The 71,586-nt window shown below is 43.9% G+C and overlaps 2 protein-coding genes and 6 gene segments (V, D, J or C); 1 reads left to right on the top strand and 7 right to left on the bottom strand.

The window, feature by feature from the left end:
* Positions 1 to 1,809: 1,809 nt before the first annotated feature.
* On the bottom strand, positions 1,810 to 2,883 carry LOC107383740 (Ig heavy chain V region 914-like). The segment is given in 2 exon segments: positions 1,810 to 2,420; positions 2,585 to 2,883. Coding segments are annotated over 2 exon segments (360 nt in total).
* A 5,435-nt stretch (positions 2,884 to 8,318) lies between these two features.
* On the bottom strand, positions 8,319 to 9,008 carry LOC129164302 (T cell receptor alpha variable 26-2-like). The segment is given in 2 exon segments: positions 8,319 to 8,816; positions 8,928 to 9,008. Coding segments are annotated over 2 exon segments (378 nt in total).
* Positions 9,009 to 29,835: 20,827 nt separating this feature from the next.
* LOC107373770 (Ig heavy chain V region 914-like) lies at positions 29,836 to 32,878 on the bottom strand. The segment is given in 2 exon segments: positions 29,836 to 32,536; positions 32,701 to 32,878. Coding segments are annotated over 2 exon segments (360 nt in total).
* Positions 32,879 to 43,148: 10,270 nt separating this feature from the next.
* On the bottom strand, positions 43,149 to 44,277 carry LOC139061669 (Ig heavy chain V region 914-like). The segment is given in 2 exon segments: positions 43,149 to 44,004; positions 44,169 to 44,277. Coding segments are annotated over 2 exon segments (360 nt in total).
* Positions 44,278 to 51,668: 7,391 nt separating this feature from the next.
* LOC107373772 (uncharacterized) lies at positions 51,669 to 52,941 on the bottom strand. Its single transcript, XM_070541869.1, has 4 exons — positions 52,890 to 52,941; positions 52,755 to 52,848; positions 52,242 to 52,630; positions 51,669 to 52,130 (listed from the first exon to the last, which is right to left on the bottom strand). Exons 1-4 carry the CDS (start codon positions 52,939 to 52,941, stop codon positions 51,799 to 51,801), a joined length of 867 nt encoding a protein of 288 aa, XP_070397970.1. The 3' UTR covers positions 51,669 to 51,798.
* Positions 52,942 to 63,369: 10,428 nt separating this feature from the next.
* LOC107373774 (T cell receptor alpha variable 21-like) lies at positions 63,370 to 66,259 on the bottom strand. The segment is given in 2 exon segments: positions 63,370 to 64,643; positions 64,790 to 66,259. Coding segments are annotated over 2 exon segments (381 nt in total).
* Positions 66,260 to 66,434: 175 nt separating this feature from the next.
* Positions 66,435 to 70,092, bottom strand: LOC107373775 (T cell receptor alpha variable 38-2/delta variable 8-like). The segment is given in 3 exon segments: positions 66,435 to 67,171; positions 67,245 to 68,828; positions 69,955 to 70,092. Coding segments are annotated over 2 exon segments (381 nt in total).
* An 85-nt stretch (positions 70,093 to 70,177) lies between these two features.
* Positions 70,178 to 71,586, top strand: part of LOC107383725 (zinc finger protein OZF) — a 29,265-nt gene continuing 27,856 nt past the window's right edge. The window contains exon 1 of the mRNA XM_054743905.2: positions 70,178 to 70,343. Within this exon, the coding sequence (XP_054599880.2) occupies positions 70,178 to 70,343 (166 nt within the window). The remainder of the gene's footprint in view (positions 70,344 to 71,586) is intronic.

The raw sequence follows: 71,586 nt of genomic DNA, 5'->3' as shown, positions 1-71,586 counted from the left end.
CCATAGCTGTAGCTGCTGCAGCAATATGTGTTGATTTGTTCTAATTTTAGATGATTATAATGTTTGAAACAGGATATCTATGTCAGGTCTGTGTTAGTGCCGCCTACTGGTGGAGCTGAGTGTTGCACTATGAGTTTACACGGGTTAGGGTTGTGGATTCATGGAAATTCAATAAACAGCTGAGGTAAACCCACATCTCCCTGCATCTCCAGCAGTAACGTTTCTCTTACAGGAACAGTACCTTTAGGTTACAGCAGCTTTCACAATAGCCCTTTCTGGATCATAACAATATTTAAAAATGATGTTTAGATACTTACAAGAAAGGAAACTGTCTTTTATATGGCGCCTCTCAAGATAAACATCATGAGGCGCTTACGAGAACAAAAAATGTCAAATATAAAAAAGATTTAAAAAAATGAACGCCTTGGGATTCCCCTGGAGGAGCTGGCCCAAGTGGCTGGGGAGAAGGAAGTCTGGGCCTCTCGACTTAGGCTGCTGCCCCCGCGACCCGACTCCAGATAAGTGAAAGAAAATGGATGGATTTTAAAAATGATTAAAAATATGTTTAAAATGAGAAAAAAGTCAAAACAAAAATGATTTAAACACTGTAAGAAAAGGGAGAGAGAACACAAAGAGCATAGGTAAACTCACATCTAATGCATCTCCATAGAATCCAGCACAAGGTGCTTTTATGGGCTTTTAAATGTGTGCATGGCCTTGCTCCAGATGACCTCTCTGAACTGCTGGTTAGGGTTTGGGCTCAGGGTCTCTGAGCTCGGCTGATAGGATGCTCCTGGAAGCCCCAAAACCCAGACGTGAGCTCAGAGGTGACGGGGCTTCTCTGTAGCGGCCTCTAGGCTCTGGGATGAGCTGCTTTTGAGCGTTAGGTCGCCTCTTCTCTGTCTGGTTTTAGATCTCTTTTGAAAACCTGTTTTTATGATGTGGCTTTGAACTCAGCACGAGTCTTTTTAGTGTTGCTTCTTAAACTTTAGTCTTTATGCATGTTTATGTTGTGTATTGTTTTAATGTTTTATTTCTGTGAAGCACTTTGGCCGGATTTAAACTGTTGTAAGGTGCTAAACAAATAAAGCTGCCTTGCCTATAATGTTGTTTTACTGTTGCCAGGATTTATTTGTTTCTTTCTGCTTTTTAGCATCATGTGTTATTTGACAGTGAACCAACTGCTCATGTGAGTCTCATCGGCAGCAGTAACCACAGTGACTCATCTGATAAGAAGCTGTGGTCTGAATCCCACTTCCCTCCTCTTTGAAGAGGAGTCGGATATCTGTGTTCAGGTTTTTGTACAGCCTGTTCTACACTTTGTATCACCGTGTTTCTAGAGCACAGTAGCATAGAGCCGTATCTGCTAGGGTCACACTTTTGATTGTCAGGATTGTTGATGAAGACGTTGTTTGGGAACCAAATCCTGCATCAGGAATATATTCAGATGTAGAACCTCTGGCTCCTTTCCAGAGTAGTAAGTGAGGAGCCTGAAGGTCAGATGGTTGTCTGAACCAGTGAAGGGAAACATAATCAACAGTTGTCTCATAATGATGTGTGAGTGAGACGGATTGTCCTTCAGTTCCTGTTCCTTGACCTTCAGCAGGAGAGACGGTGTCTCCAGCTATTAGTCCTGGACAAAGAGGAGAAAACGAAGCCATCAGACCAATTTTGTCCATGAGGCTGAGAGGAGAAGACAGTGGACAGTGTCTCCTGTCCAGGGTTCCTCTGTTCTAAAACTCACCTAGAATGTGAGACAGAAGCAAAAAGAGGGAAAGAAGCATTTTTGGAACTGTTCCAGCCAGACACACAGCAGACCAATAATGTTCTTCCTCTGCAGTAGAAGGAGGAACACATGATGTCATAGAGCTGAACTTTAGTGGGCGGGGCAAATCAACTCCTGATATAATGTTTGGACTTGAACTCAACCAATCAGATGCTTTTGTGCTTCTGCAGCAGCTGTGTCTCTGATGTCTGCTGCTTCATGTGTCTGTTGACTTTGTCATCAGTCCACCGTCTCAACAACCAGTGGGTTCGCAGTGTGTGAGTCCCTCTAGTGGATGTTGTGGAGTATTGTGTTGTCTTCGCTCTGCAGGTTTTCTACACACTTTTACTGTTTCCTGTCACTGTGGGCTGCAGAGCACAGTAGTACACAGCAGAGTCTGTCGCTGCAGCAGAGGAGATCAGCAGGTCCACGCGTTTCTGTGTTTTGTTTATACGAGCTGAGAAATCAGACCGAATTGGATAAATGGATCCTCCCTCTGTGATGTAGAGCAGGAACTCTGGTCTGGATTTCTGCTGGTGTCTGTACCACTGGATACTGTAGATAGAACCGTCGTACTCACAGCTCAAGCTGATGCCTGTTCCCTCTGCAACAACTCCACTCTGTTCCTGGATGATCTTGTTGGTGGAGCCCATGGCTGCAAAAAGAGACCTTCATGTCAGTTAGTCTGCAGGAGATTCAGACATCAAGAGACTCAACAGAAGTTCTTCACTTCAGGGTTCACATGTGATCAGTCAGAATGATTTAGAAAACCAGAGCAGGTCTGCTCCCAGTCAGGTCTTTCTGTGTTCTGGCACTCACCAATGCAGTGAGAGAAAAGCAGAAAGAGGTAAAGTAACATGTTTCACTTGTTAAAGTCACACAGCACTGCAGCAGAATGAAGCTAAGCAGCTTCTGAGATGCACAGCCCTTCTCCTCAGCATCAGGATACTTTAGTTCTGCACACACAAACCGTCTGATTGGCTGAGTTCTACAATGGTGGGAGGAGCCAGAGGAAAAGCCACGTAAATGTTTTCTGCCTGAGGAACGAGTCGATGGTGAAACCTGACCAGGACTTAATCCTCAACTCAACTCAACGTCCATCAATGTCAATGTCAATGTCCAGAGCTAAATGAAAACATGTACAGAACCATCAGAATCTTTGGATTGTTCTGCAAACTTATCACCTGAAGATGAAGTCGGAGTCGGGTCGCGGGGGCAGCAGCCTAAGCAGAGAGGCCCAGACTTCCCTCTCCTCAGCTACTTAGGCCAGCTCCTCCGAGGGAATCCCAAGCAATTACCTGGCCAACTGAGAGACATAGTCCCTCCAGCGTGCCCTGGTCTTCTTTTAGGTCTTCTCCTGGTTGGCCGTGCCTGGAAAACCTCACTAGGGAGGCGTCCAGGAGGCATCCTACTCAGATGTCCGAGCCACCTCAACTGGCTCTTCTCAGTGTGGAGGAGCAGCGGATCTATTCCGAGCCCTCAGCTCTCTCTTCACCACGACAGACCGGCACAACGCCTGCATCACTGCAGACTAGGGTTGTTATGGTAACCGGTGTAGCGGTAAACCCTGGTAAAAAAGTTCAAAATAATAACCGTCTTATTTTTAAAAAAATATAGTATCTCAGTGGATTACCGTAGTTGTGGTGTAGGCGCACTGACCCTTACCAGCCACCCTATCACCTGCTGAAGTTGCCGGCGGCACATGCGCACTTTGTTGTTTACAGCCAAAACTTTCTTGAAGCTAAAGCTGAAATAATGACCAAAGGAGGAGACGGCAGCGCTCAGAACATTTATTATCCCTCAAAGAAAACAAAATCGGGAGTATGGGCATTTTTTGGGATATTTGAAGAATGCTGAGGGACAGCTGATAAAAGATGCTAACCTGTTTGCAGCACATGCAGAAAAAGTGTCTGTGAAAGGCAGCAACGCTTCAAATCTCATGACACATCTGCGTGACCATCACCCACAACTCTACAGTCAACACAAGGCAAGCTAACGTTAGCGTTTTAGCTAAAATGTGTGATCCGAGGATTTGGGTTGAGGGAGAATGCAACGAGTCGCTATATAAAGCAGCTGCAGCGCCCAAATATCCGATTGCAGTACGCAGATCGGAGTGGCACAACGTTGACTCCGCCCATTGTGCGGGCGCCATGTTGAAAAACCCATGTAGAGGCCAGCCACCATTTTAGATAGGTCTCCTTCGCCCCCAGTTCATTTATTTCTACAGAGGAGCATGCTTACACAACAAAAAAACACATTTGATCAATTTTTATCACAAAATCAGATATGGCATGACTTTAGGGCTGAAACAATTCCTCGAGCACCTTGAATAATTCGAGTTCAAAAAATCCTCGAGTCAAATTCTCTGCCTCGAGGCTTCGTTTAATTCATGTTTAATTAATTCATGGCTTTGCAATCGCCCGGGGTCATGTTTCACCCGACCGAAATAAGTGACGTACATACACTCTGCACTGGATGCACACGCGAGTAGCGAATGTAACTCTCTTAAGCCATGGAGGACAACGTGGACCCCGATGGAGTGCGAAAAAGACAGGAAATGTCAAAGGTGTGGGACCAAGGCGGAAAACGTAGTCCAGTGTAAATACTGTAAAATGGATTTAGCCTACCACAACACCACATCCTCGATGCTGAAGCACCTGACATCCACATGTAAATGTTACTTCTGCAAGCGGACTCGGAGCCTCTACAAGATAATGCATTTTAGCCTGTATTTCTATATATTCTGCGGACACTGCGACTTTTTCGTTTGTAGCACTCAGTTTCAGCTCACACTGTGCATCTGGTAGCAACACGTCGGACTTAAAATGTGCTAAAAATAGCAGTTTTTACACCACACGTAGGACTTTTGACTGTGTTGTTATTGATGTCCGTTGTCCCTCGGGATTGCTGCAGGACACAGGTATTTATGAGAGTGGCGGAGGAAAACAAAAGAAAGGAAATAAATGTTTTGTTATCAGTATAATTTGACATAACCACGGCAAACATGCTTTCTCGACAATCCTTGTTATTGTGTGAGAAGAAAAAGTGTAGAATTCAAAATGGACGTGTGTTAATCGGGAAATAGCTGGCGAGCCATGTTAGCGCATGCGCCGTGAGCGGTTCTGGTGGTGTTTGGGCCGCAACCGCTCGCATTTGTTTACTGTGAAGTAAAGTTGAAGTGCTGAAGTTTTGAAAACTAATTTTGAATAAAACTTGAGGAATAACTGGAAATTGCGTGCTCATTTTATGAGGTCTTTCATATTTTATAACATGCTATTTGATATAATGGTTTACAAACACAAAAGGGTAATTTATTAGAGTACTCAATTAATCGATAAAAGATCTGATAGAGTACTCGATTACAAAAATATTTGATAACTGCAGCCCTATATGGCATGATAATTAAAATATAAATATAATTAAACTAAATGAATTAAAATGTCTAATTCTATCAGTTGCTCATTCTGCATTGACTTTAGAGAGTGAGGAGACCCATCCGATATGGCGGTGATGCTCTCCTGCGCCCAATCGTCTATGAATTCATGTCTATGATGTCAGCATAACAATGATAATCAAAAAACGTAATTGGTGGATTACAATATAATATATAGAAAGCACAGATGATTAAGTTAAATGTAATAGGTGCCATTTTTTGATTCAAATCTGTTCAGATAATCTTATTATTCTTTATTCTACTCTTTTGTATGGTATTTATAGTATGTCTTTTAAATATTTTGGTACCATTATTTATTATTGCACTTGACACCAAGACAAGTTCCTCGTGCTGTAAACTGACCTTTGCTGCTATTGACAATAAGAACAGTTCTGACTCTGATATGTTACACCTAAGCTTTTAAATAAATAAAAAAAACGTTTGTATGAGGCACCATTAATTATTATTTATATCATGATCAGGTCTGGTGCTAAAATGTGTTTATGTAAATACCACCAAATACTAAGGCTATGTAATATTATATATATATATATATATATATATATATATATATATATATATATATATATATATATATATACATTCTTGTTAATAAAACAGTATTAAAACAATGGTAAGAATGGTAAGGCTGACAAGTTTGAGACATGTTACAAAGACAACTCAGAAACACGCCTTCTTGACATCCAATCAGTGTGCACAGATTAATGAAGCATTCCATTACACTATAATTATTATAAGCAGCAATAAACAAACATTATTTAATGATTATCTAGATTATAAGTCTTAAAAGAAGTTATTAAATCACTCTTGAATTTAGCAACTGATTTGAGCAGCATCTTCTTTCTTCTGGAGGCAGACAGATGGACCTTGGGGAAAGAAAGTTATTGTTTATCTTTCAGACTAGCAGAGTCTGAATCCCAGCTGGTGTGAAGGCAGACTCATTTTAAAAGGAACACATGCAATGTTGTGTCTCCTTTCTGACCAGATGTTGAATAGATGGTGAAAGGTCAGACAGTGCCTAAACTGACCATTGCTGGACGCTACAAGAGCATCACACATGTGTAACATCTGTACTGCCCTCAAGGAAGTGTCTTTGTTGATGACCTGGGGAAGGGAAAGTTTTCCTTTGAAGGATCTGGTGCCACACCACCTTGCTGCCTCAAAAGTGTCCTTCAGCAGAGAATTCTCCTTATCAAAAGTAAACACAACAAATATTAAAATACAAGTTGGAGAAGGCAGAAACAGTGAAATTAGAAAAGCCCAGCAGCAGGTAACATACTCTGTTCCCTGTTCCTCGTTCTGGCCTGTTCTCAGCCTCCGCTAGAAAGGACACAGATTGTTCTTCTTAAAGGCATATTAACAATACAAAATGTAAAAAAAAATCACTAGCTTATTTTAAGCAAACTGATTTAATGTAAATGGAGTAATGACCGCAAAACCCACTTTGTCACATCCCATTTCTACAACCTTGTGGGTTGTGTGTAATAATACTGGTTTGAACAATACCTGAGGCTTCACAGACAGATTCTGAAAGCCTAGCCCATTTCCCCCCAAAAGTGATCACATAACATTTTTCCCCAAAGCTATATTTCTTATCAACAGTACGTCGTGCCAGATACTTTTGAAGTCAATCTTAATAATGTACAACTGAGAAAAATACTTTTTAAGTAAAGATAATACCATTACATTAATCTAAAACTCAGAAAAAGACTTTTTAAGTCCAGGTTAATAACATTTTCGCCACATTAATCCTTAGTATCGTTAAAACTGAAAGAAAATCCATACCTACCTCCATTCTGCGTGCCACTTCTCTCTCTGTCACAGTCACACACACCCTCCTCAGTGGTTTCAGTCTATGGTTTCAGTGAGCGGGGTCAAATGTTTAACTCCGCCCATGTTGCACCTAACTTAAATTCTAACCGATAGATGTTTGAATTTATTTTATTTAGTTTAATTATATTTATATTTTAATTATCATGCCGTACCAAATCTGATTTTATGAAAAAGCTTAATAAAATGTGATTTTTAGTTAGCACGTTCCTCTGTAGAAATGAGTGCACTGGGGGCGAAGCAGACCTATCTAAAATGGCGGCCGACCCCTACATGGGTTTTTTTCAACATGGCGCCCGCACGGTGGGTGGATCAAACGTTTGACTCCACCCACATTGCACCCCACCCCGATCTGCGTACTGCAGTCAGGGGCTACTCGCAGCGCCCGCTACCTGCATATAAACCGTGTCACGGACACCCCCATACTGAAATGACGCTACGCATTACGGGGCTCCCAGGGGCAGATAAGAGTTGGTCTCTCTCCGAGAATAATAATAAATTTAACAATGATTACTGCCTGATGACATTGTTCCGAAATCTGCAAAGCTCACTGGAAGGACACAAAGCGAGGACAATATTTTCCTGATACAGGGTTTATTACTCAAGTAAGGGTAAAAAAGTATCTGATTAGAAGGCTACTTGAGTACTGAGTATCATCTGATCTAATATTTTTTAAATGATGACATCAAACAGACAAAAAATAAGAAGTTATGTGCAAATATTGGTATTTATATACTAAAGGGGAAAATGTAAACAAACAACATAATTACCAAATAACAAATTTTAGGCAACATTTAGACACTAACAGGACAATATTTTCCTGATATACAGGGTTTATTTAGTTGTCAGAAAATGTAACACGTTTTAAAAAACACAGCGATAATACCGAAAACCGTGATAATTTTCGTCACATTAACCGTGAGGTAAAATTTTCACACCGTGACAACCCTACTGCAGACGCAGCACCAATCCACATATCAGTCTCGCACTCCATCTTTCCCTCACTTGTGAACAAGACCCTGAGATGCTTAAACTCCTTCACTTGAGGCAGGACCAGAGGACAAGCTCTGGCACCCGTCATACAGGGACGTAACAGCCTGTATCAGAGGGTCTGATACTCCGTTCTCCCGGAATACCCCCCACCCCCACCCCCCATTACAGGGCCACCTAAGGGATGCAGTCAAGTGTAGCTGAAGCTATACTGAACGTTATATGGGAGTAACGGGATACACACTTATGGCTGAAATCAGAATTTATAGTTGCTGAACCACTTAAACTCCACCAGCTTTACTGCAACTTCACCTTGTTTCTGCTGCTTCATGTGTCTGTTGTCTTTGTCATCAGTCCAACGACTCAACAACCAGTGGGTTCCCAGTGTGTGAGTCCCTCTAGTGGATGTTGTGGAGTATTGTGTTGTCTTTGCTCTGCAGGTTTTCTACACACTTTTACTGTTTCCTGTCACTGTGGGCCTCACAGCACAGTAGTACACAGCAGAGTCTGTCGCTGCAGCAGAGGAGATCAGCAGGTCCACGCGTCTTTTATCATCACTCACAGTAAAACTCAGTCCAGACACTTTCTGTAATAGAAGTGTTTCTGTTCCTGTGTGAGAGATCAGGAACTCTGGAGGTTCTCCTGGATGTTGCCGGTACCAGAAGAAATAATCACCAATAGCAGCATCTCTAGAGTAATTGTAGGACAGAGTAACAGGGGCTCCTTCTAAACTGGACTCTTCATTCTTCACTGCAGTCAGCTGTTCACAGCTGACTCCTAAAAGAAGAGAAATAAGTTTGGAACTTTTAGAAAACCAACTCTTCAGAGTGAGTCAAACTCATCTAACTTCAGACTGAACACATTCCAAAGCTGTAGATTCAAACTGACCTGTTAGAATAGTGACAACCAGCAGAGAAAGCCCACAACAGTCCATGTTGAACAGAGTGAATGTTTGTGGTTTGTATGTTGAACTGTTTTGAATGTGGAAGTTTGCGTCTGTTCTATAGTTCAGTAACAGCTCAGCTCCTCCCTGAATCTCTCCGTCTCCTCCTTCATCTGTTGTTTCTCTTCTCTCAGCTCCCCTTTCTCCTGGTTCAGCTATCAGCGTCATTATAAATCTTTGTGAGGTGAGGAGGTTTGTTCTTGTTTCAGAACAGGAGTCTAAACAATCACCTTTTCTCTGTTGGAAACACAGGGATCCTGGGTAACACTCACTTTGACCTGTGGTGTTCCTCAGGGCTCCAACTTTGGTACCTTTGCGTTTAAGGTGACTGACTCTTTTGTTTAGGAGATGTCTTATTGTTTATGTGACCTGGTGTCGTTTCTTGCATTTTCATTTCTTTAGTTTCTCTTTTAAATTATTGTCTTGCTTTGGTCACTCAGGGACCAACTCACCCTTACAAGGGGTCCTGACACCCCATCTTTTCAGAGCTCCACCCACAGAGGCAGCAGTAGCTCAGGATATTTATCAGGTTACCCAGATAATATCCCAGCTCCTGGCAGACATTTCTGCTCTTGTGTCCTTGAGCAAGACACTTCACCATTCTTGCCTGCTTGTGGTGGTCGACGGGGCCGATGGGGTCAGTGCCCTGAAGCCTCACTTCTGTCAGTGAGCCCCAGGCCATCATGGTGTGAATGTGTATATGGGAATGGATGAATGATACACTGTAGAATGGAGGCGTGCAAAGCAGCAGATTTTTGTTTTTGCAGGGGGGGGGGGGGGGGGCATTTGGCTTTGAGTAAAAGTCAAAATAAATGTAAATATGTTTTTTTTCCCTCCGTTAATGTCTTCTGTGGATGGCAGCCTCGTCTCTGTTAGTGTCCCAGGGCAGACGTTGGTTTAGCAACAGATAACAACAGGCAAGTTTTATTAGACCTTTCTACTGCAGTAGATTACAAACTGTTACTGTGTTAGAATTTCTGCTTGGGCTCTGAAATGGTTTAAAAGTTAAATGGCCTGTGAAGTTGCATTTTCACACCGTGACAACCCTACTGCAGACGCAGCACCACTCCACATATCAGTCTCGCGCTCCATCTTTCCCTCACTTGTGAACAAGACCCTGAGATGCTTAAACTCCTCCACTTGAGGCAGGACCAGAGGACAAGCTCTGGCACCCGTCATACAGGGACATAACAGCCTGTATCAGAGGGTCTGATTCTCCATACTCCCGGAGTACTCCCCCCCCCCCCCCCCCCCACACACACACCTCCAACCCAGCCCCCCCCCCCCACACACACACACACACAAACACACACCACCACCACAGGGCCACGTGGAGTATATTGTCGAGTGTAGCTGAAGGTATACTGAACGTCATATGGGAGTAACAGGATACACACTTATGGCTGAAATAAGCTGTCTGGGTGATCACATGATGTCAGATTCAGAAGGACATGTCTGAGACCTTTGTGCTGAAGCATGGAGTCCCTCAAGGGTCTGTACTGGGCCCACTGCTGTTCTCCATCTATCTGCTGCCTCTGGGTGGCCTCCTATGTCCATTTGATGTAACTTTTATTGTTATTCTGCTGCCTGTCCCTCTCTCTCTGGGTAGTTCTTACAACTTGATTAAACTAGAAAAATGCCTATCCACTGTTAGAGAATGGTTATAAAATCATTTCCTGCTTCTGAATTTGGATAAAACAGAATTTATAGCTGTTGAACCACTTGAACTCCACCAGCTTTACTGCAACTTCACCTTGTTTCTGCTGCTCCATGTGTCTGTTGTCTTTGTCATCAGTCCAACGACTCAACAACCAGTGGGTTCCCACTGTGTGAGTCCCTCTAGTGGATATTTAGGAGTATTGTGTTGTCTTTGCTCTGCAGGTTTTCTACACAGTTTTACTGTTTCCTGTCACTGTGGGCTTCAAAGCACAGTAGTACACAGCAGAGTCTGTCGCTGCAGCAGAGGAGATCAGCAGGTCCACGCGTCTTTTATCATCACTCACAGTAAAACTCAGTCCAGACACTTTCTGTGATAGAAGTGTTTCTGTTCCTGTGTGAGAGATCAGGAACTCTGGAGGTTCTCCTGGATCTTGCCGGTACCAGAAGAAATAATCACCAATAGCAGCATCTCTAGAGTAATTGTAGGACAGAGTAACAGGGGCTCCTTCTAAACTGGACTCTTCATTCTTCACTGCAGTCAGCTGTTCACAGCTGACTCCTAAAAGAAGAGAAATAAGTTTGGAACTTTTAGAAAACCAACTCTTCAGAGTGAGTCAAACTCATCTAACTTTAGACTGAACATATTCCAAAGCTGTAGATTAAAACTGACCTGTTAGAATAGTGACAACCAGCAGAGAAAGCCCACAACAGTCCATGTTGAACAGAGTGAATGTTTGTTGTTTGTATGTTGAACTGTGTTGAATGTGGAAGTTTTTGTCTGTTCTATAGTTCAGTAACAGCTCAGCTCCTCCCTGAATCTCTCCGTCTCCTCCTTCATCTGTAGTTTCTCTTCTCTCAGCTCCCCTTTCTCCTGGTTCAGCTATCAGCGTCATTATAAATCTTTGTGAAGTGAGGGGGTTTGTTCTTGTTTCAGAACAGGAGTCTAAAGAATCTCCTTTTCTCTGTTGGAAACACAGGGATCCTGGGTAACACTCACTTTGACCTGTGGTGTTCCTCAGGGCTCCAACTTTGGTACCTTTGCGTTTTAGGTGACTGACTCTTTTGTTCAGGAGATGTCTTATTGTTTATGTGACCTGGTGTAGTTTCTTGCATTTTCATTTTTTTAGTTTCTCTTTTAAATTATTGTCTTGCTTTGGTCACTCAGGGACCAACTCACCCTTACAAGGGGTCCTGACATCCCATCTTTTCAGAGCTCCACCCACAGAGGCAGCAGTAGCTCAGGATATTTATCAGGTTACCCAGACAATGGAGGGTTGCTGGATCAATCCCAGCTCCTGGCAGAAAATTCTGCTGTTGTGTCCTTTAGCAAGACACTTCACCATTCTTGCCTGCTTGTGGTGGTCGGCAGTACCGGTGGGGTCAGTGCCCTGAAGCCTCACTTCTGTCAGTGAGCCCAGGCCAGCTGTGGCTACAATGTAGCTCATCACCATCATGGTGTGAATGTGTATATGGGAATTGATGAATGATACACTGTAGAATAGAGGCGTGCAAAGCAGCAGATTTTTGTTTTTGCATGGGGGGGGGGGGGGGGCATTTAACATTTGGCTTTGAGTAATAGTCAAAATAAATGTAAATATGTTTTTTTCCCTTCCGTTAATGTCTTCTGTGGATGGCAGCCTCGTCTCTGTCAGTGTCCCAGGGCAGACGTTGGTTTAGCAACAGATAACAACAGGCACGTTTTATTAGACCTTTCTGCTGCAGTAGATTACAAACTGTTACTGTGTTAGAATTTCTGCTTGGGCTCTGAAATGGTTTAAAAGGTAAATGGCCTGTGAGGTTAAATTTTCACACCGTGACAACCCTACTGCAGACGCAGCACCACTCCACATATCGGTCTCGCGCTCCATCTTTCCCTCACTTGTGAACAAGACCCTGAGATGCTTAAACTCCTCCACTTGAGGCAGGACCAGAGGACAAGCTCTGGCACCCGTCATACAGGGACATAACAGCCTGTATCAGAGGGTCTGATTCTCCAAACTCCCGGAGTACCCCCCCCCCCCCCCCCACACACACACACACGCGCACACACACACACACACACACACACACACACACACACACACAAATATACGCACACACTCACACATACACACACACCACCACCACCACAGGGCCACACGGACGACATAGTCGAGTGTAGCTGAAGGTATACTGAACGTTATATGGGAGTAACAGGATACACACTCATGGCTGAAATCAGAGCTGTCTGGGTGATCACATGATGTCAGATTCAGAAGGACATGTCTGAGACCTTTTTGCTGAAGCATGGAGTCCCTCAAGGTTCTGTACTGGGCCCATTGCTGTTCTCAATCTATCTGCTGCCTCTGGGTGGCCTCCGATGTCCATCTGATGTAACTTTTATTGTTATTCCGCTGCCTGTCCCTCTCTCTCTGGGTAGTTCTTATAACTTGATTAAACTAGAAAAATGCCTATCCACTGTTAGAGGCTGGTTATAAGATCATTTCCTGCTTCTGAGTTTGGATAAAACTGAATTTAAAGATGTTGAATCACTTAAATTCCACCAGCTTTACTGCAACTTCACCTTGTTTCTGTTGCTTCATGTGTCTGTTGTCTTTGTCATCAGTCCAACAACTCAACAACCAGTGGGTTCCCACTGTGTGAGTCCCTCTAGTGGATGTTGTGGAGTATTGTGTTGTCTTTGCTCTGCAGGTTTTCTACACAATTTTACTGTTTCCTGTCACTGTGGGCCTCACAGCACAGTAGTACACAGCAGAGTCTGTCGCTGCAGCAGAGGAGATCAGCAGGTCCACGCGTCTTTTATCATCACTCACAGTAAAACTCAGTCCAGACACTTTCTGTGATAGAAGTGTTTCTGTTCCTGTGTGAGAGATCAGGAACTCTGGAGGTTCTCCTGGATGTTGCCGGTACCAGAAGAAATAATCACCAATAGCAGCATCTCTAGAGTAATTGTAGGACAGAGTAACAGTGGCTCCTTCTAAACTGGACTCTTCATTCTTCACTGCAGTCAGCTGTTCACAGCTGACTCCTAAAAGAAGAGAAATAAGTTTGGAACTTTTAGAAAACCAACTCTTCAGAGTGAGTCAAACTCATCTAACTTTAGACTGAACACATTCCAAAGCTGTAGATTCAAACTGACCTGTTAGAATAGTGACAACCAGCAGAAAAAGCCCACAACAGTCCATGTTGAACAGAGTGAATGTTTGTGGTTTGTATGTTGAACTGTTTTGAATGTGGAAGTTTGTGTCTGTTCTATAGTTCAGTAACAGCTCAGCTCCTCCCTGAATCTCTCCGTCTCCTCCTTCATCCGTAGTTTCACTTCTCTCAGCTCCCCTTCTTCCTGGTTCAGCTATCAGCGTCATTATAAATCTTTGTGAGGTGAGGAGGTTTGTTCTTGTTTCAGAACAGGAGTCTAAAGAATCTCCTTTTCTCGGTTGGAAACAGAGGGATCCTGGGTAACACTCACTTTGACCTGTGGTGTTCCTCAGGGCTCCAACTTTGGTACCTTTGCGTTTTAGGTGACTGACTCTTTTGTTTAGGAGATGTCTTATTGTTTATGTGACCTGGTGTAGTTTCTTGCATTTTCATTTCTTTAGTTTCTCTTTTAAATTATTGTCTTGCTTTGGTCACTCAGGGACCAACTCACCCTTACAAGGGGTCCTGACACCCCATCTTTTCAGAGCTCCACCCACAGAGGCAGCAGTAGCTCAGGATATTTATCAGGTTACCCAGACAATGGAGGGTTGCTGGATCAATCCCAGCTCCTGGCAGAAAATTCTGCTGTTGTGTCCTTTAGCAAGACACTTCACCATTCTTGCCTGCTTGTGGTGGTCGGCAGTACCGGTGGGGTCAGTGCCCTGAAGCCTCACTTCTGTCAGTGAGCCCAGGCCAGCTGTGGCTACAATGTAGCTCATCACCATCATGGTGTGAATGTGTATATGGGAATTGATGAATGATACACTGTAGAATAGAGGCGTGCAAAGCAGCAGATTTTTGTTTTTGCATGGGGGGGGGGGGGGGGGGGCATTTAACATTTGGCTTTGAGTAATAGTCAAAATAAATGTAAATATGTTTTTTTCCCTTCCGTTAATGTCTTCTGTGGATGGCAGCCTCGTCTCTGTCAGTGTCCCAGGGCAGACGTTGGTTTAGCAACAGATAACAACAGGCACGTTTTATTAGACCTTTCTGCTGCAGTAGATTACAAACTGTTACTGTGTTAGAATTTCTGCTTGGGCTCTGAAGTGGCTTAAAAGGTAAATGGCCTGTATTTGTTTAGGGTTGGGGTTCAACACTCCAAGGAGCTTCACAACACTGTCAGTCATCCACACATTTTTGGCTAGCAGTCTGCTTAGTGATGTATGCTTTTGGGAGGTGCGCTCATGATGTAGCGTGTCCTGCTGAAGCGAGACATCGTGCAGTCTGCCTCACTGAAATCTAGTGTCGTACCGTGGGCCACCTTTCTGCAATTCTCACAGAGTGACATGAACAATCCTGTGCGACGGCCGAAAATGCTGTGTAATCTGGGCTTTCGGCGACATTTTAGGGCAGCATGGGATTGCATTTCACCTATATGCTGATGACTGCCAGCTGTGTTTTCATGTGATTGTGTCTGGTGGCTGCCCAGTTACAAAGCTGACTGGCTGCAGATGAGGCTTGGATGTCCGAAAGCTTCCTGTTCATAAATGAACATAAGATGTTTGGTCCAAATTACCATACTGATGGCTCTGCGTTGACTGTGGCACCTGCAGGACTCATTTGTAAATTAAGGTGTGAAAATTGAGAGTGCTCCTAGCTTCAATGGCCATGTCAATGTCATTGTTTCATCCTCCTTTTATCAGTTGTCTAAAGTTTAGCTAATTCTGTCTGGGCATGATCTTGAAATCGTGGTGCATGCATTTATAACATCACACCTGATTATGGGCTCGACATAATGAGCAGAATGAGGACACTGAAATTCGTCACTGTTGCTTTTATTAAGTGACACATGGGAGGTGACCCGCATCAGCAGCAAGCGGCAAAGCCGTCGAAGCGTTCTGTTCCATCATGAAATCAAAACTTCCGTTGTTTTGATTGGCTGTGTCAGGTTGGAGGGATTTAAGGTTCTTTAAGCGCTTCAGTGTTAAAAAAAGCTGTAGATATGATGTTTCACAAGGTGCTGCTAGAGTTATGTGAAATCTTACTTGTGATTTTACAATATAAAACATATTAATAATCAACTTCTCCTCCATGTTTGCTCAGAAATGTACGGAGCATCCGGTCCGCTCATTGGTCAGTGAATGAAACCTCCGTTGATTGGTCCTCCTCCGAGGGACAACGATGAAAAGTTGAAAATATTTGAACTTTCTGGGATTGCATTGCCAGGTCGCCTGTGCACAACACGTGCACGAGCGCAAAATTTCACACGCACATTTTTTGCATTTCGCTTAGTAGGAGGGAGACCTGCGATTATCACGTTGTTGTGCATGTCTCATTGAAAATGAATGGAGGAGAGGCGATGTCGCCTCCCGTGTGTTGAGCCCATTGCTGTTCGTCCCTCCTAGTTGGGGTGAGTCAGACTGCTGTTGCTTGTCTGCAGCTTGAGATTTTTGGAGGGGATTTGGTAACATGCTGTGTCCGTATGCTCCCCCATAGACTGCATTCAGAAAACAGGGCACAGCTCTCGGTCCCTAAAGCCTCGTTTATGCATCTGCGTCGGTACAGAGACATGCAGCTAGCGTTCTCCGTCTCATTCGGTGGATGTTTAGGAAAGAAAGCTCTCCAGCAGGCTCGCAAGGATGGACAGAGTTGAGCTCTCTTTTGTAAACATCCGTCGAATGAGACGGAGAACGCTAGCTTGTGATTGGCCAGGAAGCGGCTATCGTCAACAGCACCACTATTGCACCCTCAAAAACAAAGATATCTAGCTCCAGACATGGAGCAGGTTGAAGAATACTGTTGGGTAATCTGTATTTTCCATAACCCTTTACCTGAAATAAACACACCAAATACAAAGAGGAGTTCATTTTACACTGTCTCACCAAACAGCGGAGAGAAGGCGATGCACAACTCCCTCTGGAGCTGTTTCCATCGTCCGTCCGTCCGTCGTCGTCCCCCCCCCCCCCCCCCCCCCTCAGCTCAACAGAGGTTTTTTTTGAACAATGGGATGGAGGGCGGGCCTTTCTCGAGTTTCAGAGTTACAGACTCATCTCCTAGGAAATCATATTCCAGAGATAACAGCACAGCAGGCTTACAGAGGAATCATTTACAGAGGAATTACACACAGTCAAAATACACACACAATTCTTCAGCTGACCAGTGACTTAATCAACATTCTTCAGAATCAGCTTAATCAACACATATTGTTGGACCTTCATCTTGTCTCAGGAAGTTGGGTGATCACAGAGGCCATTCTTCACCACTTTAAAATGTGATCAAAGAAGATCGATGACCTTTCGTTGAAACAAATACCTATCATGTCCTTCAACGTTCTTCTCAAAAAGGTACATAAAATACAGAAAAAACCTATCAAATACCTTGCGGAAAAACTATAAAAAATATGAACGTTTATTCACCCGTGACTAGAGATGTAATGCAGCAAGCGTTTTGTTTGTGGATGGATTTGTGTCCTAACCCTTACCCCAACCCTAACCATAAACCTGGAACAAACATAAAAATTGTGCTACACATAATAGTTTCAAATATTACATTTACGCAAATCAGAATCAGAATCAGAATCAGAATTAATTTTGTTGCCAGCGCTCCAGATCAGAGCATAGGAATTTGACTCCATAGTACAACCTGACCAAGGTTACACACACACATATAGACAGGACAGATACAGGCAGACCATGGGAGCAGCCATGACGGCGCTCCTTTTGTAGATGAATGAGGGAATACATGAGGAAAGTTCAGGGGAGGGAGAAAAAAAGGCATTAACAGGGTTACACCAGCAGGGTGTAGCACTCTAATGCAAAAAAAAAAAAAACACCCGACATGTAAGCACGAACCTCACAGTTCACAACATGAGACCCGGTAGGTAGGAGGGAGGGGCTGGGATCCTGGTTTCCTCAGCGGGGGCGGCCTGTGTGGCGCTCAACCAGCTGGCTCCGCAGGTGGGAGGGAGGTCATGGGGAAGCACAGAGAGCAGAGAGTTCCTTCAACGTAATGACCTCGCTAGAGACCACAATCTGAAGGCGGGGGGTGGGTGGATAGAGTTTCACAGCATTTGTCTACATTCCTTCCATCATGGGGGTTATTGCATGCAACTCCAAGGCTGCTTATGGCATCAGATTCGATAACAGAACTTTGTTTGGGTCAGGCAGAGATAATTTTTCCTCTCTGCCTTAAGTCTGTATTGATCATTCAAGTCCTCCAGTGAAGCCAATTCAGTGATTAAACATCTCCACAACGTCCGGTGACCCTTTCCGAGATGATATCAATCTTGCGCGCTAACACCGGTAACGCAGCTAAGACATTGTCCAGCTTGCGATTCACCTCGAGCAACGTCCCAGTCTGTGAGGTATCCACACGGACGGTGCCGTCCATGGTTGCGGGTCGCCCTCCAATCGCTCCCGTCATCCCAATTTTACGTAAAGCCAGATATCCTCCCACTCCAATCAGAAGAAATCCAGTGATCATCAGGCCAAATATCCACATATCTTCGACATCCTCAATGGACAGCTGAGAGAGACAGATGATATTCCACTTCTTCCAGGAATCGAACATATATCCTGCTGCGTGTGTCCCGTGAGGGCAAGCGCGAGCCCCCTCCTCCATCCTCATTGTAGAAAAAATCTTATCAATCGTGTTGAATGACCATTTAATTAAATCCATGCTGAAAAATAGTGATTGCAGAGGAAATGCAGAGAAGCGCTCTGTAGGCAGACGGGACAACAAGAGCCTTGGGAAAATACAGATAAGGGAGCAAAAGGCAGAAGCGACTCTTCCCTGTGAGTGCCGGAAGAGAGCGAGAAAAAAAAACAACATACATTGTTGATGACAGGATGGTTATGGTTAGGGTGAGGGTTATTTTTTGTGATTCGGTCGTTTCCACTTGCAGCTGGGTTAAAAAAAAACAGATCTCGAGGGGTAACACATATGGACACATAGGCGTCATTTTAACTGGGGACACCGGGGACATGTCCCCGGCAAAATTTGTGATTGGCAGCTGTGTCCCCCCCACATTCAAAAAAGCCTGCTGATGAGGATTTTTGTTTTACCAGCTCAGATCTTTTACCAGGGGTCGGCAACCTGTTCCCATCAAAGAGCCATTATTACCCATTTCCCACAGTAAAGAAAACACCGCAGTAGCCGCAGCGTTGTGGGCGGGGCCTACCCTCAGACAGCAGAGAGCTGCTCACAACCAGGTGACAGCAGCAGGTACCGGTCGCTCGCATGGGCGTCGCACCCGTGGGGGATTCAACACCCACACTTTTCCAGCTGTTTTGCTCACCTCCACACCAGTCTGGTTTCTTTATGTCGCACTCACTCTGTTTGCCTCATCTCCTTCTTCACCTCCCGCTTCTGACAGCCGATGTCGGGTTTCCAGGAGAGCAGAAGAGGGAGGGACGGAAGAGCTCGACTGAATTCATAATTTTACATCTTGACATTAGCTGTACAAAGTCTGAGTTTGATAAAGTGAAGAACAATAATTTGCAGAGGTTTATAACTGGCGCGGTGCCAGGTTTTCATTTTTGGGTGGGCCACGGTAATTTTGGACGGACCTTAATAAACAGTGACTTAAGTGAAGCAGGCAGGTCCCGCTAGAAAATTTTGTTTAAAATACGTCATAAATGTTTTACCCCATCATTTTTATTTCTAAAATATGAAGTAAAAACTCCCAATTTAATTTTCATTCATTTGTCATTAATATGTAGTCTACACCCGTGCAGTGGACCATCTTCCAGTGAAAGCAAAGCATCCAGCCCACCTCTCCAAATGCGTAAAATGTGCACCACAGCCGTTAGGCGCGCCGCGCGCACCATCAGCTACGTCAGCCCAGACAAGAGCAGAGCAAATAGAATAGAGGATCATTCTGTCTGGATGTGGATGGAGATTACATTTTACAGCAGCCTGATCATCATTTAAATAAAACCATCACCTGTCTTCTAGTCCACGCTATCAGCATTATTTTAATTGGTGTGTGTGTGTGTGTGTGTGTGTGTGTGTGTGTGTGTGTGTGTTTTCCACTTCCAACACTGGTCTAACCAACCAGACCAGCGTGTCCAGTAACATTAATGTTACAATTAAACAGTTTCACTTCATGTAGGCTAGGAACATTTCACCTGCCGTGGCCCGACCGCTTCTGCTCCACATAAACTTTGTGCGTGATCAAATGTCTCTACAGGTGCTTTCTGCGCTGCTATTCTGCCTCAGACTGGATGCGTCATGCGTGTCCATATTAGAGACGGGAAAAAGCGCTGTTCAGCCAAAGTTTAATAATTTCATAAAAAGAACATTTTTCCAAGCTCATCCATGCGCATCAAAGTGCGTCGGGGTAATTCTTTCAAAACAGCCAGCATCCTTGAGTTTATCCATCAAAATACAGTCAAATGGAAGTATCTGTAACCTGCCATTTAACTGTTTTGCCTTCTTGTGAAGATTGTTGCAAAGAGAAACAACTAAACTTGATTAACCCCAGAGTCACGCGCACTGCGCTGTACGTCGTGACTGTAAATGAGGGGAAATGATTTAATCGGATCCTTTTCTTTTCAACATGGTTTAATGTAAAGTTTCATTCAGTACAAACTTTAGTTACACCAATCTAACGAGACAGAGCCTGGATTTGTATTCTGAACAGTTTAAACATGTTTAAAACGGAGACATGCGTGACGCGTCTAAAATTTGCACCTGCTCCGCTATTAAGGAAATTAAACTAACAAGGTGAATAACATCAAATTATTTTAGGCACAGACAACATCTCCCACACTTTTGAAAATCTTGCAACGCGCCTGGTCGCTCGTGTACGTCAAAGTTATCTTTCATAAGAAGATAATCAATAAAACGATTTATATAAAGATGATCCAGAAGTTGTAGCCCGTCTCTGCCTACAATATTTTGATATTTTTCACCCTGTTGGTGGTTTTACTGAGCAGGTACCACTTTTGTCATACGTTTCTTTTAAAAACGTGTTTAGACTGTTCAGAATACAAATCCAGGCTCTCAGAACCAGAGCGCATGTGAGAAGGTTCCTCCCACTGAAGCGAGTGTTTTCCAAACCCTGTCTCTCAGAGACTTGTCACTTAGAAAATGTTCCCTGATGATGAAACTTTGGCTGAATAGTGCTTGTTCCTGTCTCCAATGTGGCGACACATCCAGGAGCCGTCTGAGGAGAAGCCCAGAATCTGACATCCTCCAGCTCAGGAAGCGCATATGATTACGCACAAGCGTGACGCGTCCTGTTCAGGTTTACGCAGACAATCTTTACATTTAGAATTAGCATACAGATGTAAATTTAATACAGTAAAATATAAAGCTTTTTATTTAAATATCCATTCATTATTTTACAAGCACAGAGAGAGCCGCATCAGATGGATGGAAGAGCCGCATGTGGCTACAGAGCCGCCGACCCCTGTGCTAGCCTATATTGTCCCCAGCAATTTTTAAACCCCACTCAAGTGTATGGTTATTGTCCCCAGCAATTCTGTAAACAAACTGACGCCCTTGTATGGACATAACACCTTTCTTACTATCCTGGTTACCTTGTCAGATAAATGGGATGAGCTCAATTGCATATAGTCCACCGGTCTTGTATCAACATTGTTTATACTGAATTTAATCAACTACTTGAGATTTCTACCAGCCCAGCCACCTCCATCTCTCAGTCGTAGTACAGCTCTCCATCCACCTGCAGCTATTCTCACCCTTTAATTTTCATCAGTATTTTCCTTTCTTATTTACCTAATGATTGTGTTACATTTGATTCCAATAAAATGTTATCCTTATTCCTTTATTTTATTTTAATTTTAACTTTTACAAAAACAAAGCATGCTGGGAAATCTCTTCATCCAATCCGCTTCATCAGAAACGTCATCACCAACTAACCAACTTCTAGTTAAGCTAACTTTTTAGTGGAGAGAAGGTAACCTTTAGTTTAGCGCCAATGATTGGAGAACAAAACAAGAAAATAAAAGGCAGAGGTGGTCGTGTTATATTTTTAAAACATCCGTTGTGCTTAAGTCCAGTTACTGGAGCAGTTCGGAGCGGTTCCAGTTCAGTTCGTCTATCCGTGCTCCATCAGATGCATCTGAAAATGTTTGTGTGAGACCAGAATGAGGACACTGGACTTCCCTTTCATCAGTACGTTTGCTGCGTAGAAGAAACGCAGAACCTACATTAGTGAGTACAACCTGTGTGTGTGTGTGTGTGTGTGTGTGTGTGTGTGTGTGTGTGTGTGTGTGTGTGTGTGTGTGTGTGTGTGTGTGTGTGTGTGTGTGTGTGTGTGTGTGTGTGTGTGTGTGTGTGTGTGTGTGTGTAAATGAGCTTTAGAGCATACAAGGCAACTTAGTTTTCTGATAAATTTCATAGTTTGCTTAAATTTTTTACTTTTTTCTTTCCTTCACAACAAGCAGCGGGATATCAGTGGTTTTCTTGGTCTGTTGATGTTTTGTTGCTTTGTGTTGCGTTAAGCCCAGTGTTTGTGCAGGAGCAGGGAAACAACTAAAACAGGATGGATAAGGAATACTGAGGGGCAAGGTTAGAGAGCTGGTGTAAAAAGTCAGACATCATTCTTTTTACATCAGAAGCTGGTGGGCCGGTGTCAGCTTAAAATGCCCGGGCTGATTTTTTGTCCCAGTCCAGCGCTGGTTTAGAGGTGGAGGAGGATGAGGGACAAATTTGTCCATGTCAAAAAGTCTCTGAAATACATAAACACAATAGAAACACGATTAAATGTACTATCTTGGGCCACATACATGACAGGATACCACAGAACAGCACTGCACCCTCTGCTGTCCTGGAGGGCAATTGCTTTGCAACACTCCCCAGGAGACGCAGGACGCTTCCGTCTAACCGTGCGTGTCTCTCCGTGGTGGAGCTGACGCAGAAGCATACACCAGGCTTTAGACTCAGCTGTAGACCGGGGGGACAGAACTTTTTTGGTGGCTGGTCCAAAACTTTGGAGTGAGCTTCCTTTAAGGTTTAGGCAGCTCCCATCTGTGGCGATCTTTAAATACAGACTCAAGAACAATTTTTACTTCCTCACTTTTAACTCTGTGGGTTAATTTATAATGTGTGCTGTCCTATTTTTATTGACTTGAATTAACTTTGATTTGATTCTTATCTTTTGTTTTTTAAAAAGTCTGTACAGAACTTAAGTGACAGAGCATTTCCTGTAAAGTGTTGTGGAAATAAAAGTTGAGTAGAATATCATTTGTAACTTTCACTAATGCAGTCTCAGTGCTGTGATACTCTCTAAAACCAGACTGAAATTCCTCAAACAGATCATTAGTGTTTAGATGCTCGCATACTTGGATGGCCACTATTTTCTCAAGGGCTTTAGATAAAAATGGAAGGTTAGATTTTGCTCTATAGCTCATTGGGTCATCTGGATCCAGAAAAGGTTTCTTAAGTAGAGGTTTGATTACAGCAACCTCAAAATCCTGTGGTACGTATCCATTTACTAAGGATATACTGGTTCTATCTAGAATGGGGCAGTAACCAAAGGAAATGCATCTTTAGATGATTTGGTTGGGATTGGATCTAAAATACATCTGGGTTACCACGGTGTGAGTCCCTCTAGTGGATGTTGTGGAGTATTGTGTTGTCTTTGCTCTGCAGGTTTTCTACACACTTTTACTGTTTCCTGTCACTGTGGGCTGCAGAGCACAGTAGTACACAGCAGAGTCTGTTGCTGCAGCAGAGGAGATCAGCAAGTCCACACGATTTCTCTCCTCGTTCAGTTCTGCTGTCAGTCGGGGGTTTGGAGGTTCTCCTTCTACCACCGTGGGTTCTTTGGTGTCAGTGATGAGGAGCAGGACGCGAGGAGCTGATCCAGGATCCTGTCGGTACCACTGGAGGTTGTGTGCTTTGACTGAATAGTTGCAGGACAGATGAAGTTTTGATCCCTCTGATGAAACCACTTCAGCTCTGCTGGCAGTAATCTCAGCTTCCAGGCTTTTAGCTGCTGGTCAGACAACGTGATGTTATTTAGGTATTCACCCTGAGATGTTCTGCTCTGAACTTCAGCTCAGAGACCATCCAAACTGGATCTGTGAAGTTCTGGAAAACGTTTTTATTTTCCAGGTTTGTGCTCAGAAACATACGTACCTACGAGAGCTGAGCAGAACCAGATGACAGCCAGCGTTTCCATTCTTCTGCAGGTGAAATGTTGCTTTGATGCCCTCAGCTGTCTGTCTGCAGCAGCTCCACAGTCCCATCAGTAGGAGGAGACCTGTCTGGATCCTCATGAGGAGGTGGTGCAGCAGCTCTGCATCTCCTGCCCACATGGACCATTCTGACTTCTTCAAATACATGATTACCACCTAAGTACTACTTTAAGAGCTTAAACCATCTGGAGTTGTCTATTGTGAAGGTTTAGCTACGTTGTAGTGGAGAAAAGCTAATGAGCCTTTTAGTTCAGCACAAATGTTTGGAGCACCAAACAGAAAGGAACAGTGAGAGGAGGCCGTTTGCAGCTCCTTACCATGGATTATTGTTTAAAACCTTCGCTGTCCCCAAGTCCAGTTGCTGCAGCGCGTGTAGCGGCATCTCCAGAGGGTCTAGTCTGTCCATCAGATGTAGTCCACCCCACACCAGTGTGTGTGTGTGTGTGTGTGTGTGTGTGTGTGTGTGTGTGTGTGTGTGTGTGTGTGTGTGTGTGTGTGTGTATGTGTGGACTAAATACAGTCAAGATGGCGCCAGTGTTGCCGGCTTGCCGTCTGTCAGCTCCTCTACTTTTTGTATTTTTGTTGTTTTTAGACTGTGTTACAACCCGCTCACCCAAGATTGGTGTATGATTGTCATACGCCCTTTAAAATATTTCTATTCTTACTAACTGTTTGAGGGAGATCAAGACCTGGATGACTGAAAATTTTCTGAGCCTAAATGATCAGAAAACAGAGGCTATATTGTTTGCTCCAAGCATACATTGTGACTCTTCCCTAACTGACTGTGGGTCATTTAATGGCCAGCTGACTACATCGGTGACTAATCTTGGTGTTAAACTGGATAGCGCCCTTAGTTTTGATACCCACATCAATGGACTGATCTCCTCCTCCTATTCCACCTTTGTCAGTTGGCAAAGATCAAACCATTTTTGTCACGTCATGATCTTGAGACTAGGGTTGTCACGGTATGAAAATTTAACCTCACGGTTATTGTGACCAAAATTATCACGGTTTTCGGTATTATCGCGGTATTTTTTAAACGGTGTTGCATATGTTCAGAAAGCATTGATAGTCCTGTTCTACACAAACTGAAATAGTTCTGAAAAGGTTTAACAGTGTTTATTAAACCTAAAATAACACAAAGCCTTAGCAAAAGTGCAACTTTTCACAAGTAAAGTAACAAATAGCTTCTTTTTCTGGAACGTGTTACAGTAGTCAGTGCAGGTTTAAATTATACAAATCCAAACATTCAAAACATAAACAATATGTAAACAAATCAAAGAAACATCACTTGTTTTCTCATATGCTTGTTTTCTTCATTATCAAAATGAAAATCTAAAACTCCAGTCCACGCTTGACTTGAGCGCTGTACAAGTCAACCTTAAAAAATATGTATTTAAAATAAATAGCCACTTTAAACAAATTACTAAAATAACTACTACACTATGTAATCAAAGCCAAATGTTCAAGTATAAATGCCATTGAATAAGTAAACAAATCAATGACAAGGAACTAATTGTATATTTCTCTTCATCATCAACAAATACGATGCTTCATCCAGCAACAGGGTGTCCGTGACACGGTTTAAATGCTGGCAGAGGACGCTGCGGCTGCAGTATATAGTGACTCGTTGCATTCTCTCTCAACCAAAAGTCCTCACGTCCTCACGTTTAAGCTAAAATGCTAATGTTAACTTACCTTGCACTGGCTGTAGAGACGTGGGTGATGGTCAGGCAGATGTGCCATTAGATTCGAAGTGTTGCTGCCTTTTGCAGACACTTGTTTCCTGCACGTTCTGCAAACGGGATAGCCGTCTTCTATTAACTGTCCCTCAGCATTTTTCAGAAATCCAAAATTGCCCATACTTCCAATTTAGTCTTCTTTGAGGGCTGATGGATGTCCTGGGCGCTGCCGTCTCCTCCTTCGGCCATTATTTCAGCTTCAAAGTTTTGGTGCCGTTGCAAACTAAAAAGTGTGTGCGCGCCGCGGGAACTTCAGCTGAAGCGACGGTGGCTGGTAAAGGTCACCGCGCCGAAACCGCGGCCACGGTAAACCCACCGAGATAATTTAGTTTTTTAAAAACGGGACGGTTATTTTTATTGTCAACTTTTTTACCGGGGTTTACCGCTATACCGGTTACCGTGACAACCCTACTTGAGACGGTAGTCCATGCCTTTATTATGGTGCAATTGGACTACTGCAACTCTGTTTTATCCGGTGTGAGCAAGGGCTCAATAGCCAGGTTGCAAATGGTGCAGAATGCTGCTGCCTGTGAGGCCTGTGAATGTGAGGCCTGGTGATGACGTCTTGAAGTTTGCAGCAAAGAGGCTGTTGAACGGGCTCCGAATCTTGGGAGTTCTCTGTGTGTGCCTGCCGGCGCTGGAGAAGAGAGAGTGTGTGTGTGTGTGTGTGTGTGTGTGTGAGCGCTGAGATCAGATCAGATCAGAGAGCTTAAAATACTAGAAAAGCTTTAAAAAAAAGTGTAACTCAGATCTGTAAAATTCTTTGCAGTGCTAAAATTAATGTTTAAGGTTACCCAAATTTCAAATTCTCTGATCCTGTTCTGATTAGTCTTTAAACAGAAAACCTTAAGTTAAAAAAATAAAAGTTTTTAAAGTAATATATATATATATATATATATATATATATATTGAAGTGCACAAGCTTGATAATTATTTTTACCAGCTGGGAAAAGTGAAACATAAAAAATATAGATTACAATTAATAAATAAATATCAATGTCTTTGTGTTTGTGTGCTTGGCATGAAATGTTGCTCTAAAGTGTGTTTTTCTACTCTTTATGTAAGTGTGAAAGCTCTGCTGGGTGTGGTTGCTTTACTCGTGGAAGTGTCTGACAAAATATGGATGGTTTGCTGAACATTTGTGTTACCAAAACAACAATAAATTACTCAAGATTACAGCCATCATATGTCAACAGTATCTGTTTCAACTTTCAATTTTTGTTCTATTTTCAGGAGATTATAAATAAACAAACTAATTTACTAATTAGAGGAATAATAAGTGTTTCTGAAATCTCAAAATGTCGGTTAAGCCAGCAGGAATTTTGGCGGCAAAGAACCCTGCTTTAGCAAAAGATATAAAACACATGTCAGAAAAATGGGCTAAACGAACAAGCAAACTGTGCAATCCTTGGCCATCTGATGACACCTTTCTGGAATTGAGAATTCAGGATTATAAATCAGATGGGTCTAAGAAAAGACGGCAGGAAAGAGAAAATGAAATTCAGATCCTGGACTTATTCAGGAATGAAGGAAAGATTTACAGACAGAGCCTGTATCCCCTCTTGGGAACTGTTACAATTACGGGAGATTTTGATTTGCGCGACACGTTCGACTAAGGTCCAAAGGGTTCAGATATTGAAATTGCAATTTTAAAATTAACTACGTCACAGCAATCAGATGAAACACCTAGCAGAGGGAAGCATGCAAAAGAAGGTAAGGAAAGGAAACTAGAACAAACAACTCCACCACGTGGAACGCGTCCAAAGTATTGTAGCACAGAACGTCGAGCGGCAAGTGAAGAGGGACGAAGGGCGATTGATTGTTTTGCAGAACTTAAGGATTTTTTGAAAAGAAAACCGAAGGCCGACTCATACTGGATTGACCTTGAGAATAAGAATGCAAATGCACATGATGAGCTAAACGATGTCAACCAAATTGTACAGGAAATATCTCAGAGCCTGCAGAAATCCATAAATCACATCATAGGCGCACAGTCAGATGAGGACAGTGAGAACACCACTAGCACAGGCAAGGAGAAAAGTTTTAAGCCTTTTTATAAACCAGGCATTCACTCAACAGAACATGTTGATCCAAATAATGTTCTGACTCAAGAGAAGGAAAAACCAGGTCATAGCAGTGAAGATCATGATCTGAGACCCAGAAATGACTTAAGACCACCTGCTCGATATACTGATACTGGTCCGTACCCAATTTTAATTAAGGGCACAAGAGCTAATTATATTCCCTGGCTACTCTGCATACTGTTTATCAGATATCTATGAAGCAAAATGTCACTGTGTATTATATTTGTGATTCATTTGTTTAGCAGCACATCACACACACAACATGCTCACTCATGTCTTCTTTGTAATAAACATATATTAATGTTCCTGGAAATAGAACATGAACAGCAATATGAGTCACGCTCGAACAATTGCTGAGTATACTGATATCTGTGGAGGTTCTCAGTCATCCAGGTCATAGTTATTTTAAAAAAGGTTGTCAAACAGCAACTGGATTATGTTATTTCTTTAACAACATTTCACCCTCTCATTCCAGAGAGCTTTCTCAGTTTGTTGAGTTCTCAATGTTGAATGGAGACAGCCACAGTTATTGGTTGTCGCCATAAGCTTTAATGAAGAAACAACTGTCATGATAAGTTCCACCATCAGTAAAGTTCTACAATAACTAATGAAAATTGTTTATTCCTCTTCTGTCAGCAAATGGATGAACTTTTTGGTCGCACAGCGGTGGGACATGCACCACCTGGCACAACTGTTTCAACTCCCCTCTTTCCTAAAGAAGCCCATCCTTCAGTGGCTCAGTGATCACCTGCTGAAACCGAAGAGCAACCTGGTCCGTCATCGGCCATACAGGGCGGACAAGCTTCTGGCTCTAAGAGAAGCAAGACTGCTCTTCTCCCAGCATTTTTTCAGTCCTATGAGGCCCATGCTGAGCGCAGGACCACTGCCTTGGAGTCACTTACAAGGCCAGAATTGGCCAACTGGAGACGGCTGAAAGAAAAAAGAAGAAGGGGGTTTGAGAAACAAGTAATTACATGTATGGGTCAAATCCTGAATCAGTTAAAAGAACATGGAAAGCAGCAAGAAAAACTTATCAGTTTGTTAGGACACTAAATAAACATGTATAGCTGTGCGTTAAAGGTATTTTTGTTTCTTATCTTTAAAGGATTTAGCATAAAAGCAGTGGTTGACATGTCAAATTACAAATGGTGATGTCACTTTGCCTCTGGGCACCACTGATGCTCCGAGATCCCCTGATGGTTTTGCCTGGGTTCATATCACCCAGTTTCCATGAGCTGCCACTGGGAGGCACATCAGGAGTCTTGATGATAGAGATGTACTTTGTTTAAAACTTAATGTACAGATTTAGGAGTTAGAGCAGACTGATTTCACTTAAAGTGCATCAAATCCCCCTGTGGCATACAGCACACCAGCTCACATAAATGTGTGGGAATGAAGAATAAAACCAAACATTGGATAAGGTGCTGGGGTAAGGGTGGGGCTAGCTTAAATCTGGGAACAAATCCTGTCTCTGTAGTTTGAAGCATCTTCATTGTTGGGTTGTGGTGGATGTGGGTCATTCTCGTCCTGCTCTAGCTCATCCTCCTCCACATGGTCACTGGGATCCAAACAAATGCTGTACAGAATGCAGCATGCTGTCACAGTTGCACTAATATGTCCTATGTCTTTCATGTGAAGACATTTGAGCCTCCTAAACTTTGCTTTCAGCATGCCAAATGCGTGTTCAATGACAACACACGCCACATTCAGTTTTCTATTAAAGTAACTTTGGTTGGCTTTGAGGTGCCCATTATCCCTGCAAGGCTTCATCAGCTGTGGCAATAGGGGGTAAGCTGAATCTCCAATGATGTGCATGCCACTTGGGACCAGAGCCTGGGGGTCTTCTTCCAGTAGGTGTGCAACAGTTGTGTGGTGAAAGGCTCTTGCATCATGCCAGCTGCCAGGGTGCAATTTGGTCTGACAAAGGGAATGTGACATCCATCAACAGCACAGACTGTATTTGGAAAAACCTGCCCTCTGAAATCCGAGCTGTGAGGTGTGAAGCTGTTCACCAGTAGGCCAACAAATGTGTGATGACCAGGGAGCAGAAGTGATGGAGTTGTGCAAAAACTGTAGATATGTTGGATATGTTAAAACGGTCCGCCACTCCCCTGTATGACTCCTGATTTGCCAGCGTCCACAGACAGGCAAGAACACTTTTGGACAGGGCTAATTTGGTGTGCTGTCTGTTCATGTGGAATGGTCCCAGTGCCATCACTAGATACTAAATGGAAAAGTCAGAAAGTGAACATGATGTCTGAGCAAATATGAGTAGTGGTAACCATCACAAAAGCCTACCTCCACTTGTCCTCTGGAAAGTCTGAAGTGGCTTTGAAAGTCAGAATGACGGTATAAAGGAATAACATTCTCAACAAAGTGCTTCACTTTTGGCACAGACCTGAAAGAAATTATATGCACATTATTATTCTAATTTACATCTGAAGCAGTATCTTCAAAGGCGAAATCCGCAGCTTTGTTTAACTTTTGGACTATTTTCAAACGAATTTTTAGAACTTAAACAAAGAAACAGAAACAAATGCACATGGCGGTTGTATTTGGCGTTGTACTACTTTAATGCGGTTACCTACCTTCGCAGTTGATATCCATTTTCATGTATTTCATCTGCATCTATTCCATCCGCTATTATGAACGCTAACGCGATATCTTCAGCCATCGTCACCTGTGAGCTACACATGCAGGAAATTGTGTCCGACTTAAACGCCGGCTTTCAGCCACTCCCCCTGCTGCTTCCGTCTGCTCTCGTCTGTTTTCCAGGCGAGGCGCAGCTCAACTCGAACACGGCCACTGTGGCACAGGGATGGCCCCCTTGTCATCAAGGATTGGCTGCTTTGCGTAATGCTGATGAGAAAGCCTCAGTGAGAACAATGGGATATCTTGTCACAATCTACACACATCATAATATATCTGAACTGATCAACCGAGGAAATTTTGTGTTAAACCAAGCAAGATGCCTGCAGTATATGCCACTACTGACATACCCTGGCGCTGTCATAAAGAGGTGTACCACATCAAACCCTGCTAACAGTGTTCCCTTTGAGTTTGAAGGAGAACCACATTGCTGCATAGCTGAGGTATAAAGATATGTACAACACTACACTGGTGAAAATGGTGAAGAACTTGTTGTTTAAGGTGGACAGTGGTTAAAAACCAGTCTTGTTGCTGCTGAATCTAAATGCTGCTTTTGACACAGCAGACCACTGGACAGGCTAGAATGTTATATGGGAGTAACGAGAAACACACTTATGGCTGAAATCAGAGCTGTCTGGGAGATCACATGATGTCAGATTCAGAAGGACATGTCTGAAACCTTTGTGCTGAAGCATGGAGTCCCTCAAGGGTCTGTACTTGTCATGGTCTGTGTCTGCGTCTTTCCCCATGTGTCTCCTGATGTCCTCCATCCCTCTTTAGATTCCCCATTTGTGTCTCTTAGCGCCCTCATGTGTCCTTTGTCTGCATCTTATTTATGTGCCTTCTGTTTGTAGCCTTTCAGGTCATCCCCAGCCCCTCCAGTTGTAGCTCCAGCCTCTTTGTCCCAGCTCTGTGTGTGTGTCATTCCCCAGCTTAGTGTGTGTGTGTGTGTGTGTGTGTGTGTGTGTGTGTGTGTGTGTGTGTGTGTGTGTGTGTGTGTGTGTGTGTGTGTGTGTGTGTGTGTGTTCTTCTCCAGTCAGGTCCGGTGTCCTCCCCTGCTCCTCCTCCCTGATTAGTTATTGCCTTCACCTGGTTCTCTCCCCACACACCTGCAGCTCATCTGCCTCCCATTATGCCCCAGTCTATAAAGCCCTGTCTGTTTCTCATTATCTTGTCGGTTCATTGTTGTTTGTCAGTGTGATTTATTCTGTTAGTCTGCCCGTTCCTCTGGTGTTTTTGGATCTCCTGATCATTTCCTGATTTTTGGATTTTGGCTCCCTGCCTTTTGGATTTATTTTTATTTTTGGACTCATCCTACAATAAAAGGACTTTCTTTATATCAACTCCTGCCTCGTGTCATCCTGGGTATCTGCATTTTGGGTCCAAACAATCCTCTCAACGTGACAGTACTGGGCCCACTGCTGTTCTCAATCTATCTGCTGTCTCTGGGTGGCCTCCTATGTCCATTTGATGTATCCTTTATTGTTAATCGGCTGTCTGTCCCTCTCTCTCTGGGTAGCCCTTACAACTTGATTAAACTAGAAAAATGCCTATCCACTGTTAGAAGCTGGTTGTAAAATCATTTCCTGCTTCTGAATTTGGATAAAACAGAATTTATAGATGTTGAACCACTTGAACTCCACCAGCTTTATTGCAACTCCACCTTGTTTCTGCTGCTCCATGTGTCTGTTGTCTTTGTTATCAGTCCAACAACTCAACAACCAGTGGGTTCCCAGTGTGTGAGTCCCTCTAGTGGATGTTGTGGAGTATTGTGTTGTCTTTGCTCTGCAGGTTTTCTACACACTTTTACTGTTTCCTGTCACTGTGGGCTGCACAGCACAGTAGTACACAGCAGAGTCTGTCGCTGCAGCAGAGGAGATCAGCAGGTCCACACGTTTCTGTGTTTTGTTTATACGAGCTGAGAAATCAGACCGAATTGGATGAATGGATCCTCCCTCTGTGATGTAGAGCAGGAACTCTGGTCTGGATTTCTGCTGGTGTCTGTACCACTGGATACTGTAGATAGAACCGTCGTACTCACAGCTCAAGCTGATGCCTGTTCCCTCTGCAACAACTCCACTCTGTTCCTGGATGATCTTGTTGGTGGAGCCCATGGCTGCAAAAAGACACCTTCATGTCAGTTAGTCTGCAGGAGATTCAGACATCAAGAGACTCAACAGAAGTTCTTCACTTCAGGGTTCACATGTGATCAGTCAGAATGATTTAGAAAACCAGAGCAGGTCTGCTCCCAGTCAGGTCTTTCTGTGTTCTGGCACTCACCAATGCAGTGAGAGAAAAGCAGAAAGAGGTAAAGTAACATGTTTCACTTGTTAAAGTCACACAGCACTGCAGCAGAATGAAGCTAAGCAGCTTCTGAGCTGCACAGCCCTTCTCCTCAGCATCAGGATGCTTTAGTTCTGCACACACAAACCGTCTGATTGGCTGAGTTCTACAATGGTGGGAGGAGCCAGAGGAAAAGCCACATAAATGTTTTCTGCCTGAGGAACGAGTCGATGGTGAAACCTGACCAGGACTTAATCCTCAACTCAACTCAACGTCCATCAATGTCAATGTCAATGTGCAGAGCTAAATGAAAACATGTACAGAACCATCAGAATCTTTGGATTGTTCTGCAAACTTATCACCTGAAGATGAAGTCAGAGTCGGGTCGCGGGGGCAGCAGCCTAAGCAGAGAGGCCCACACTTCCCTCTCTTCAGCTACTTAGGCCAGCTCCTCCGGGGGAATCCCAAGGTGTTCCCTGGTCAACTGAGAGACATAGTCCCTCCAGCGTGCCCTGGTCTTCTTTTAGGTCTTCTCCTGGTTGGCCGTGCCCGGAAAACTTCACCAGGGAGGAGTCCAGGAGGCATCCTAATCAGATGTCCGAGCCACCTCAACTGGCTCTTCTCAGTGTGGAGGAGCAGCGGATCTATTCCGAGCCCTCAGCTCTCTCTTCACCACGACGACCGGCACAACGCCTGCATCACTGCAGACTAGGGTTGTCATGGTAACTGGTGTACCAGTAAACCCTGGTAAAAAAGTTGAAAATAATAACCGTCTTGTTTTTAAAAAATATAGTATCTCAGTGGAATACTGTAGCTGTGGTGTAGGCGTGCTGACCCATACCAGTGTGGAGGAGTAGCGGATCTACTACAAGCCCCTCTTTCTAGCTCAGCTCTCTTCACCACGACAGATCGGTACAACACCCGCATCACTGCAGACGCAGCACCAATCCGCCTATCGGTCTCGTGCCTCATCTTTCCCTCACTTGTAAACAAGACTCTGAGATGCTTGAACTCCTCCACTTGAGGCAGGACCAAAGGTAAAGCTCTGGGGTACCCCATACTCCAGGAGTCCCCCCCCCCCCCCACACACACACACACACATGTCCATCCCCCCCCCCCACACACACACACGCCCCCCGACAGGGCCTCCCGGGGGGATGCAGTGGAGTGTAGCTGAAACTAAACTGAACGTCATATGGGCGTAATGGGAAACACATTCATGGCTTAAATCAGAGCTGTCTGGGAGATCACATGATGTCAGATTCAGAAGGACATGTTTGAGACCTTTGTGTTGAAGCATGGAGTCCCTCAAGGACTGGGCCCACTACTGTTTTCAATCTATCTGCTGCCTCTGGGTGGCCTCCTTTGTCCATCTGATGTAACATTTATTGTTATTCCGCTGCCTGTCCCTCTCTCTCTGGGTAGCTCTTACAACTTGATTAAACTAGAAAAAATGCCTATCCTCTGTTAGAGGCTGGTTATAAAATCATTTCCTGCTTTTGAATTTGGATAAAACAGAATTTATAGATGTTGAACCACTTGAACTCCACCAGCTTTACTGCAACTTCACCTTGTTTCTGCTGCTTCGTGTGTCTGTTGTCTTTGTCATCAGTCCAACAACTCAACAACCAGTGGGTTCCCACTGTGTGAGTCCCTCTAGTGGATGTTGTGGAGTATTGTGTTGTCTTTGCTCTGCAGGTTTTCTACACATTTTTACTGTTTCCTGTCACTGTGGGCCTCACAGCACAGTAGTACACAGCAGAGTCTGTCGCTGCAGCAGAGGAGATCAGCAGGTCCACGCGTCTTTTATCATCACTCACAGTAAAACTCAGTCCAGACACTTTCTGTAATAGAAGTGTTTCTGTTCCTGTGTGAGAGATCAGGAACTCTGGAGGTTCTCCTGGATCTTGCCGGTACCAGAAGAAATAATCACCAATAGCAGCATCTCTAGAGTAATTGTAGGACAGAGTAACAGGGGTTCCTTCTAAACTGGACTCTTCATTCTTCACTGCAGTCAGCTGTTCACAGCTGACTCCTAAAAGAAGAGAAATAAGTTTGGAACTTTTAGAAAACCAACTCTTCAGAGTGAGTCAAACTCATCTAACTTTAGACTGAACATATTCCAAAGCTGTAGATTCAAACTGACCTGTTAGAATTGTGACAACCAGGAGAGAGAGTGCACAACAGTCCATGTTGAACAGAGTGAATGTTTGTGGTTTGTATGTTGAACTGTGTTGAATGTGGAAGTTTGTGTCTGTTCTATAGTTCAGTAACAGCTCAGCTCCTCCCTGAATCTCTCCGTCTCCTCCTTCATCCGTAGTTTCACTTCTCTCAGCTCCCCTTCCTCCTGGTTCAGCTGTCAGCGTCATTATAAATCTTTGTGAGGTGAGGAGGTTTGTTCTTGTTTCAGAACAGGAGTCTAAAGAATCTCCTTTTCTCGGTTGGAAACACAGGGATCCTGGGTAACACTCACTTTGACCTGTGGTGCTCCTCAGGGCTCTATCTTTGGTACCTTTGTGTTTTAGGTGACTGACTCTTTTGTTTAGGAAATGTCTTATTGTTTATGTGACCTGGCGTAGTTTCTTGCATTTTCGTTTCTTTAGTTTCTCTTTTAAATTATTGTCTTGCATTGGTCACTCAGGGACCAACTCACCCTTACAAGGGGTCCTGACACCCCATCTTTTCAGAGCTCCACCCACAGAGGCAGCAGTAGCTCAGGATATATATCAGGTTACCCAGACAATGGAGGGTTGCTGGATCAATCCCAGCTCCTGGCAGACAATTCTGTTGTTTTTTCCGGCTTCCCTGGATGTGTAGGATATACAGCTCCCCCATAATTCGTTCTCTGCTCCTGGATGAAAAGCCGGACATTTTCATCAATACAAAAATCCGCCCGGACAGAGAGTGAAAAGTGGACACGGTCCATCTCCTTTCCTTTTTGTATTGTTTTCTCTCTGTAAACATGCTGTTAACTTGCTTTGCACATCTTCTAATTGAAATCTGTCTATCATATATATATATTATTTTTTCATAAGCTTGCATTTGGTACCCCTCCCCCGGCGGGGTGCCCTACGCGCTGTGCGTGATGTGCGTGTGCGGAGCGCCGGCGCTGCTGATATGTTACACCTAAGCTTATAATTAAATAAAAAAACTGTATGGGGCACCATTTAATTATTATTTATATCATGATCAGGTCTGGTGCCAAAATGTGTTTATGTAAATACCACCAAATACTAAGGTTATATAATATTATATATACATTCTCGTAAATAAAACAGTATTAAAACAATGGTAATATGGGCTAACCCTGAGGGGCATTATATTATCCATGCTGCCATTATTTTATTATTTTTTTTAAATATTTATTTTACAAGTGAGTGTGAAAACAGTATAGATATAGACACGTACAATTTTTGTGCACTCAGTTATGTCAGCTACATTAAGGGGGACAGAGAATGAATTGTGTCATTAACACTTATTAAAATATGCCAGGGTTTGAGGTGGGGTGGTGAGACAGTGGACCCAAGGATGCAGACTTATTGTTTAAAAAAGGTAAATTTAATAATGCAAACAAAAGCCAACAGTAGGACACAGGTATAAAAATACAAACAAAAGAACCAAAAAAAACACACACACAAAAAAATCCTCTAAAAAAAACTTACTGAGGAAACTGAACACAAAAATTATTACCATAACACCCAGACCCAAACACTCCCAACACATTACTGCAGGGAAAAAGATTTTATGGGGTGTCAAATCCTGCAAACACCTGCATCTTCCTCTTGTCACAAAGTTCAACACAGAACTTCTCGTAGTCTTCCTGCAAACTAAAAGTGAACAGGAACGGTTCCCTCACTTCTTTAAGCTCCTCATGATCATCATCCAGGCTGTAGCGGAGGCAAATTGATGGTTTTATCTGATATGACCATGAAGATGTAATATTTTATATAAATATAAAATATTTACCTGCAAGGTCTTTATTGTAATTAATCAGAAGATTCTAGGATTTATTTCAGAAGATCTAAGTTCTTTGCAGTTTCAGTGATCAACCACACTTCGTGTTACTTCAAGAAAGAGTCAAGCTTATAAAAGTAAGAATTTATTTTACAATTTAAAACATGACTAATTAACTAAGCATTAACTGTGATTGGATGGAGCTAAACATGCTGAAGGAACCTATGTGTGAATGCGATATCAGTCAGAGCTTCCTTATCAAAATAAGCCAAGTTCTGGTGAAAAGAATTTGGTTTGCTCTAAGCTACAAGTTGTTATCATCAGAAGCACATCAGACCCAATCTCTCTGTGTTCTACCTCACCCTTTTGATGACCCTCATCACGGACCCGGAGGTCAGAGAGGTCGGATGACCTCGGGGCACCCAGGTCTGGTAGATTGACCGCAAGCACCGACTTCTCCAGTCCAAAGTTGTCACCAGGCAGCACAGGTTGGGATCAGCGTGCGTCTCAGGAATAACTCTTAAGGAGTTGAACAATATCAGCTTTGTTTATGCAGGAACTGTTTGCTCATCAGCTTTGCAGGTGCAACAAGGTTTTGACGACGTGCCAAAATTTTTGATGTTTGAAGAGGTTTTGCTACAGATGGTCAGTCTGAGTGATTCTCTAGAACTGTTTAATTTCTCAGAATGCTCTAGTTTTAAGATTTGCTGTTATGATTTGAACAGCCAATCAGAGGCTGACAAGTTTGAGAGATGTTACGAAGACTACTCAGAAACACGCCATCTAGATACAGGATGTTCTGACTGGGTTAATACAATGTGTCAGGGTTTAACTTAGCAACACTTATGTGTGAGTGCAGATGTGTGGACCTTGTCGTCAAAACATGTTGAACACATGGCAGTCTTAGTAGACATCATAAGATAACATCCATTCGGTGTGCACAGATTAATGAAGCATTCCATTACACTATAATTATTATAAGCAGCAATAAACAAACATTATTTAATGATTATCTAGATTATAAGTCATAAAAGAAGTTATTAAATCACTCTTGAATTTAGCAACTGATTCGAGCAGGATCTTCTTTCTTCTGGAGGCAGACAGATGGACCTTGGGGAAAGAAAGTTATTGTTTATCTTTCAGACTAGCAGAGTCTGAATCCCAGCTGGTGTGAAGGCAGACTCATTTCAAAAGGAACACATGCAATGTTGTGTCTCCTTTCTGACCAGATGTTGAATAGATGGTGAAAGGTCAGACAGTGCCTAAACTGACCCTTGCTGGATGCTACAAGGCCATCACACATGTGTAACATCTGTACTGCCCTCAAGGAAGTGTCTTTGTTGATGACCTGGGGAAGGGAAAGTTTTCCTTTGAAGGATCTGGTGCCACACCACCTTGCTGCCTCAAAAGTGTCTTTCAGCTGAGAATTCTCCTAATCAAAAGTAAACACAACAAATATTAAAATACAAGTTGGAGAAGGCAGAAACAGTGAAATTAGAAAAGCCCACAGCAGGTAACATACTCTGTTCCCTGTTCCTCGTTCTGGCCTGTTCTCAGCCTCCGCTAGAAAGGAAACATTGTTCTTCTTAAAGGCAAATTAACAATACAAAATGTAAAAAAAATCACTAGCTTATTTTAAGCATACTGGTTTAATGTAAATGGAGTAATAACCGCAAAACCCACTTTGTCACATCCCATTTCTACAACCTTGTGGGTTGTGTGTAATAATACTGGTTTGAACAATACCTGAGGCTTCACAGACAGATTCTGAAAGCCTAGCCCATTTCCCCCCAAAAGTGATCACATAACATTTTCCCCCAAAGCTATATTTCTTATCAACAGTACATCGTGCCAGATACTTTTGAAGTCTATCTTAATAATGTACTACTGAGAAAAATACTTTTTAAGTAAAGATAATACCATTACATTAATCTAAAACTCAGAAAAAGACTTTTTAAGTCCAGGTTAATAACATTTTCGCCACATTAATCCTTAGTATCGTTAAAACCAGTGGCGGGCGGTGCATTCCACCCCTGCGCCTTCGGTGATTTCCTATTCAATCCAATCTAAATTAATACACCTTAAAATACCATCAATATGACATCACAGCTGGAGAAACCTCTCTCTTTCACTCTCTCTCTCTCTCACACACACACACACGCGCGCGCGCGCGCGCGCACACACACACACACACCAGTGGCTGGTCAAGACATGTAATTTCCGGAGCCTTTGAAATCAAACTCGCATTCCCAATTGAGGGTAGGAAGCTAAGACCACAGATACTGTCAAATCTCAAAAATGAAAGACAGGTTTCAGGGATGAGACAATAAAATAAATAAGTAAAGCAAACACATTTGCATTTGTTTAGGAGAAAATGGCACCGCGAAACAATGTTGGCGCAGCTGCACACACCACGTTGTACACAACATTAATGGCATAGAAACAGAATAATTTCATTTAGCCATTTTATTTCGTTACCATTTCTTGATTATTAACGAAATAAAATGACAAAACATAAAAAAATACTAATAAAATGTTTCTACTCACCAACATAAATGTCCAGCATGGATCTCCTCCTCTCCTGCTCATTTGAAAATAAAATCCATCCTTCTTTCTTTCCTCAGGAAAACCTCAATGGCTCTGTCATACAGTTTATCTGTGCGCTTCAGGTCCATGAGTAGAGCCTTTTCTATGGACATGGAGGCTAATGCTGAAAGCCGTGTCTGTCCGGTCGTGTTTCTGGCGTACATTTTAACGCGCTTTAATGCTGAGAATGAGCGCTCAACAGAGGCAGTGGACACCGGGATAGTCACAGCCAAACAGGCCAGGGCGTAAAGTTGTCCCATACTCTCACTCAGGTTTTTGCTGAGAAGAAAATCGTGTAGATCAGTGGGACTTTTTCCTTCAAAATCAGCCATAGCATACATTACAGTCAGTTCTGTTTTAAGTCGGGGAAGATCAAACAGTGGTCCGTGGCTCTTTGTTAAGCTGGAGAAGGCTGCTGTCGGGAATTTTTTTCTGTATGTCTGAAAGTGCTGGGGGTCAAGAAGGGAGAGAAACATCAACATTTCATGGTCCTGAAATCGATTCCTTGTCTGGGAAAGAATGTTGTCCAGAATGCTGTTGTGGAGTTTTTGGTAATGTGCACGGAGATCACCTTGCGCCGTGCGTTGGCCTCTGCGCACACTTGGACCACCGGAGGCGCGCATTGCTTCTTCATATATATCACTGAAATTGCCCCTCTCTTGCTCAACTTTGTCACAAAACTCGTTCAGCCTGGCCATGCAGAATTGCACATCCAATGATTTGGTCTGCAGTATTCCAAAAAGCACATCAGCATAAGCCCATTGAATGTGTTGAGCAAAAAACAAAACTCAAAATCGTCCAGCCGTGCATTAAATCCATCTGCAGAAAGCACGGTGTCCTCATCATACTCGTCGTGATGGTCCAATATGTGACCAAACAACTCCTTTAGAGCAACTCGATTCTCAAAGACTGCATTCACCAGTCTTGATGAATATTGCCACCGTGTTGGCGCAACACGAGGAAGACGCCGTTTGCACACATCATCCAGCAACTGTGTGCGCTTCGGGGATCTGGAGAAAAACGCAGCGAGGCCATTCAGATTGGCAAAAAAGACCTTGCACTCTTTAAGCTTTGAGGCCCCTTGAGTCAGCACTAAATTAAGACGATGTGCATAACAGTGAATGAATAAGGCCATAGGTGCCTTTTCCTTAACTTTAGCCTGCACCCCGTTTAGTCCAGATGCCATCACCGCTGCACCATCGTAACACTGTGCAACAACTTTGTCCAAACAGTATTCATATTCCTCAAGAATACGGAAAATAAGCGCGGCAAGGTCATCAGCTCGCCTGCCACTCGTTACATCCACAAATTTGACAAAACGCTCCTTGACACCTGTGGCTGTCACATAGCGCAGGACGAGTGCCAGCTGTGCCACGTTACCCACGTCTGTGGTTTCATCAACCATGACGGCGACAAAAGGGGCTCTTCTGATCTCCATTTTGATCTCATCTCCCATCACTTCAGCAATAGCATAAATGAGGTCATTTTGTATTCTGCCTGATGTCCCAGTAAAGACCCTGTTGGTGGTCAGGTGGTAATGCAAGTCGGCATCATGTTCAGCAAGAAAAGATAGAAGCTCCGCATAATTCCCTCTATTTAATGACTGGGGGTTTTCATCATGTCCCCTAAATGAAAGTTCCTGTTTACCCAAAAATATGACACAATCCATCAGCCTTTTCAATATCTCCCTATTTTTCTTCACCTTTTCGTTGTGGAGCTCCGTGTCCTTGCGCGCCTGTTCACTGAGCTGCAGATCCACTCGGGTGTCCCCAAAGGTTTTTAAAAGCACCGTAGCTTGTAAGTGGCCAGCCGGGCTTTGGTGTCTCTTTGCTGCCTTGGTGAAACAACTTAAATTGGCAAATCCAGTAAAACTCCAAATACCAAATCGATCATCTGATGTGAGCAACAGGCATTCCCAGCAGAATAGCCTGCAGCGGTTCTCTGAAGCTGTTAGCCATGGGTACCGTTCATAGTTGCTTGCCTGAAAATGACGAACAAATCCTTTCCCCTGCTGGGACAAGCCAGCTAGCATTGGAGTCGGACGACCTGTTCTCACAATATCCATTTTTTCTTGAAAGGTCCGTCTTGAAAATGGTGTGGCAAGTAAATCTGCCACCAAGCCCGTCCCTTCTCCTCTTTCAGCCATCATTTGTACAAAAATACACCGATAGCTGCCTATAGGTACAAATCTCCGTGTTTAGTTTTGATATTTTGCTTCATGCCGCTAGAAAAGTTCAAACTACTGCTTATCCAATCACAGGATGTGTTCATGTCAACTTTTGCTTGAGGCCAGCTAGCTGGCCCGGGCCACGCTGACTCGTGAGCTGATTGGCTATCGCAACTAGATCGTCTCCGTTCACTTACAGCGACAGTGGGCTTCTCAATTGATTCTGAAGACCTAGAGCAGACTTAATCTGCCTGAAAACACAAGCTAGCTTAAATCTGATTGGATAACACCCAGCCTTGGTATTTCAACACTGGAAGCAGCGCAACCAAGTGGGTATAATAGGATAAAAAGAAAATTGACCAGTGAACATATTTTTATTCAAAAAATATTTACCAAAGGAAAAAAAATACACTTACGTTTTTGAGTAAGTTTAGGCCAGCAGAGAAGGCTTTGCTGGCCCTGACTGCCCACCACTGGTTAAAACTGAAAATCCATACCTACCTCCATTCTGCGTGCCACTTCTCTCTCTGTCACAGTCACACACAACCTCCTCAGCGGTTTCAGTCTATGGTTTCAGTGAGCGGGGTCAAATGTTTAACTCCGCCCATGTTGCACCTAACTTAAATTCTAACCGATAGATGTTTGTATTTATTTTATTTAGTTTAATTATATTTATATTTTAATTATCATGCCGTACCAAATCTGATTTTATGAAAAAGCTTAATAAAATGTGATTTTTAGTTAGCACGTTCCTCTGTAGAAATGAGTGCACTGGGGGGGAAGCAGACCTATCTAAAATGGCGGCCGACCTCTAAATGGGTTTTATCACTATGGCGCCCGCACGGTGGGTGGAGTCAAACGTTTGACTCCAACCACATTGCACCCCACCCCGATTGGCGTACTGCAGTCAGGGGCTACTTGCAGCACCGCTACCTGCATAAAAACCGTGTCACGGACACCCCCCATTCTGAAATGACGCTACACATTACGGGGCTCCCAGGGGCAGATAAGAGTTGGTCTCTCTCCGAGAATACTAATAAATTTAACAATGATTACTGCCCGATGACATTGTTCCCAAATCTGCAAAGCTCACTGGAAGGACACAAAGCGAGGACAATATTTTCCTGATATAGGGTTTATTACTCAAGTAAGGGTAAAAAAGTATCTGATTAGAAGGCTACTTGAGTACTGAGTATCATCTGATCTAATATTTTTAAAATGATGACATCAAACAGACAAAAAAATAAGAAGTTGTGTGCAAATATTGGTATTTATATACTAAAGGGGAAAATGTAAACAAAAAACACAATTACCAAATAACAAATTTTAGGCAACATTTAGACACTAACTGAGGACAATATTTTCCTGATATACAGGGTTTATTTAGTTGTCAGAAAATGTAACACGTTTTAAAAAATACAGCGAGAATACCGAAAACCGTGATAATTTTCGTCATATTAACCGTGAGGTTAAATTTTCACACTGTGACAACCCTACTGCAGACGCAGCACCAATCCACATATCGGTCTCGCTCTCCATCTTTCCCTCACTTGTGAACAAGACTCTGAGATGCTTAAACTCCTCCAGTTGAGGCAGGTCTAGAGGACAAGCTCTGGCACCCGTCATACAGGGACGTAACAGCCTGTATCAGAGGGTCTGATACACCATTCTCCCTGAGTACCCCCCCCCCCCCCCCCCCCCCCATTATAGGGCCACCCGGGGGATGCAGTCGAGTGTAGTTGAAGCTATACTGAAAGCTATATGGGAGTAATGGGAAACACACTTATGGCTGAAATCAGACCTGTCTGAGTGATCACATGATGTCAGATTCAGAAGGACATGTCTGAGACCTTTGAGCTGAAGCATGGAGTCCCTCAAGGGTCTGTACTGGGCCCACTGCTGTTCTCAATCTATCTGCTGCCTCTGGGTGGCCTCCTATGTCCATTTGATGTAACTTTTATTGTTATTCCGCTGCCTGTCCCTCTCTCTCTGGGTAGCTCTTACAACTTGATTCAACTAGAAAAATGACTATCCACTGTTAGAGGCTGGTTATAAGATCATTTCCTGCTTCTGAATTTGGATAAAACAGAATTTATAGATGTTGAACCACTTGAACTCCACCAGCTTTACTGCAACTTCACCTTGTTTCTGCTGCTTCATGTGTCTGTTGTCTTTGTCATCAGTCCAACAACTCAACAACCAGTGGGTTCCCAGTGTGTGAGTCCCTCTAGTGGATGTTGTGGAGTATTGTGTTGTCTTTGATCTGCAGGTTTTCTACACACTTTTACTGTTTCCTGTCACTGTGGGCCTCACAGCACAGTAGTACACAGCAGAGTCTGTCGCTGCAGCAGAGGAGATCAGCAGGTCCACACGTTTCTGTGTTTTGTTTATACGAGCTGAGAAATCAGACCGAATTGGATAAATGGATCCTCCCTCTGTGATGTAGAGCAGGAACTCTGGTCTGGATTTCTGCTGGTGTCGGTACCACTGGATACTGTAGATAGAACCGTCGTACTCACAGCTCAAGCTGATGCCTGTTCCCTCTGCAACAACTCCACTCTGTTCCTGGATGATCTTGTTGGTGGAGCCCATGGCTGCAAAAAGAGACCTTCATGTCAGTTAGTCTGCAGGAGATTCAGACATCAAGAGACTCAACAGAAGTTCTTCACTTCAGGGTTCACATGTGATCAGTCAGAATGATTTAGAAAACCAGAGCAGGTCTGCTCCCAGTCAGGTCTTTCTGTGTTCTGGCACTCACCAATGCAGTGAGAGAAAAGCAGAAAGAGGTAAAGTAACATGTTTCACTTGTTAAAGTCACACAGCACTGCAGCAGAATGAAGCTAAGCAGCTTCTGAGCTGCACAGCCCTTCTCCTCAGCATCAGGATGCTTTAGTTCTGCACACACAAACCGTCTGATTGGCTGAGTTCTACAATGGTGGGAGGAGCCAGAGGAAAAGCCACGTAAATGTTTTCTGCCTGAGGAACAAGTCGATGGTGAAACCTGACCAGGACTTAATCCTCAACTCAACGTCCATCAATGTCAATGTCCAGAGCTAAATGAAAACATGTACAGAACCATCAGAATCTTTGGATTGTTCTGCAAACTTATCACCTGAAGATGAAGTCAGAGTCGGGTCGCGGGGGCAGCAGCCTAAGCAGAGAGGCCCACACTTCCCTCTCCTCAGCTACTTAGGCCAGCTCCTCCGGGGGAATCCCAAGCCATTCCCTGGTCAACTGAGAGACATAGTCCCTCCTGCGTGCCCTGGTCTTCTTTTAGGTCTTCTCCTGATTGGCCATGCCCGGAAAACCTCACCAGGGAGGCGTCCAGGAGGCATCCTAATCAGATGTCCGAGCCACCTCAACTGGCTTTTCTCAGTTTGGAGGAGCAGCGGATCTATTCCGAGCCCTCAGCTCTCTCTTCACCACGACAGACCGGCACAACGCTTGCATCACTGCAGACTAGGGTTGTCATGGTAAACGGTGTAGCGGCAAACCCTGGTAAAAAATTTGAAAATAATAACCGTCTTGTTTTTTAAAAAATATAGTATCTCAGTGGATTACCGTAGCTGTGGTGTAGGCGCGCTGACCCATACCAGCCACCGTATCACCTGCTGAAGTTGCCGGTGGCACATGCACACTTTGTTGTTTACAGCCAAATCTTTCTTGAAGCTAAAGCTGAAATAATGACCAAAGGAGGAGACGGCAACGCTCAGGACATTTATTATCCCTCAAAGAAAACAAAATCGGGAGTATGGGCATTTTTTGGGATATTTGAAGAATGTTGAGGGACAGCTGATAAAAGATGCTAACCTGTTTGCAGCACATACAAGAAAAAGTGTCTGTGAAAGGCAGCAACGCTTCAAATCTCATGACACATCTGCATGACCATCACCCACAACTCTACAGTCAACGCAAGGCAAGCTAACGTGAGCGTTTTAGCTAAAATGTGTGATCCGAGGATTTGGGTTGAGGGAGAATGCAACGAGTCGCTTTATAAAGCAGCCGCAGCGCCCAAATACCCGATTGTAAACAAACAACATAATTACCAAATAACAAATTTTGGGCAAAATTTAGACACTAACTGAGGACAATATTTTCCTGATATTCAGGGTTTTTTAGTTGTCAGAAAATGTAACACATTTTAAAAAATACAGCGATGATAGCGAAAACCGTGATAATTTTAGTCACAATAACCGTGAGGCAAAATTTTCACACCGTGACAACCCTATTGCAGACACAGCACCAATCCACATATCGGTCTCGCGCTCCATCTTTCCCTCACTTGTGAACAAGACCCTGAGATGCTTAAACTCCTCCACTTGAGGCAGGACCAGAGGACAAGCTCTGGCACCCGTCATACAGGGACGTAACAGCCTGTATCAGAGGTTCTGATACTCCATTCTCCCAGAATACCCCCCACTCCCACCCCCCATTACAAGGCCACCCGGGGGACATAGTCGAGTGTAGCTGAAGGTATACTGAAAGTTATATGGGAGTAACGGGATACACACTTATGGCTGAAATCAGAGCTGTCTGGGTGATCACATGATGTCAGATTCAGAAGGACATGTCTGAGACCTTTCTGCTGAAGCATGGAGTCCCTCAAGGGTCTGTACTGGGCCCACTGCTGTTCTCCATCTATCTGCTGCCTCTGGGTGGCCTCCTATGTCCATTTGATGTAACTTTTATTGTTATTCTGCTGCCTGTCCCTCTCTCTCTGGGTAGCTCTCAACTTGATTAAAGTAGAAAAATGCCTATCCACTGTTAGAGGCTGGTTATAAGATCATTTCCTGCTTCTGAATTTGGATAAAACTGAATTTAAGATGTTGAACCACTTAAACTCCACCAGCTTTACTGCAACTTCACCTTGTTTCTGCTGCTTAATGTGTCAGTTGTCTTTGTCATCAGTCCAACAACCAGTGGGTTCCCAGTGTGTGAGTCCCTCTAGTGGATGTTGTGGAGTATTGTGTTGTCTTTGCTCTGCAGGTTTTCTACACACTTTTACTGTTTCCTGTCACTGTGGGCCTCACAGCACAGTAGTACACAGCAGAGTCTGTCGCTGCAGCAGAGGAGATCAGCAGGTCCACGCGTCTTTTATCATCACTCACAGTAAAACTCAGTCCAGACACTTTCTGTAATATAAGTGTTTCTGTTCCTGTGTGAGAGATCAGGAACTCTGGAGGTTCTCCTGGATCTTGCCGGTACCAGAAGAAATAATCACCAATAGCAGCATCTCTAGAGTAATTGTAGGACAGAGTAACAGGGGCTCCTTCTAAACTGGACTCTTTATTCTTCACTGCAGTCAGATGTTCACAGCTGACTCCTAAAAGAAGAGAAATAAGTTTGGAACTTTTAGAAAACCAACTCTTCAGAGTGAGTCAAACTCATCTAACTTTAGACTGAACATATTCCAAAGCTGTAGATTCAAACTGACCTGTTAGAATAGTGACAACCAGCAGAGAAAGCCCACAACAGTCCATGTTGAACAGAGTGAATGTTTGTGGTTTGTATGTTGAACTGTGTTGAATGTGGAAGTTTGTGTCTGTTCTATAGTTCAGTAACAGTTCAGCTCCTCCCTGAATCTCTCTGTCTCCTCCTTCATCTGTAGTTTCACTTCTCTCAGCTCCCCGTCCTCCTGGTTCAGCTATCAGCGTCATTATAAATCTTTGTGAGGTGAGGAGGTTTGTTCTTGTTTCAGAACAGGAGTCTAAAGAATCTCCTTTTCTCTATTGGAATCACAGGGATCCTGGGTAACACTCACTTTGACCTGTGGTGTTCCTCAGGGCTCCAACTTTGGTACCTTTGTGTTTTAGGTGACTGACACTTTTGTTTAGGAAATGTCTTATTGTTTATGTAATCTGTCTTAATTTCTTGCATTTTCATTTATTTAGTTTCTCTTTTAAATTATTGTCTTGCTTTGGTCACTCAGGGACCAACTCACCCTTACAAGGGGTCCTGACACCCCATCTTTTCAGAGCTCCACCCACAGAGGCAGCAGTAGCTCAGGATATTTATCAGGTTACCCAGACAATGGAGGGTGGCTGGATCAATCCCAGCTCCTGGCAGACAATTATGCTGTTGTGTCCTTGGACAAGACACTTCACCATTCTTGCCTGCTTGTGGTGGTCGACGGGACCGGTGGGGTCAGTGCCCTGAAGACTCACCTCTGTCAGTGAGCCCCAGGCCAGCTGTGGCTACAATGTAGCTCATCACCACCATGGTGTGAATATATATATGGGAATGGATGAATGATACACTGTAGAATAGAGGCGTGCAAAGCAGCAGATTTTTGTAATAGCATTTTTGAGGGGTGGATTTGGCTTTGAGTAAAAGTCAAAATAAATGTAAATATATGTTTTTTTCACTTCCGTCAATGTCTTCTGTGGATGGCAGCCTCGTCTCTGTCAGTATCCCAGGGCAGATGTTGGTTTAACAACAGATAACAACAGGCACGTTTTATTAGACCTTTCTGCTGCAGTAGATTACAACCTGTTACTGTGTTGGAATTTCTGCTTGGGCTCTGAAGTGGTTTAAAAAGGTAAATGGCTTGTATTTGTATAGGGTTAGGGTTCAACACTCCAAGGAGCTTCACAACACAGTCAGTCATCCACACATTTTTGGCTAGCAGTCTGCTTAGTGACGTATGCTTTTGGGAGGTGCGCTCATGATGTAGCGTGTCCTGCTGAAGCGAGACATCGTGCAGTCTGCCTCACTGAAATCTAGTGTCGTACCGTGGGCCACCTTTCTGGAATTCTCACAGAGTGACATGAACAATCCTGTGCGACGGCTGAAAATACAGTGTAATCTGGGCTTTAGGCGACATTTTAGGGCAGCATGGGATTGCATTTCACCTATATGCTGAGGACTGCCAGCTGTGTTTTCATGTGATTGTGTCTGGTGGCTGCCCAGTTACAAAGCTCTATGACTGGCTGCAGATGAGGCTTGGATGTCCGAAAGCTTCCTGTTCATAAATGAACATAAGATGTTTGGTCCAAATTACCATACTGATGGCTCTGCGTTGACTGTGGCACCTGCAGGACTCATTTGTAAATTAAGGTGTGAAAATTGAGAGTGCTCCTAGCTTCAATGGCCATGTCAATGTCATTGTTTCATCCTCCTTTTATCAGTTGTCTAAATTCTAGCTAATTCTGTCTGGGCATGATCTTGAAACCGTGGTGCATGCATTTATAACATCACACCTGATTATGGGCTCGACACACGGGAGGCGACAAACGACCGCAATCAGCAAAATTTGTCGCTGTCGCTTTTATTAAGTGACACACGGGAGGTGACCCGCATCAGCGGCAAGCGGTAAAGCCATCGACACGTTCTGTTCCATGACAAAATCGAAACTTCCGTTGTTTTGATTGGCTGTGTCAGGTTGGAGGGATTTAAGGTTATTTAAGCGGTTCAGAGTTAAAAAAGCGGTATATATGATGTTTCACAAGGTGCTGCTAGAGTTATGTGAAATCTTACTTGTGATTTTACAATATAAAACATATTAATAATCAACTTCCCCTCCGTGTTTGCTCGGAAATGTACGGAGCATCCGGTCCGCTCATTGGTCAGTGAATGAAACCTCCGTTGAATGGTCCTCCTCCGAGGGACAACGATGAAAAGTTGAAAATATTTCAACTTTCTGGGTTTGCGTTGCTGGGTCACCTGTGCACAACACGTGCACGAGCGCAAAATTTCTCACGCACATTTTTCATGTTTCGCTTAGTAGGAGGGAGACCCGCAATTATCGCTTTGTTGTGCATGTCTCATTGAAAATGAATGGAGGAGAGGCGATGTCGCCTCCCGTGTGTTGAGCCCATTACTGTTAGTCCCTCCTAGTTGGGGTGAGTCAGACTGCTGTTGCTTGTCTGCAGCTTGAGATTTTTGGAGGGGATTTGGTAACATGCTGTGTCCATATGCTCCCCCATACACTGCATTCAGAAAACAGGGCAAAGCTCTTGGTCCCTAAAGCCTCGTTTATGCGTCAGCGTCGGTACAGAGACATGCAGCTAGCGTTCTCCGTCTCATTCGGTGGATGTTTAGAAAAGAAAGCTCTCCAGCAGGCTCGCAAGGATGGACAGAGTTGAGCTCTCTTTTCTAAACATCCGTCGAATGAGACAGAGAATGCTAGCTTGTGATTGGTCAGGACACGGCTATCGTCAACAGCACCGCTATTGCACTCTCAAAAACAAAGATATCTATTGTAGTTCCAGACACGGAGCAGGATGAAAAATACCTCGTGGAAAAACTATTAAAAATATGAACATTTATTCACCCGTGACTAGAGAAGGAAAAAGGTGTGCAGCACGCGTTTTATTTGTGGACAGATATATGTCCTAACCCTTACCCCAACCCCCACCCTAACCATAACCCTTAAACAAACATAAAATTGTACTACACATAATATTTTCAAAAATTATATTTAAGCAAAACATACATTGTTGGTTACAGGGTGGTTATGGTGAGGGTTATTTTTTGTGATTTGGTCATTTCCACTTGCAGCTGGATGCAAAAGAATTAGATCTTGAGGAGGGAGCACATATGGAGACAACACCGGCCCCATCATCCTGGTGGGCTTGCCAGAGTTATGTGCTGAGCACATATACATATCCACCTGTCTTGTACCAACATTGTTTATAATGTTACTCTAAACATACTAAATATAACAAACTACTTGAGATTTCTGCCAGCCCAGCCACCTCCATCTCTCAGTCGTGGTGCAGCTCTCCATCCACCTGCAGCTATTGTCACTGCAGGGCCGTATCCACCATTGAGGACACCGAGGTCTGGACCTCGGTATTTTCTCAGTGTATTTAAAAAACATTCAAAGAATGCTCGCCAACTGCTTGCATTGTCCACCTGGTTATGGCAGGGGCACTACAACAACGCGAGACACCCAAACTAATGACGAAGAAGAGCGCCGGTCGGCTCAGCCAGTAAACACGAGAAGAATAAGAAATAGGAAGAAGAGTGATGACCGCGAAAGATAACAGAGATAAATAGCTGTAAATACTTTAATGCTATTTTTCTCTGAATACTAGTCAAACTTCTTTTCATCTGTCAAATAGGGCTGAACGATTAACTGCATATGCAATTAAATTGTGATGTTACAAAAGGAGATTTTCTAATCGATAGGGTTTGATATGACTGATAGCGGGTGGTTAGCACAACACTAATATACAAAAACCCATAGGAATGCTAATGCACACAAAGCGAGGACAATATTTTCCATATATAGGGTTTATTACTCAAGTAAGGGTAAAAAAAAGTATCTGATTAGAAGGCTACTTGAGTACTGAGTATCATCTGATCTAATATTTTTAAAATGATGACATCAACCAGACAAAAAATAAGAAGTTATGGGCAAATATTGGTATTTTAAATAGGAAAGGGGAAAAGTGTAAAAAACAACATAATTACAAAATAACAAATTTTAGGCTAAATTTAGACACTAATTGAGGACAATATTTTCCTGATATACAGGGTTTATTTAGTTGTCAGAAAATGTAACACGTTTTAAAAAATACAGCGATAATACCGAAAACCGTGATAATTTTCGTCACATTAACCGTGAGGTTAAACTTTCACACCGTGACAACCCTACTGCAGACGCAGCACCAATCCACATATCGGTCTCGCGCTCCATCTTTCCCTCACTTGTGAACAAGACCCTGAGATGCTTAAACTCCTCCACTTGAGGCAGGACCAGAGGACAAGCTCTGGCACCCGTCATACAGGGACGTGACAGCCTGTATCAGGTGGTCTGATACTCCATACTCCCGGAGTACCCCCCCACACACACACACAGAGACACACACCACCACCGCAGGGCCACCCGGGGGATGCCGTCGAGTGTAGCTGAAGGTATACTGAACGTTATATGAGCGTAACGGGAAACACACTTATGGCTGAAATCAACTGTATGGGTGATCACATGATGTCAGATTCAGAAGGACATGTCTGAGACCTTTGTGCTGAAGCATGGTGTCCCTCAAGAGTATTTACTGGGCCCACTGCTGTTCTCAATCTATCTGCTTCCTTTGGGTGGCCTCCTATGTCCATTTGATGTAACCTTTATTGTTATTCTGCTGCCTGTCCCTCTCTCTCTGGGTAGGCCTTACAACTTGATTAAACTAGAAAAATGCCTATCCACTGTTAGAGGCTGGTTATAAAATCATTTCCTGCTTCTGAATTTGGATAAAACAGAATTTATAGATGTTGAACCACTTAAACTCCACCAGCTTTACTGCAACTTCACCTTGTTTCTGCTGCTTCGTGTGTCTGTTGTCTTTGTCATCAGTCCAACAACTCAACAACCAGTGGGTTCCCAATGTGTGAGTCCCTCTAGTGGATGTTGTGGAGTATTGTGTTGTCTTTGCTCTGCAGGTTTTCTACACACTTTTACTGTTTCCTGTCACTGTGGGCTGCACAGCACAGTAGTACACAGCAGAGTCTGTCGCTGCAGCAGAGGAGATCAGCAGGTCCACGCGTCTTTTATCATCACTCACAGTAAAAGTCAGTCCAGACACTTTCTGTAATAGAAGTGTTTCTGTTCCTGTGTGAGAGATCAGGAACTCTGGAGGTTCTCCTGGATCTTGCCGGTACCAGAAGAAATAATCACCAATAGCAGCATCTCTAGAGTAATTGTAGGACAGAGTAACAGGGGCTCCTTCTAAACTGGACTCTTTATTCTTCACTGCAGTCAGCTGTTCACAGCTGACTCCTGAAAGAAGAGAAATAAGTTTGGAACTTTTAGAAAACCAACTCTTCAGAGTGAGTCAAACTCATCTAAGTTTAGACTGAACATATTCCAAAGCTGTAGATTCAAACTGACCTGTTAGAATAGTGACAACCAGCAGAGAAAGCCCACAACAGTCCATGTTGAACAGAGTGAATGTTTGTGGTTTGTATGTTGAACTGTGTTGAATGTGGAAGTTTGTGTCTGTTCTATAGTTCAGCAACAGCTCAGCTCCTCCCTGAATCTCTCTGTCTCCTCCTTCATCTGTAGTTTCTCTTCTCTCAGCTCCCCTTCCTCCTGGTTCAGCTATCAGCGTCATTATAAATCTCTGTGAGGTGAGGAGGTTTGTTCTTGTTTCAGAACAGGAGTCTAAAGAATCTCCTTTTCTCTGTTGGAAACACAGGGATCCTGGGTAACACTCACTTTGACCTGTGGTGTTCCTCAGGGCTCCAACTTTGGTACCTTTGTGTTTTAGGTGACTGACTCTTTTGTTTAGGAGATGTCTTATTGTTTATGTGACCTGGCTTAGTTTCTTGCATTTTCATTGCTTTAGTTTCTCTTTTAAATTATTGTCTTGCTTTGGTCACTCAGGGACCAACTCACCCTTACAAGGGGTCCTGACACCCCATCTTTTCAGAGCTCCACCCACAGAGGCAGCAGTAGCTCAGGATATATATCAGGTTACCCAGATAATGGAGGGTTGCTGGATCAATCCCAGCTGGGATCAGTGCCCTGAAGCCTCACCTCTGTCAGTGAGCCCCAGGCCAGCTGTGGCTACAATGTTGCTCATCGCCATCATGGTGTGAATGTGTATATGGGAATGGATGAATGATACACTGTAGAACAGAGGCGTGCAAAGCAGTGCATTTGGCTTTGAGTAAAAGTCAAAATAAATGTAAATATGTTTTTTCCCTTCCGTTAATGTCTTCTGTGGATGGCAGCCTCATCTCTGTCAGTGTCCCAGGGTTGGTTTAGCAACAAATAACAATAGGAACGTTTTATTAGACCTTTCTGCTGCAGTAGATTACAACCTGTTACTGTGTTGGAATTTCTGCTTGGGCTCTGAAGTGGTTTAAAAAGGTAAATGGCCTGTATTTGTTTAGGGTTGGGGTTCAACACTCCAAGGAGCTTCACAACACTGTCAGTCATCCACACATTTTTGGCTATCAATCTGCTTAGTTATGTATGCTTTTGGGAGGTGCGCTCATGATGTAGCATGTCCCGCTGAAGCAAGACATTGTGCAGTCTGCCTCACTGAAATCTAGTGTCATACCGTGGGCCACCTTTCTGCAATTTTCACAGAGTGACATGAACAATCCTGTGCGACGGCTGAAAATACAGTGTAATCTTGGCTTTAGGCAACATTTTAGGGCAGCCTGGGATTGCATTTCACCTATATGCTTATGACTGCCAGCTGTGTTTATATGTGATTGTGTCTGGTGGCTGCCCAGTTGCAAAGCTCTATGACTGGCTGCAGATGAGGCTTGGATGGCCGAAAGCTTCCTGTTCATAAATGAACATAAGATGTTTTGTCCAAATTACCATACTGATGGCTCTGCGTTGACTGTGGCACCTGCAGGACTCATTTGTAAATTAAGGTGAGAAAATTGAGAGTGCCCCTAGCTTCAATGGCCATTTCCCATGGAAAAACCCATAGGAATGCTAATGCTAATATCGCCGATTACATTCTTACAAATTATGAATTATAAACGGTAAATGATGTGTCATATCAACACGGTTTCGAAAGTGATCACTAACAAAACTTCAAAAACAAGTCCAACACATGTCTCGCATGCATTAACTCAAAAAGGCTTGTAAATTCACTTTAGTTTTGTATTTACTTTGTTTTGACGATGAAAAGGCAGCTGCACCAAACAAAACTTATGTTTTGTAGTATGAAAGTGGTGAAAAGACGGAGAAGTAATTGAGGTGGTGGAGAGGATATTGGTAAAAGAGATAAAGTTGACAACTGTTTATGAGATAAAACCATTATCACGTATTAACTCATTATTAACGCACAATGCAAAGTTACAGCGTCAGTGTTATAATAGAATGTATCGTTGTTAATAAAGCAGGTTCTTTTACAAAATAATTGAATACGTTCAATCTAAAATCCATTCAGACATAAAGACATTCCAAGTAAGGCAGATGTAATTGGTCTATTTATTGGGTTTTTTAGGAGAGCAAGGTGAAAGAAGGGCAGAGGAAAGTAGACAACAGAAGAAAGTAGACAGAGATGAAAGAGAAAAAGACAGAACAGATGAGAGAACAGGAGGATATAAAAATGATATGGCGGTGGTTTGTGAGAAACTGCAAGAAAAACAAAAGGAACCTGGCAGAAAGCACCAGTCTGAAGGAGAGGGGACAGAGAAACTGCAGAGAGAGACCATGTGTGAGAAAGAAAGTGTAAATCAAATACACATCTCTCCAACTGAACTTGATCCAGCAAGCTATGAGAATAAGACATAAACAGATGAAAATAAATATTTTCTTCTTAAACATAGGTTTAAGAAGCTATAATTATCCCAAATCAAAGTTTGGTGAAAAACTGCTACGATATAACAAAGCGGGACATGGACGTAATTTTCACTTTAGAAGTGTGTGTGTGTGTGTGTGTGTGTGTGTGTGGGGGGGGGGGGGGTTGCATCTTTACAGTATGCTCTAATGGGAAACAGGCTTTAACACAAACTGTTGTTTTCCGCTTGGTCTTTGAGCTCAACCAGTGTCAGTTTAATATAGCGTAATATTGTTTTTGGATGGTAAAAAGTGCAGGGGTCAACACTTGACTTTTGAAAAAGTGGGGGGGACATGTCCCCCCCCCCTCCCCCCCCCCCCCCCCCCCCCCACAAAAAAAAATTACGTCCATGAAGTGGGAGGAGAAGGATCCCTGGCTTAGATATTCAGCTTCAGAAGATTCTGCATACTGTGCTGCTTGTTTGTCATTTAGCACAAAAACAGCCAATACAGTTTTCATTAATCAAGGATTCAAAGGCTGGAAAAATGCAGTTGGAGACTTGCGAGGAATCATCTCAAACCACAGTTTCAGTCCAACACATCAAAAGGCCTCTGAGCGTGCTGAAAATTTTCTGGCAGTTGCACAGGGAAAACAGAAAAACATTAATGCCGTTCTGAGCAGTACCTATGCAGAGAAAGTTAGTGTAAATCGCAAAGTTCTCCTTTCCATTTTAGATGTTATTATAAACCTGGCAAAGAGAAATATTCCACTTCGTGGAAACTGGCCAGGACAAAGTGAAGAAGGCAACTTTTATCATTTTCTCACATGGAAATCTACATTTGATGAAACATTGAAACATCATCTTCAGACGGCACCAAAAAATGCTAAATACATAGCACCCATCATTCTGAATCAGCTGATCGCATGTTGTGAAGCTGAGATTCAAGAGGACATAATTAAAGAAAATTAAAAGGGCCAGGTTTTTCACAGTCCTTGCAGATGAATCAATGGATGTAAATGGGACAGAACAACTTTCTATCTGCATTCGTTATGTGAAGCATGACAATGGAGAATAAATATGAGAACATTTCTTGGGTTTTACTCCTCTTGTTAAAACAGGTGCTGCATCCATAACAGAAGCCATTCTATCTCAGTTGCAGAAGTGGGACCTTGACATCAACAATCTGAGAGGGCAGGGCTATGATGGAGCCAGCACAATGAGAGGGCATCTGAGTGGTGTGCAGCAGCGCTTTAGAGAGCTTCAGCCACGGGCATGATTCACACATTGCCGAAGTCACTCACTCAATCTTGTGGTAGTCCACAGTTGTTCTGACATTCCACTCATCAGGAACACCATGAGCACAAATGAGGATGTTTCTGTTGTTTTGTTTTTTCTGCATCTGCTTTAAGGAGGAACGTACTGCAAGAACAAACATATGGCGGCAAAGAAACACGGGCAAGTTGTCGTCGTCGTCGTCTTCCTCCGCTTATCCGGGTCCGGGTCGCGGGGGCAGCATCCCAACTAGGGAGCTCCAGGCCGTCCTCTCCCCGGCCACCTCCACCAGCTCCTCCGGCAGGACCCCAAGGCGTTCCCGGACCAGATTGGAGATGTAACCTCTCCAACGTGTCCTAGGTCGACCCGGGGGCCTTCTGCCGGCAGGACATGCCCGAAACACCTCCCCGGGGAGGCGTCCAGGAGGCATCCTGACCAGATGCCCAAACCACCTCAACTGGCTCCTTTCGATCCGGAGGAGCAGCGGTTCTACTCCGAGTCCCTCCCGAATGTCCGAGCTCCTCACCCTATCTCTAAGGCTGAGCCCGGCCACCCTACGGAGGAAACTCATTTCGGCCGCTTGTATCCGCGATCTCGTTCTTTCGGTCATTACCCAAAGCTCATGACCATAGGTGAGGATTGGGACGTAGATCGACCGGTAAATCGAGAGCCTGGCTTTCTGGCTCAGCTCCCTCTTCCCCACGACAGATCGGCTCAGCGTCCGCATCACTGCAGACGCCGAACCAATCCGCCTGTCGATCTCCCGATCCCTCCTACCCTCACTCGTGAACAAGACCCCGAGATACTTAAACTCCTCCACTTGAGGTAGGACCTCTCCCCCGACCCGGAGGTGGCAAGCCACCCTTTTCCGGTCGAGAACCATGGTCTCAGATTTGGAGGTGCTGATCCTCATCCCAGCCGCTTCACATTCGGCCGCGAACCTACCCAGCAAGAGCTGAAGGTCAGAGCTGGATGAAGCTAGGAGGACCACATCATCCGCAAAAAGCAGAGACGAGATTCTCCTGCCACCAAACTCGACACACTCCACACCACGGCTGCGTCTAGAAATTCTGTCCATAAAAGTGATGAACAGAACCGGTGACAAAGGGCAGCCCTGGCGGAGTCCAACCCTCACTGGGAACAGGTCCGACTTACTACCGGCTATGCGGACCAAACTCACGCTCCTCTGGTAAAGGGACTGAATGGCCCTTAACAGAAAGCCACCCACCCCATACTCCTGGAGCGTCCCCCACAGGGTGTCCCTGGGGACACGGTCATAAGCCTCCTCCAAATCCACAAAGCACATGTGGATTGGTTGGGCAAACTCCCATGCCCCTTCCATCACCCTTGCAAGGGTATAGAGCTGGTCCACAGTTCCACGGCCAGGACGAAAACCACATTGCTCCTCCTCAATCTGAGATTCAACTATCGATCGGACCCTCCTCTCCAGTACCTTGGCGTAGACCTTTCCAGGGAGGCTGAGGAGTGTGATCCCCCTATAGTTGGAACACACCCTCAGGTCACCCTTCTTAAAGATGGGGACCACCACCCCGGTCTGCCACTCCCTAGGAACTGCCCCCGATGACCACGCAATGTTGTAGAGACGTGTCAACCATGACAGCCCAACAACATCCATAGCCTTGAGATACCCAGGACGAACCTCATCCGCCCCCGGGGCTCCGCCGCTGTGTAGTTGTTTGACTACCTCAGCAACTTCTGCCCCCGAGATCGGACAGTCCATCCCCAGGCCTCCCAGCTCTGGTTCCTCCTCGGAATGCGCATTGGTGGGATTGAGGAGCTCCTCAAAGTATTCCTTCCACCATCCGACTATAGCCTCAGTTGACGTCAGCAGCTCCCCATCCCCACTGTAAACAGTGTGAGCGAGTTGCTGCCTTCCTCTCCTGAGGCGCCGGACAGTTTGCCAGAACCTCTTTGGAGCCGATCGATAGTCTTTCTCCATGGCCTCACCAAACTCCTCCCACGCCCGAGATTTTGCCTCGGCAACTGCCACTGCTGCACCCCGCTTGGCTATCCGGTACCTGTCTGCTGCCTCCGGAGACCCACAGACCAGCCACGCCCTGTAGGCCTCCTTCTTCAGCCTGACGGCTCCCCGAACCTCTGGTGTCCACCAGCGGGTACGGGGGTTGCCACCACGACTGGCACCGGCCACCTTACGACCACAGCTAGCAACAGCCGCCTCGACAATCGCAGAGTGGAACAAGGCCCACTCGGACTCAATGTCCCCCACTGCTCTCGGGACGTGGTCAAAGCTCTGCCGGAGGTGGGAGTTGAAGACCGTCTTGACAGGTTCTTCTGCCAGGCGTTCCCAGCAGACCCTCACTATGCGTTTGGGTCTGCCAGGTCTACGCGGCATGTTCCCTTGCCATCTGATCCAACTCACCACCAGGTGGTGATCAGTTGACAGCTCCGCCCCTCTCTTCACTCGGGTGTCCAAAACATACGGCCGCAGGTCAGATGATACGACTACAAAATCTATCATCGACCTGTGACCTAGGCTGCCCTGGTACCAAGTGTACCGGTGGGCATCCTTATGTTCGAACATGGTGTTCGTTATGGCCAAACTGCGGCTTGCACAGAAGTCCAATAACAAAACACCGCTCGAGTTCAGATTAGGTGGGCCGTTCCTCCCAATCACACCCCTCCAGGTCAAGCTGTCATTGCCCACGTGAGCATTGAAGTCCCCCAGCAGGACAATGGAGTCTTCTGATGGAGCACTATCTAGCACTCGTCCCAGGGACTCCAAAAAGGGTGGGTACTCTGAACTGATATTTGGCCCATAAGCACAAACAACAGTCAGGACCCGTTCCCCGACCCGAAGGCGCAAGGAAGCTACCCTCTTGTCCCCCGGGGTAAACCCCAACACACAGGCAGAGAGTCTCGGGGCTAACAAAAAGCCCACCCCAGCCCTCCGCCTCTCACCCGGAGCAACTCCAGCAAAGTAGAGTGTCCAACCCCTCTCCAGGTCTCGGGTTCCAGAGCCAATGCAATGTGTCGAGGTGAGTCCGACTATATCTAGCCGGTACCGCTCAACCTCTGCCACAAGCTCCGGCTCCTTCCCCGCCAGCAAGGTGACGTTCCATGTCCCAAAAACTAGTTTTCTTGTCCGGGGATTGGACCGCCAAGGCTCCCGCCTTGGTCTGCCACCCGATTCGCATTGCACCGGACCCTTCATGTTCCTCCTGCGGGTGGTGGGTCCACAGTTGGACGAGCCCATGTATCCGGTTCGGGCTGGGCCCGGCCGGGCCCCATGGGCGAAAGCCCGGCCACCAGGCGCTCGCTCACGGGCCCCAACCCCAGGCCTGGCTCCAGGGTGGGACCCCGGTAACCCTCCGGGCCGGGTACTCCGACTCTTCGTTTTAACCGCCATGAAAGATCCTTCGAACACGGGCAAGTTCAAAAAGAAATACAGGAGGCATCCCACTTATTTCAGACACACGTTGGGGTTCCAGAAGGAGGTCAGTGGAGGCTTTTTTGGATCAGTTCACTGAAGTTCGCACAGCACTAATAGAAATAGAGTTGGGGACATCTTCAAACTCCAGCAAAGCAAGCAGCCTGCGACATCGTATAGAGGCTTTTGACACAATCATCTCTACTGTCACAGCAAACAAAATTCTTGGCTACATCCAGCCAGTGTCTAAAGCACTACAGTCACCAAATATAGACCTAATGACTGCATAAAAAGAGGCAAGACTGGTTGCACAGGCCATTTCTATGCTACGAAGTGAGGAGGCCTTCAGTGAAATTTTTGGAAAAATCAGAAAAACTTGCCAGCTTCATTGGAGTTACTCCCGTAAAAGAGCGTGTGATTAATAGACAGACAAAAAGACATAACACACTTCACAGTCATTTGAGGAACATTGCAGACTCAATCTCTTTTATCCATTTATTGATCACGTGACAAGCCAACTAAACACCAGGTTTGCAGAGGACTCTGAGCCAGCCATGTTTGCAACACACATAGTACCTTTAGCCCTGTTTAAACTCACTGAAGAAAAAAAAAACTGATGGTATCATGGTACAGACAGGACCTCCCTCAGCCAGAATCAATCAACCAGGAGATGGGTTGGTAAAGAACCAGCCTCCAACAGTACTGGCATCAACAGCCAATGAAACATTAGATCAGATGGATCAACAATTCTACCCAAACATCCACTGTATCCTCTCCATCTACCTCACACTACCAGTGACCACCTGCTCATGTGAGAGGTCATTCTCGGCACTAAGACGACTGAAATCCTGGCTACGATCCAGCATGACAAATGATAGGTTGTCAGGACTTGCAATGATGCATGTGCATAAACTCAGAGCACTTGACCCCAAAAAAGTTCTCATGCACTGGGATGCTTCTGGACACAGGAGAATTTCACTAGAATTTGATAAAAAGGTAAACTTCATGTCAAAATCTTGCATACAATCAGTAACCCGGTTGTTGACGCACAATTTCCTGTCATTCCAGTGAGTCTTCATGGATGAGCCTGGTTCATCCTGAGGCTTCATCCTGATGCCCATGGATTTATTTACTTCAGCACACACAAAACATACATGTCATACTACACACATACTACATAAACACTTTAGTTTTGAATAAATGGTTAAATTTGATTTGAGTTTTGGTCTTCATTTTGATCTCTACTTTCTAATCAATTTACATGGAACAATGGCTTGTGGACCTTGGTAGCTTTGAAACTCTCGATACGGCCCTGATTGCCACCCTTTAATTTTCATCAGTATTTTCCTTTCTTGTTAAACTAATGATTGTGTTACATTTGATGCCACTAAAAATTCATCTTAATTCCTTTATTTTATTTTAATTTTAACTTTTACAAAAACAAAGCATGCTGGGAAATCTCTTCATCCAATCAGCTTCATCAGAAACGTCATCACCGACAAACCAACTCTGTGTGTGTGTGTGTGTGTGTGTGTGTGTGTGTGTGTGTGTGTGTGTGTGTGTGTGTGTGTGTGTGTGGTGTGTGTGTGGTTTGCGAGACCTATTTGTCAGGTTACACACCAGCATTAAACCAAAAGGTTTATGAGACCATTTCTGATGGTCTCTTAATTAGTGACTTTTAAAGTGTTGTAATCTTTGAAAAATATAAAAAGTAAACATTGTTACTATATTTTGCAAACTTTGTAACATCAGTTATCATTTTATTTAGTTATTTCAGCAACTTAACCTTCCTTTTGTGTTTTATAGCCAATTTAACAAATGGTTTCGTAATTCATATCGTGTGTGTTGTGTACAGTATCAGAGACCCCTGCTGGTAGAAAACTGCATAGCAGGTCTGATACAACCGATACAATTTAGCACCTAAGCAGCAGGACTTCTCCTGGCCTAAAACTGGCTTCTCACTAAAAATATAAATTGCCATAATTTCATCATGGAAGGACTAGGAGTCACAAAACATTTTGTGGTTGTTTGTCATCCACTCCTAAACAACAATCAGTAGTCAGATGATGACGTGATTAAGGGTCCACCCCCTCACAACAGAAAGGGTCATGTTTTACTCTGAAAGGTCCCAATTGTGCCCTTCTGATCTAACCAATATGAATTGCTGCCAAATAACAGTTGACATGTTGGGCTCACTTAGCATCCAACACTGGCAGGTGTTGAAAGAGGGCAGGGCTGTGGCATTATGGATAAGTCAGGCGTAACGCCATAGCAATACGTTTGCCTCTGTAACGATTAAATTTACATATTATTTAATGAACCATAAAATGTGAGATTCCATAGGAAATATGAAATCAATCTTATGGATCTTTGGATAATTTAAACCAGAAGATTGGAACTTTTTATTGCAGGGATTATGTAACCACTTAGTATTAACTCAGAGACAAAAAAAAAGAGAGTCAAGTTTTAAAAGTTAAAAGATTTATTACTAAACAAATTAAAACTAGACTAACTTTAAACACTAAACACTCTGTGTGATGAATGGATCTAGGGGTGAATGAGGCAAGATGGATGGTGTAGTGTGGAATGTTGTTCAACCAGCAAATCCGGAGAAACGATTAGTTCTGATGGGAGTGAAGGTGATGTTTTGCTCTAAGCTTTGGTTTGGAGATTTATAACACACATTGAAACGCCATTCTGCCGGTCTACGTACCCTTTGCGGAAGTCCCTGTTGGATCAGGAATGTCGAGGTCCAGCTTGACCTTTTCTGGAACCGAAGCCGGTAGAAAGGCAGCGGTTGCCGACCAGACCAGTCTTGAGATACTCCCAGGTCACGACAGTTTATTGGCATCTAGCAAGACCCAAAAAGGGGTTGTGATGGTTCAGCTTTTATTCTGAAAGGAACCGTTGCAGCAGTTGGAACGGCAACAGATTTAATCCAGTTTGTCTTTAGGTTCTTTCGGCTGAAGAGGAAAGTTACGGATTGGCCACTCCGACAACTTCTCTAGAACACTGTAACGGAATGAAATGACTGCCCCCCCCACCACCACCACCACCCCCCCCCCCCCCCCTGCACAGAACTAGTCTGCATGAGATATGGCCTCAAGGTCTCATGCATTTGCTTCTAACATGCTTCTTTTCAGCTCAACAGCAGAATGAAGAATGGACTCTCTCCTTTTAATTAATCAAAAAACTCTATTTTAATAAGCTAATCACGCAAAGTGTTAGTCAATAAATAAGATGTGACCAATCTGTGAAATCAAAATATTAATTACTTTATTGTAATCTTATAGAATATGATGAGTAAAATTACTTTAAATGTTCCAATAGGACTGATCTCACGTAGCGTTAAAAGACATGACACATTGCTTTCACTGATCCAATAAGAATCTGCCAGATCTGACGGAGGCGTGGTTTTGATGGTGTTTGGTAAGTCTTTCAACTTTTCATTCGACCATAAACCAAAACATCCGAACAGCCGGAGGACCTCAGGACCACAGAGAACGTTCATGTTTTTAAGTTCAGGCTCAAGACCCATCTATTTAGGTTAGCTTTTAGCTAAATATTTACTATAGTTTTATTTCTTGTTTTATATGATTATATTTTAGCACAGTTTCATTATTTAATATTATTATAATTTAACTGTCCATATGAATTTATTGATTGCTTATTTTCATACTTTTGTCATTTATAATAGCTCTTTTATTTTCACATTTTTACTCATTTTAATCCAGTGTTTTCTCTGTAGGGGCCCTCTGCCCCGGGGGCGGTGGTCGACTGTTGCTTCCTGGGCGCTCTTTAGGTAATGTTTAAGTGGAGGTGGGGGTCTATGCTCCCCTTCCTCTGAGCGCCCTGACTTAGTGTGGAAGACCTGATCCTGCCAGGGCAGATGGCTCCTCTGATGGTGTTTCCTTGCCTTACCTTAGTTGGCTCTTCTGGACTCAGCCGAATATATTTTTACTGGTGTGTGTGTGTGTGTGTGTGTGTGTGTGTGTGTGTGTGTGTGTGTGTGTGTGTGTGTGTGTGTGTGTGTGTGTGTGTGTGTGTGTGTGTGTGCGTGTGTGTGTGTGTGTGTGGGGGGGGGGGGGGGGGGTGCGTGTGTGTGTGTGTGTCCGTTAATGTTTTTAAACTGTTATGGGAATTTGGGGTCATTTTAATTATGTAAAGCACTTTGCTTGAAAAGCGCTTTATAAATAAAGTCTGATTGATTGACATGGAACCCTGAATCCAAAAGACAAGTAGATGTCATTAAACACGTATTTCCGATCGAATCCAAAATGACGTAGAAGAGTACCAGTGTGTGAGTCCCTCTAGTGCAGTGGTTCCTAATCTGGGTGTCCCGACCCCCACAAGGGGGCGCCAAAGGCTCTCAGTGGGTCGCCAGGACCTCTCCACTTCAAGGGGTTAAAACTTCATTTATTACTTGTTTATAGGCTACATTTTACTCACAGTTTTTTTCATGAGTGAAAAGTTTACTGATATTAAGACAGGAAATAGTTAGTACAGAAAAAGTAACACACTTTTTAGAACATTTTGCTCAGCTCACTGTTTTATTTTCAAGTGTCAAAAGTTCATTAAAGATAGGACTGGTTGATTAATCACAGCCTTTACAGTAAATAATCTAGTATAAACAGTAATATACACATTTAAGTACATTTTGCTCAGTGTATTTTTTATGTGTCAAACGTTTATTGAAAGGAATGATTGATTTATCAGTGTTTACAAGAAACAATGTGTTCAGAAAAGTAATACAAACTGTCAAGCACATTATGCTCTGTTTGGTTTTGTTAATGACTTTGTTCTGTACTGCAGCCTACTATTACTGTTATCTATTGAATCAAAGCATATTAAAATGTGCTTGAACAATTTTATCATTTCTTAATGTTTGTATTGGAAGAGAGAATGGGAGGGGGTCGTCAAAAATTTTACTGGTAAAAAACGGGGTCCCTTGGGAAAAAGGTTGCGAACCACTGCTCTAGTGGATGTTGTGGAGTATTGTGTTGTCTTTGCTCTGCAGGGTTTTCTACACACTTTTACTGTTTCCTGTCACTGTGGGCTGCAGAGCACAGTAGTACACAGCAGAGTCTGTTGCTGCAGCAGAGGAGATCAGCAGGTCCAAACGATTTCTCTCCTCGTTCAGTTCTGCTGTCAGTCGGGGGTTTGGATGTTCTCCTTCTACCACCGTGGGTTCTTTGGTGTCAGTGATGAGGAGCAGGACGCGAGGAGCTGATCCAGGATCCTGTCGGTACCACTGGAGGTTGTGTGCTTTGACTGAATAGTTGCAGGACAGATGAAGTTTTGATCCCTCTGATGAAACCACTTCAGCTCTGCTGGCAGTAATCTCAGCTTCCAGGCTTTTAGCTGCTGGTCAGACAACGTGATGTTATTTAGGTATTCACCCTGAGATGTTCTGCTCTGAACTTCAGCTCAGAGACCATCCAAACTGGATCTGTGAAGTTCTGGAAAACGTTTTTATTTTCCAGGTTTGTGCTCAGAAACATACGTACCTACGAGAGCTGAGCAGAACCAGATGACAGCCAGCGTTTCCATTCTTCTGCAGGTGAAATGTTGCTCTGATGCCCTCAGCTGTCTGTCTGCAGCAGCTCTACAGTCCCATCAGTAGGAGGAGACCTGTCTGGATCCTCATGAGGAGGTGGTGCAGCAGCTCTGCATCTCCTGCCCACATGGACCATTCTGACTTCTTCAAATACATGATTACCACCTAAGTACTACTTTAAGAGCTTAAACCATCTGGAGTCGTCTATTGTGAAGGTTTAGCTACGTTGTAGTGGAGAAAAGCTAATGAGCCTTTTAGTTCAGCACATATGTTTGGAGCACCAAACAGAAAGGAACAGTGAGAGGAGGCCGTTTGCAGCTCCTAACCATGGATTATTGTTTAAAACCTTTGTTGTCCCCAAGTCCAGTTGCTGCAGCGCGTGTAGCGGCATCTCCAGAGGGTCTAGTCTGTCCATCAGACGTAGTCCACCCCACACCATCTACGTCGTTTATCTAAAATAAAACCATTCCTGACAAGACAACATTGGAGATGGTAGTTCATGCTTTTATTACAACATGAACTCATTACTGCAGTTCCCTCCTGTTTAGGGTGTGCAGGCCAACTCTGGTAAGAGTACAACTAGAGCAAAATGCAGCTGCAACACTTCTATTGGAAAAAAGAAATTCGACCATGTCTCCCGTCTTGGAATCCTTGCACTGGCTGCCTGTGGATTTCTGGATTCATTTTTAAGTCCTTTTATTGGTTTTTAAATCATTAAATGGGCTAGCCCCTACATACTTGCAGACACTGACAGAGCCAAAGACTTGTCGCCCGGACAGTAGTCTCTCACAAGTAGGACCCACAAGAGGGGACAGAGCTTTTTCTGTGGCGGGCTCGAAACTCTAGAATGAGTCACCATACAATGTACCTGCTTCACCAACGGTGACGATTTTTGAGGTCAGGCTAAAGACTTTATCTGATCTGGCCGTTACCCTTGGCCGTTAGTCTGCTTGGAGTTTTCTTTTATTTCTCTTTTAATCCTTATCCTGTTTGTGTTCAGGCTTTGTTGTCACCCCTGTGCCTGATAGGTGCTTTAGAAATAACGGTAGAGCTGAGCTGAGCCGAGCCGAGCCGCACCACGCCCACTAAGATCTCTGGCTTCTGGCTGGTCCAAAGCTTAGAAAAAACAGACCTTTAAAAGAAAAAACACAGAATTGAAACTTAAGTTCAAGCGAGGTGTCCAGCCTTCTGCTAAATTAATCTCTCAATGGGGATCATTCCAGGGCCCTCATCTATCAAACGTTCTTAGAAACTGTCCTATAGTCCCTCCTACGACCGAAATCTAGAACGTTCGTACAAACGGTCAAAATCCTGATTTATGAAACGTGCGGTGGCCACTCGTACGCATGTTCCTCCGCACTCGTCTGATGATAAGTCCCACCTGTGCTTACGCAGGTGCTCGAGTTCGTTCTAGGTCATTTACACACAGGAACACCCTCAATTAACCATATTTGGTCACGCTAGCATGCGAGGGGATTCCCTGTTTTTTTTTTTTTTTTCAGAAAAAATTTATTGACAGCAAGATCGAAACACTGGCTGCCGAAGCGCAAAATAAAGTTTCAGAGGTTATGAATGCGGTCAGGACAGAGAAGAGGTTCCCGTCAGGAATAAATAAAAACTTTAATCGTAGAGTAACGTTGTAACTTACAAAACGTTACAATGCTCACGCTCGATTGGCTGCTCTGTTCTCGAGGACTTTGGATAAAAATGGAAGGTTAGATGTTGGTCTATAATTCCTTGGGTCATCTGGATCCAGAGAAGGTTTCTTAAGTAGAGGTTTGATTATAGCGACCTTAAAATCCCAGACATGATTGTCACCTCCTGATATAATGTTTGGACATCAGCTCAACCAATCAGATGCTTTTGTGCTTCTGCAGCAGCTGTGTCTGATGTCTTCTGCTTCATGTGTCTGTTGTCTTTGTCATCAGTCCAACGACTCAACAACCAGAGTTCCCAGTATGTGAGTCCCTCTAGTGGATGTTTGCTCTGCAGATTTTCTACACACTTTTACTGTTTCCTGTCACTGTGGGCTGCAGAGCGCAGTAGTACACAGCAGAGTCTGTCACATGAAGCTTCTGGATCCTCAGAGGAACTGATTTCACCTCATGATTGAGGGTGGATGAATATTTCTCCTTGTCTGCGTTTTTCCCTTCTCCGATCTTAAAGCGACTCAGGATGAACTGGGGCCTGTTGTTTCCTTCCTGTCTGTACCAGTAGAGATAATGGTTTGATGAACTGGTGTTGTACAGACAGCTGAGACTTACAGAGCCTCCCTGGCCAGCGACCACCTCTGGTTTTTCCTGCAGGACGCTGTCGGTTTGTGCTCTGATTTCTGTAAAACACCAACAAACAGAATCAGGGAGCTGTTAGAGAGCGGTGGGTGTGTTGGATGGTGGTGTCGGTACCGAGGCACGCAGCAGCCAGCAGCGCTGAGACCATCAGAGGCATCATGTCTGCAGTGGTGAGCAGGAGGAACACTGATCTTTGTGTTTAGTCTTCATCAGTACTCAGCTGCTGGGTCAGAGGGAGGAGGCTAATCAGTTGGCTCCTCCCCCCATGTCTCTGTGCTGATGTTCTTCACTGCTGCGGAAGACGAGATTTTAGACGTTTCATCTGGGTCAGAGTTCACCATACAGACGGATACATTTCCACACAGCCTGAAACAAAGAGGAAGTCATCTTGGTCGGAAAACAATGAACAAATCAGCTGTTTCTTCATTGAAGGACCTTTATTATGTTCAGAATCAGAAGTTTTATTTCCATATGTGTGAGCAGGTTCGCCTCATTAGGAAATAGCTGCAGTGCTTGGTTCAGAAACAAGAAATAAGACCAATAAAAGGTTTAAAAATAACATGAAGGAGCAGCAATAAGAGAAATTACTAATTTATACGAGACAGTATCAGTGCTGCTCAGAGCCCAAACACTACTCAGGGTCATGTGACTGGAACAAAGCCACAGGAGTGGGCAGCCCTAGGACTATTCCAAACACACCCACGTCACCCCGCTTCTCCTCCATCTTCACCAGCTGCCGATCACTTTCAGGGTTCATTTCAAGATCCTGGTTCTGGTCTATAGGGCCTTACATGGACAAGCACCATCTTACATTGGTGATCTTCTCAGTCCCTACACCCCCAGCAGGTCCCTGAGGTCCAGTGATCAAAGCCTACTGGTTGTGCAGCGCACCAGGCTAAAGAACAAAGGTGACAGATCATTTGCTGCTGTGGCCCCCAGACTCTGGAACTCTCTCCCCCTGAGCCTGAGATCAGTGGACTCAGTGGTCTCCTTTAAAAAGCAGCTGAAGACTCACTTGTTCAAGCTGGCTTGTGTATGACCTTCTTCACCACTCTCTCTTTATTCTGCTCTCCCCACCTATTCCACCTTCCTCAGGATCCACTGATGTCCCTCTTTTCTATTCTCTCTCTCTTTCTTAACATTTTTTTATCACAATTGTCTCTTTTTGCTCATTTTAAATATATTTTTAAACGTTTTCTAAGCGCCTCGTGATTTTTATCTTGAGAGGCGCTATAGAAATGATATTGTCTTCTTCTTCTTCTTCTTCTTCTTCTTCTTCATGAGTCCAACAGCACAGAGGAAGAATTGCTTCTTGTGGGGAGAGGTTCTGGTCTGAATGGATCTGAGCCTCCAGTCAGATGGGGGCGAGTCCAAGAGACTGACCAGGGTGACACAGGTCAGCTATGATCCGACCTGCACGCCTCAGTGTCCTGCAGGTGTGCAGGTCCTGTAGAGAGGGGAGTTAGCAGTCAATGACCTTTTTAGCAGAGCATGCAACTCGCTGCAGCTTCTTCATGTCCCTGCCTGGTGGTGGCTCCAGCGTACCACACGGTGATGGAGGAGGCCGTGACTGAGGTGTAGAACCGCCTCATCGACTGTACTGACAGGTAGAATTTCTTCAGCTGCATCAGGAAGTTCATCCTAGATCAAAGGTATCTCTGGCCCTACAAACTGTATCATTTCCACAGACTCAGCCACCTGAAACAGAGGAAGAAGTCATGTCGGTTGTAAACGATGAAAGACTTTATTATATGTACTCCATTTTTTAGTCACACAATCAAACTATCTTCTAACAGACCATAATAAATTTGTGATAATTCAGTTCCTCAATAAATTTGAAAGGGCTTTTATTTTTTAAAGCAAAATCAGAATAACTTGATATTGATATAGTATCAATGTGGGGTTGTATACTGTTGATCTAAAGTGGAATTACCCTGTGGAAACAGCAATTTGCTATTTTAGAGCATTTTGAAGTCGTTAAAAGAGTCTGTCAAATATGGGCAATTTCAAATTGCTGTGGTTTGAGTGTTGATACAAAATGCAACTACTCTTTGGAAATATGACTTTTGCTTTGAAGAGCATTCTGACGTCATTGAAAGAGTAGTTCAAAAATGAAAATTCACAGGGCTTTTACTTTGAAATCCAAAATAAGATTGCCTTGATCAGGGGTGTCAAACTCATTTTAGCTCAGGGGCCACATTGAGGGAAATCTAGTCCCAAGTGGGCCGGACCGGTAAATTAATTAAATACTTCAGATTGTTTTATTTGTTTTAATACAATCAATATAAAACAAGGCTGGAGCCTGAGGACAGTGTAGTACAAGTACAACACCTGAAGTGTACTTGAAAATTTGAAAATAAATAAATAAATCAACAAATAAAAAAAAACATTCCTTAGTGATTCAGAGCTTACAGATCACATGGCTAGATCAGTTTCATGCAGCACTTAAAGTATATTTGACTCTTTTAGCTTTCACCGGCACATCAATATCAGAAGTCACATCCTGAGTGGCGGCCAACTTCAGGATGTGATTCAAGTTCTTGTGTGAGCCTTAAGCGCAGCTTTGTTTTATTTATATTGATTACAGAGAAAACTTGCTCACAAAGATACATTTATTTTCACTCTACATTGAAAAGTATGAAAATAAAGTTTTCACAACCATCTCGCGGGCCGGATTTTTGACACCCCTGGCCTTGATATTGACAGGACGCTAATAGTGAACAGGCCTAAATTATTTGTTATTATTTTCTTAAAATATCTGATAATTCACTCGAAGTTGATTTTTATTTTGAAATCCGGTTTCCACATCCATTCCCGTAATCACTTGAATAGACGAGGAACAGAAAACAAACTGGAGGCTGGCCTGACACTAGTTCGCTGGTGTGGTTCTTCTTCTCAGACAAAAACTGAAGGTGGCAACAGACGGGTCCCCGAGCGGATGTAGCATGACTTCCAGCGGAAGTAAGCGTTGCTAGCAGCAGCGTTAGCTTGAGCTTTTCCAGCTAGCAGCAGTGTCTGAGCTGAATGCTTCAGGAGTTTCAGCAGCCATGTCTTCAGTTCAGCATCTGAGAGAGTTCATCAGCGAGCGCCTAGCTGCTGCTGCTGAGGAAATATTCTCCCAGTTTGAGAAAACCATCGAAGAAGAGCTGGAAGCTCAGCGCAGACTGCTGGATGTCAGCTGGGATCCGCGGATCCGGCTGCGCAGAGTCACCGGTACGTGGTCCAGAAGGTTCTGGTGGAACCAGATCCGAGGCTCCTTATGTGTTCTCCACAGAAATAACCGGAAATGCTAAATGATTCAGAGGCAGAGAGTACGTAACTATGCATGACGCAGACTGCTGCCTAGAACAATTATCCTAGCTGTGTAAAAAAAAAAAAACGTCTGCTTTAATTCTGACGCGTCAGAACCAGACGAATCCAGTTGCCTTCACGTGAAGCCCTTTGGATTACCATGACCTGGATGACTGACCTTCACCAGCTTAGCTGTACTCACTCCGCCGTTTGGCAACTTTTTTTGACCCGAGGGTGTTCCGACCCAAGGGGTTAACGGCACACCTACACTTTTTACCCACCTCCACTAAACCTGTCACCTTTACACACCCCTCTGTCTGCTGTCTCCATCAGCTGCAGGTGGAGGCGACCAGCATTCTGCCTCTGAAGGTTTAGGGAAACAAAGTCCATGTTAGGGCTGGGCGATATGGCAAAAATAGAATATCACGATTTTTCCAATATTTTAATCACGATTTCGATTTTATCACGATTTTTTTATCCATGAATAGCATAATTTCAATTGCGTATTAAAGAAGAGAAACATTGAATAAATAAACATTTATTCATATTAGGGATAATCAGCACAGTGCTAACACACTTATATTTTAAACTCACACCAGAGATGATAAAAGCCCTGAGAGAAACAATTACAAAAATCAGTTTTTCTCGTTTTTCAAGTAACTTAACATAAATTAAAATCGTAAACATATTTTAAGTGCAAACATGTCAATTGCAAACGTATTGTGCAAACATTAACTTGTTCAAAATACTATGTAGCTCCCAGTTGCTCATGTAGTGGATAGTTAAGCTCAAATACGGCTCTGATGTGCGGCTGGACCAGAGATCGCTTGTGGTAGCAAATAACTGCGCATTCTGAATATTTTCTGCAACAAGTCTCTAAATAAAGTAAAATGTTCCAGTGCAGATTGGAGACAACCCATAGAAGCACTGATTTGATCTCATTTCAGAGAAAAATAGAACAGGTTAGATGCACCTAATAAATAAAATTACTAACAAACTCAGGAATCTTTCTTTGCTTCACTGTTCTGGTGCTGAGAATATCACTAATGTGGATCAAAGGAGATACACAGATGAATGCACCTGTTATTATTTGGAGACTACATTTACTGCAGCTGGCAGAGGCAGAGATTGTTTCTATTGATACACGGAGTTTACAGAATCATTT

Source organism: Nothobranchius furzeri, chromosome 11 (genome assembly GCF_043380555.1).
Source record: "Nothobranchius furzeri strain GRZ-AD chromosome 11, NfurGRZ-RIMD1, whole genome shotgun sequence".
Taxonomy (NCBI): domain Eukaryota; kingdom Metazoa; phylum Chordata; class Actinopteri; order Cyprinodontiformes; family Nothobranchiidae; genus Nothobranchius; species Nothobranchius furzeri.
The sequence above is the reverse complement of the archived record's forward strand: the minus strand, read 5'-3'. Positions and strand labels throughout refer to the sequence as shown.

Coding starts and splice junctions, on each gene's coding strand:
- LOC107373772 (XM_070541869.1), bottom strand. CDS start 52,941: ATGGCGATGAGCAACATTGTAGCCACAGCTGGCCTGGGGCTCACTGAC. Junction 52,849..52,889: donor CCTGGGGCTCACTGACAGAG/GTGAGGCTTCAG, acceptor GGATTGATCCAG/CAACCCTCCATTATCTGGGT. Junction 52,631..52,754: donor ATGGGGTGTCAGGACCCCTT/GTAAGGGTGAGT, acceptor CCTAAACAAAAG/AGTCAGTCACCTAAAACACA.